This window comes from Leuciscus leuciscus (genome assembly GCF_965113295.1).
Source record: "Leuciscus leuciscus genome assembly, chromosome: 15".
Lineage (NCBI taxonomy): Eukaryota > Metazoa > Chordata > Actinopteri > Cypriniformes > Leuciscidae > Leuciscus > Leuciscus leuciscus.
In genome coordinates this window covers 37659464-37731552 of record NC_138739.1, presented here as the reverse complement: position 1 = coordinate 37731552, position 72089 = coordinate 37659464, and the positions used below count along the sequence as shown (strand labels likewise).

The window sequence follows — 72089 nt, the reverse complement described above, 5'->3', positions numbered from 1 at the left end:
ATTTTTTTTATTTATTTTTATTTTTGTGCGACTGCTCTCTCAGAGGGTTATGATTATGTCTAGAGCACTTTTGTGTGATTGAATCTGAGCAAGTGCTGAATAACATCAGTCTTGTTCATAATGAAAAATGAAATGAAATGAGGAGTCCCGGGAATCAAACAGAGATGCTTAGGTTAGTTGTTGTTGGTGTTTTGAAAAGGGTTCCTGTAGCAGTTTGCACGTTTAGCAGGCCTAATTGGGTTAAGGATGGGTCAAGCTATCATGTACTCTTGGTAGATGTTAATTATCATATTTCTAATGTATATAAACGCATGAACTAACATGGTCAGTGACGCGACTGACCGATTAAGTGTTACAGAGAATTGTGTAATACGGTAGAGCTTATTATAGACAGCTTCAAATATTGGAAATACTTCAAAGCCCAATATATAAAGCGAAACAGATTTATTTATTTGTATATTTATTTACTTATTTACAAAAAAATGTGAGTCAGTTGTTATGCACAATTAATTGCATTTTTAATTTCTTTTATTTATGTATTCATTGTTTTAAATTAGAATTAAAACCGATGAAATGTTTTGAAACATTAAATTAATTTATTTCATTTTTTCTTTTCTTTTAGTTTGATTTCAAAGCTATTTATTTATTTATTTATTTGAATTACAGTTGAGTCAATTGTTTTGAAAAAAAGATTGCATTTTTAATTTCATTTCATTTTAATTGTATTTATTTGAATTATTTAAAAATTTGAAACATTTAATTTATTTATTATGTATGTATTTGTTTATTAATTTATTTATTCAAATTGAGTCAGTTGTTTTAAAACATTTAATAAAAAAATATTGCATTTATTATTTTGAAAAAATATATCATTTTAAATTTAATTTATTTTAATTTATTGTTTATTTATCTAAAGTAAATTTTTAATTCTGAATTAAAATTGAGTAAATTGTTTTGAAAAAAGTAATAATTGCATTTTAAATTTAATTTTAATGTATTAGCATGTTGCTAAGCTAACACAACACTCAATAAATACTAATATGAAACTGCATGTGTACAATAGTACATTTTAAATAGATCTGATGTTAGCATCAGTTTAAAAAAAACTTTTATTTAATTTTTGATTCTATTTTTTCCCAATTTATTTTTTAATTTTAGAAATATTGAATTAATTATTTAAAAACATTTTTATTTATTTATTTGTTTGATTGATCATGACCACACCACTCTTAAGGGCCATTTACACACATTTTTAATAGTCTTTCTTTTTTATATATATAAATATTTGTATATTTTTTATGACACTTCTCCTTCTTATGTTCAACGTAAGCCTGCAATTTAAAAGTATTAAAGATAATTTCTTACCTTTGCTGTATTTTGAGGAACACCATGTAATCTATGGCGCGAATCCATGCCTGTTCTTGTCTTTATGACTTTTACACATAAACACATTCCCATCTGTGTCTCCCAAAGGCATGTCCTTCATTTTACATTTAGTTATTATCTTTGCTGAAACTACAGATTGTTTACTGAAGATAAATGAAATCGAAACCCATGCTGCATGATCAATGTGTGTGAAATCCACTATGATATATGCTTCATTCAGAGAGATGAATGTAATGGTGACTGGCTAATGAACACATCTATCCCCTGTATCTTATATGACAGTAGCATGTGTTCACTTAAGAGTGAATAATCAGCTCATTTCTATGCTATCAGACCTACTAAGACAGCCAATAGCCAATCAGCTCGCTCTATAAACAGCATCAGTGCCATATATAATCCCTTGTGTGCTGCCTTGTGAGATTTTATTGAGCGATATAGGTAATAAAACCTAATGACCGGCCCATGTAGATGGCATTATATGTGTGCTCCTCATGTGAAGGCTATTACAAAGGTTGCTCTCTAAGATACCACATTTGTGCAGCCTCACATGTAGGCCCTTTCCTTCAGAAGGCAATCCCAGAATGCATTGCCACAGTAAAAGAAAAATAACAATAATAATTGCAGATGGCAGACGAGTCATGAGAAACACAGAATATAAATATGCTTGTTTTTTAGTACCGTAACCTGATAGTTCAGATCTGGGCCGGGTTTCCCGATAACGATGTATCTTAGCTCTTAAGAGCGCTCTCTACGTGCAAGGTTACGAACGCTCGCAGCAATTCCACGAGCGTTTCCCAAAAATGCACTTAACATGAACGCGCGAGAACGCGTTTTACGTGCTACTTAAGAGTCGCTGTCCATGCGCGAAGTGCTGAAATATAACCGTATATGGAATCGTATTCTGAACGTTTAGCCTTAATTATTAGGTTTAACCTAATAATCATCATCTGTGGATTAGCAATCAAGACAAGTCTAAAGTCTGCATTCAGGCGGAGATAGCCTACTGACAAAATGTATGAACAAAAAAACAAACAAGAAAAGATACCTTTCAAAAAAGATTAAATTAATGTAGGCCTAATTTTAGAGGAGATAGAGCGAAACAAAGATGTTATTTTTAACAGATTTAAAGGATACCATACAAATAAGGAAAAACAAAACTGGGTAGACATGGCAAACTAACTGCAACTCGGGGTGTTCAAAGATCAGGGAAGGAGGCAGGGGCGGATGGTGTATAGGGGCGATTTGGGCGACGCACTACCAACTGGGAGAAAGAGGATTTTTTTTTTTTACAAATTCTATCACAGCAAACGTAGTTTTCTGTGTTCTAGACATATTATCTGTCATTGTCCAATCAGATTCGTCAGATTCAAGTCACGTTTCAAATGGTCGCGCCCGCGACTCCCGCCTCTCTGGGCGAATTCATTGACGTGGAAAATCGCCCAAGCATTCTCCCATTGACTCTCATGTTAAAACTTTTTTTTTTCGGAAAATGAGCCTTCAATGCATTTTCAATGAGGATTTGGGACTCGCACTTACGCGCTTGCGTCATACGTAACTGCGTCATACGTAACTGAGCAAAGAGAGCGAGGGGGATATCTTCGATCAAGTGAGTCAATTGCTACCAAGCGGGAAGGAAGTCGACCGGAAGTTGAAGCCGGCCGCGTGCCACCATCTTGTAGCAGAACTTCACCTGCTGTTAGCATCCCATTGAATCCCATTCATTTTGGCGTCACTTTGACAGCGAATAACTTTACATCTGAGGCGTTTAAAGACTCCATTTGTCCATTATTTATTTCTAAAGAAACACGACAATGTATAAAATGCCCCATTACCTTGTAGCTTATGTTATGGCCCCGTAAAAACAGTTTTTGTAAAAGTAGGCTAACGATTGCGTCATAACCACGCGACTCTCTGTCGCACAGTAGAGAGATTACCGTATTGACGGGAGGAGAAGCTCGCGGGCAATCGGGGGGACGTGGAGGCAAAGTGACAAAATAATTAATCAGAATACCTAGCAAAAGTTTCTCCTGCTCCTAGCTCATGGATACCTCCTACTCACGCTCTCCGTCTCTGCAAGATTCGGAAGGGAATGATTCAGATTTCTCTCGGCACAGCTACTAGAAGACAGACGGGTTGCTCACGTCACATATACGTCGTCAAGCTCAGTTTGAGTCTGCGCGTCAGGAACGGAAGTCCTAAAAAAATCGCTGAAAATGGGCTTCACTTGCCTTAATTGAGTTCCAATGAGATGACTCTGTCCATTTCTTATACTGTCTATGATTGCTACCTATGGTGGCATCATGCCTTCAGTGTGCATATTGTATGTAGTTCTTTGCAAACCTATGGTGGCATCATGCCTTCAGTGTGCATATTGTATGTAGTTCTCTGCAAACCTATGGTGGCATCATGCCTTCAGTGTGTCTTGAACAACCACACATAAAAGGTTGCCCATAGCCTATTATATTGGTATTTTATTGTATTTGACTGTATTTGCATACTTGACTGTAGATAGCTTTATGAGTGAAGTTACCAACACAATAGATTCTCTCTCTCTCTCTCTCTCTCTCTCTCTCTCTCACAAACACGCATACAGACACAGAGAGAGAATGTTAACTTGTGTATAAATTCCCAATTTCTATTGATGTATTTGCACTTTTAATCTTGCTGAATTCTACAAGGCAAATAAGTTAAGTTAAAACTTAGTTCCCCGGCCCCATTCGTCTTTGTAGGAAAATGTTCTATTTTGTCTTTATTATTTTATATTTTGTCAGAATGCACCAGAATGCTTCGTTTGTATGTGAAAATCAAAAAAAAAAATCTTCTGGGGAAGGATGCCCCCAGACCCCCCTACAGGGGTTTGGTTTAGCCCCCCCTAAAATATAATTCACCAGCCGCCACTGGAAGGTGGTCTGCAAAAAATGCCCAATACATGGCTGGTTTTTGTGCACGTCAGCAAGTCATTGACAGATTTTTTTTTTTATATATTCATCCATATTTTGCCCAGTCTTTGAAGCATTTTTCCCACATTACTTCGTTATTTTATGATTTTTTTTGTTTTTGTTCATTCATTTAATTTAGATGTGTATTTTTTCTTCCCTTTTTTATTATTTCATTTATACATTCATTTAAACAAAAAACAAGTACAATAAAGTGTACAATAAAAAAGTACAATCAAAACCTTACATTTGTACTCACTTTGCAGTGTAATCTGTTAAATCTAGATAAAAGTGTAATCTGCCGTTTGTCCTGCAGGTGACCTCATAAATCTGTCTTCTTACGATGCACTTGGGGATTTACGATTACTCCAGAGCACTCGTAGATCTACGATGATTTTTAAGTGCTACTTAAGTTACGATGCTTTTGGGAAACAGACTGTTTAAAAGCATAATTAGGATGGAAACGCCACTTTTACGTTTGACCGTATTTTCATTTTCAGTCTAATTGCCTTTTGAGTGGGAGTGCTAGGGGCACTTCTATGATAGCATCAAAAATCACTATTTTTAAAACACTAAGAAGGCTCGACACAACATGAAACTTTGCTCGAAGTATCACCAGGGGCTCTACACATGAACTCCAGCATTGAGAACATTTACTAAAAAGAAAGATTTTAAACGACTCACCTTAGCTGTTGTTGTTTCCGTCCACCGGCATTTTTGATCGACTATTTTTGACTGACAAAATGCTGGCGAATTTTGATGCTATCATAGAAGTGCCCCAAGCACTCCCATTCAAAAGGCAATTTGACCGAAAATGAAAATACGGTCAAACTTAAAAGTGGCGTTTTCATTCTAATTATGCTTTTAAACAAAAGTTTGCCTAGGGGAGATTAACAAAAAGACCCTAGGTTGCATTTTGGCGAGAGTTACCCTTTAATAGTATTTATTCAAGCCACATCCGTACTTTAAAGTACAATGGAAAAAGGTTAGCGTGTATTAAAATACAATAGCTTGTTTTCTTAAAGAAGTTCAACCACATTCATGATAATTTCACTCACCGCTTGTCTGGCTATACAATATGCTTGAATACAGGTGAAGGTGAAGGGACATCCAGGACCACATCAAGCACTCAGGGCACCAGTGAAACACTGACGACTGAGACCAGGGACACACAGCCTGAAGGAAGTTAGTCCTTTGAATAACTAATTCAAGCCTACAACCATCTGACAAAATGTACTGGAAGATAATGAAAACACATGGAAATTACAATAACATTCCATCCCTATGAAACTAATTTCAACCATAGTTTTAGTCATTTTCACTAATTTAATTGAACACCTCTGATCTGGCTGTTGCAGGTGAAGGGGTCAGATCTAGTATTCCAGGCACCAGTGAAACACAGACCACTGAGACCAGGGACACTCAGCCTGAAGCAAGTAAGACCCTTGAATACTGTTTATTCGACCACAATTTAAAACTTCAGTGACTTGTTTCCAAGTAAAACCAAGTTGACATTCTTCATTAATTTATCTCAAACACTGCTGGTCTATTATACTCTATATGTTGGTCTATAGCAGCTATAATGTAATTTTTTTATATATTTACCGTCTGTTGTATTATAACTTATAAGATCATTGACGAATCTCAGAAAACAGCACAAACAAAATAAGAACATTTGATGGATATGGATAAAATGAAGAGTACTAATTTGTCATTGCATTTTTGCATGACATTGTGTACCCCTATTAAAGCATTAACATAAATTTTGCATACATGTATGCATTTGCCTTTAGGTGAAGGAACAACAAACACAACATGCTCTGCTACTACACTGCCGCCTGCAGACACCTCACCCTCTGCAATTCCTGATAACCAGGGAGCACCTATAGATCCTGCTGACTGGCCAGCCCTGTGAGATGCGGTAAGGACAGAGTTAGTTAGCAGAGGACCATACCAGACTTTACATTTCCAAAAAGAGATGATGGGAGAAGCTGCCATCACAACCACTTCTACAGGAAATTAGTAAATGGGGAGAAAATGAAGAGAAGCTGGCTTGTATATTCAAGGGAAAAAAAAGAGCTTCTGCTGCAAGCTCTTTTCACAGAAAAAAATATTACCTCATTAGTAGTGGCCCTTAATGACTGGAAGAATTGTAGTGAGATCCTGAAAAGCCACGAGCACAGTCCAGAGCATTCGGGGCACATGACCGCGTGGAAGGAATTGAAGACTCGACTTGAAGGGCCAGACAATTGATCAAATGCAAATAGCACTCCTTCAAGCTGAAAGGAGGAGGTGGCGTGAAGTCCTGACCAGGTTGGTGGCCATAATACAGTCTTTGGCCAAGCGAAATATTCCCCTGTGGGGGAACTCAGACAGGCTATATCAGCCAAATAATGGAAAATTCCTTAAGGAAGTTGAGCTCATGGCCAAATTTGACCCTGTCCTCAAACAGCATGTTGCTGATGTGGAGAGAGGAGCCAGCCATACAACATACTTATCAAAGGGTACTCAAAATGATCTAATTGATTGCATTGGTGAAAAAATTGTACACTATATGTTAAAGGAAATAAAGCAAGCCAAATACTATTCAATTATTTTGGATTGCACCCCAGACCTCAGCCACATAGACCAGTTATATGTTATAGTTAGAATGGTTGCAGTAGATGACACAAACCCCTACAGTAAAAGTTTTTGGGACTTGTGTATATGCAACATTTCATGGGGTTTCTTGAGGTGGAATCATCCATGGGAGAAAGCCTCTCCAACCTTATTCTGAAGAGACTAGAAGAGTTTAACCTTCCCTTTGAAGACTGCCAGGGACAGTCTTACGACAACGGCGCCAACATGAAGGGAAAGTCAAAAGGTGTCCAAGCCAGACTTTTGAAACAAAATCCCAGGGCTTTATTTGTCCCATGCGGAGCACATACATTAAATCTTGTTGTTGCTGATGCAGCGAAAAGCTTCACAGATGCAATTAACTATTTTGGCTACCTACAGATAATTTTTACACTATTCTCTGCCTCCACACAAAGGTGGACCATCCTAAAGGACCACGTCAAAACAACTGTGAAATCCTGGTCGGATACAAGATGGGAAAGTCACATTAACAGTGAACAGGCTGTGAGATTCCAGACAGCAGAGGTGAGGGATGCCCTTCTTGAGGTCAGGGAGAAAGCCACTGATTATATGATTAAAACTGAGGCACAGTCTTTGGCTGAAGAGGTTGGGTCATACCGATTTGTAGTGTTGTGTGGTATGACATGCTGGCCAAAATTCATCATGTCAGCAAAGCATTGCAGTCAATGTCTATGCAACTGGATGTGGCTCTGAATCTCCTGATGACAACTGAAGCCTCTCTTGTCAGCTACAGAAGCACTGGGTTCGCTTCTGCTCAGGTATCTGCGCAAGAGATCTCTGTGAGGAGATGAATGTGGACACTGTCCTAAAGCAGAAGAGGCTGAGAAAAACCAAAAGACAGTTCTCTAATGAATCCCCTGATGAGCCAGAGGGAGATGCGCTAAAGAAATTGGAAATTTCCTTTTTCAATGTCATTGTTGATGTGTCAGTTATATCACTGCAAGAACGCTTCAAGCTCTTGGGTGATGTTGAGGACAAGTTTGGAGTGTTGGTGAACTTTCCTAATTGGCCAGAGGAAGAACTTGCAAAGGAGTGCGAAACCCTCAGCAACACTCTGAGCCACGGTGACCATAAAGATGTTGACGGGAGAGAACTGGCACTTGAGTTGAAAAATTTCCCAGTGTTGCCAAAAGCTGGCATAACAAAAATGGAAATTCTGAATTACTTGAAGGAGAAGAAACTTGAAGAAGTTTTTCCAAATATGTGGGTGGCCCTAAGAATTGCTGTCACACTACCTGTGACAGTAGCTTCTGCTGAAAGAACCTTCTCTAAATTAAAATTACTTAAGACCTACCTGAGGTCAACGATGAGTCAGGAACGCCTCAATGGGCTTTCACTGATGAGCATCAACCAAGAGGTCTCAAGTAAAATATAATTTGATGATACCATCAACGAATTTGCCATTAGGAAGTCCAGACGAGTCAAATTTTAATGCTGCGTCAATTTTGAAGGTGAATAGAAATGCCAGAAACAACTGTTCATCTTTTATTATTTGAGATAGGGATATAACTACAAGAACTTCAATCTTTTAATTTTGTAGTGGTACGTACAGTACCCATAATAGCACTTTTGTTTGTAGAGGGTATAGTTAATCCAGTTTATGGGTCATAATTTGCTTAAGTCTCAAGGGCGCAACTACAGGACACAAAACTCAATCTCGCCTAGGGAAACCAAAGGGCTAGAGCCGGCCTTGACGTAAGATCTAATTAAAATGTACTATTTTACACGTGTAGTTTCATATTTATTAGTATTTTTTGAGTGTTGTGTTGTTAGCTTAGCAACATTCACGTGAGGAGCTCTGTGTCCCGTATAAAGTGCCTATGAAGAACATTTTAAATCAGTCTTATAGGATGCCTATAGCCATCAAGGCCTCAACTAGGTTGAAAACAGCTGTAGTAGTATTGTCATATTCATAGATGGTAATTTTATCTGGCAAAATTGATGCCAGGACAGAAAGGCTTGAGTGTTGACATGATCAGTAGTCTTTACAATAGGCACATTAGTTGGCATATAATCGCTAATTCCACCAGAAAGATTAGTAAAACTGCATTGAAGTCTGTTGGCATACTTTTAAAGACAATACCATTTTGTATCAGCAGATAATTAGTGTAAAAGAGCAACTGTTGCCTACATCTAGTGGCCAAGAAGCCAGTCCGTTAATAATAGCATTTTATGTCATGATAACGTGCACCATCACATAATTTATAGTTAGACCCAGAACGTAGTATTAGGAAAGTAAATAGGGTCAATTTCGATTGACAAATAGCAACCCCATAATGGCCAACACTGGCAAACAAAACGATTCTAGTTTATTTGATTGACATCCACCCACTGTGTCCAATCATCCACATCTAGAGAGTTAGCATCCGCAGCTACGCTGGTTAGACACATTTCACTGCTCAATGCATGAACACAATTACCATATCAATTACTACATAATTCAGAGAAAATGGGGTGAAAAGGAGGAAAATACAAAAGAGATTGTGAGAAGGGGAAAAGACAAAGAGGATAAAGACGATGTAAAAGAGACAAAGAATGAATGCATATTTAGCACTATATGCATCACACAATTGGCAAATGTGTAAAAAAAAAATCAGTTTGGAAAAGATATGAAAAATATTAAAATAGAGGCAGAGCAGATATCATAACCTTCCTAACAGAGGCCAGATTTTTACTGAAGATTTCACCAGTAATATTCTCATATTGGCAGTTGTACTCCAGTGCATTTTAACATGAAAAGATCCTCTTAAACGAACAGACCTGGGAGTAAATCAGTATATACAGGGGTTAAATTGGGATTTATTATGTGGGGGGGGGGGCTCTCCCTAGGGGGGTCTGGGGGTATGCCCCCCCGGGATTTTTTTTTGAAAAATAAACTATTAAATGGCATTTTCTGGAGAGATTTGTGCAAAGAAATGGAGAAATTGAGTCTTACATGATATGTGAAAAACTGCAAGGTTAAGAGCATATTTGCATTGTTGTAGTATCAACAGGTATTAGGACATTTAGCATTTACATTACTGTTAATCAGCAGTGGTGGAATGAAACGAAGTACAAATAGCCTACTTTACTTAAGTAGAATCAATAGTGCATACTTTTGACTTTTACTTCGTTACATTTTGCAGCAATTATTATACTTTCTACTCCACTACATTTCTACAACGTTTCGTTTCATTTGGGGCGAAAACAGGGATTGAAAAAAATGTCCTGACTGTTTTCGGTGCTGATGCGGTGACGCGTTCATGTAACATAAGGGCGGTGCTGCCAATAAAGCACGTAAAAGCTGTCACAAAGAACGGGCAAAAGTAATGATTATGAATATGTAAAATATAGCAAGGAGACATTTTAATTGTTTATTAATAAACAAGTGTTTTCTGTGTCAGTGCCCTGCCTGCATAGATGAAGTTGACGATGCTATCCTCGCAATCTTCGCAGTAGTGAACGCGCCAGAGAGAAATGCACATTTCGGATTACACAAGCAGCGGCCTGTTTTCTTTCGTTTTGAATTGTTCTGTTTAAAAGAAGACCTTCCAAGCTTTCTATAGATATATTTATCAGGTCTGTCAGGCAAGTAGGCTCCCTTATACGCTGAGTTTCGGTTCATTTATGAGACGAGAGTCCAGTTCACTCGCCGGCGCGTCCGTGTCGTGATTATCTAAATTGTTTATATACTAGGGTGACCATATTTTAGTTTTCAGAAAACAGGACGGAGGCGTGGTTGATGGACAGGGGCGTGGTTTGGGAGGCGTGGTTAAGGGGTGGGGGCGTGGTTGGGGTGAATGCATCAAAAAATACTTGACAGATGCATTCACAACCTTGCAACTATGTTATTGTACTTAAATACATAAAGTAATACATCCTTTCCATTCAATGTTTGGCCCGCAACAATAGAATACTATTAAAAAAAAGTTTAGCTTTTAAAACCTTTTACATGACACTATTTCTTTTCATGGCCATAGCAGGTTAAAAATCTACTACTAAAATAAAAAATCTACTACACTATTTCAGTAAAAAAAACTAGTTCCATCCTCCTGATGTTCTCTTGTAGCCTATACTTTCTTTATGTGGGCTTCTACTTCGCTAGCACCATTTGACACTGACACGCACGTGCCAGCTTTGCAGTTCATGCATTCTGCTTTACACGGATCCCGACCGAAACGAAAAAACGGGAATTTTCTCTGTAAATCATCTGTGAATTTGTTTTTTGTTTTTTTTACGCTGTTAGCTACTTACTGTACATCTTATCTCGCACTTGACCGTAAACTGAAGCGTCGACCGTCGAGTCCTGGTCGAGTCACGCTGCTAAGATTCAGTGTCTGTGAACGTAAAGTCCGCCTACTTTGAATTGATTGGTCATTTCAAATATTCTGACATTGACGAGCAGTGTGACAGACCAATGAGGCTGAGATGAACACACACACATACACACACACAGGCCTCTGTATTCTGACGTGCTCTCTGCTTGCCGCTGCGGATTGAGGAACGCGCTGATTATAACAAGACGGGGCGAAGCCGGTTTCATATGTTTTGTGTGCAAAGGCAAACATGTATTTAAAGTACACGCTTAATGGCCCAATGAAAAATAATGAAAACCAGGACATTTTCATCACTTTATAAAAAACAGACAGGACGGCCAGGACAGGACGTGAAAACAGGACATGTCCTGGGAAAACAGGACGTTTGGTCACCCTATTATATACTATATTTACGTCTTATTTATTAAATCCAGGCAATTGGTTGATGAAAAATTTATTACAATTAAGATACAATTAATACAAAACGAAATTCATTTTAAAGAAAGACTTTGTGCTTTCTGTTTGAGGTCTCAGTGAAAGTTTTAAACCGTCTTTTAGTGCCGCTTTCAGAGCGGTCCGTCCGTAACATTGTTTTTTCCTCATATGCGAAGTGCGAACATGAAAAATAAAATAAAATGAATATGTTATGTTCTGTGGAAAGCCAACCCTTCTTCATCCGGAGGGTAGTATTACTTTGGTTTGCAGTGTAATTCACAGAATTACAAAAAATTATTTCGCCACCTAAAAGTTAAAGATTTTTTGTGTCACGTCCACGGCATGTGTAGCCTATTTCCCTCATATTAAATATAAAACGCTTGATTACACATTGTATTACCTTGTTATGATATAGTGACCCATACAATGTGCCAAATATTTTTTCCTTACCTTGTCATTCAAGGCAGGGCACTTTTTGTACAACCAACGTTGTGCTGAACTTGACAAAATTGATCTGCTGCTGCAGCGGCGGCCAGCAGCTCGTGTTTTTTTTTAGTTTGTTTAAGGCAGTAGAAGGTTCTGGAACTTTTGCGCGCTTCCACATCCCGCGCAACTACGGATCTCCCAGGAACATTCATTATTGCTGCGTACATTTATCCGTGTCGGAGTTCTGAGAAGTAGCCTATCTAGATGCGCATGGCATGCGCGAGCGGTGCGCAATCATGGTCGACTGACAACGAGATTAAGCAGCTGAACAAGACGTCCGTGTTCCGATTGTTCCCATCTCAGCTCCGCCGAGACAAAATAGACATGCCATTTCAAAATCTTTCATTTATAATCAGAAATATGTTTGCAAAAGCATCACTTTCATCAAATTTTATGTGACATAATTTCCAGTAGGCAACTGACTGCAAACGAGCAGGCTTATGTGCCGGGGCTGAGCCCCGGAGAGCCCCGGCCCAATTTAACCACTGAGTATATATAGGGGCCTTTTGTGTACATAGAAAATGTTTTAGATCTTTGAGTTCAGCTCATGAAAAATGGGGGCAAAAACAAAAGTGTTGCGTTTATAATTTTGTTCAATATATATATATATTAGGGGTGTCGCAATATACCGGTGTTGACGATAATCGTGATATTCAAAGCATGAAATATCGACATCGTGTTAATTTAGAGTGTGACAATATACCGGTATTGGCGATAACCATAATGTTTAAAATGAACAGGACTCTTATGATAACATGACACGTAAATACTCCAGCGCCAGTACCTGGCTGACCTCTCAGGTGACTGTATTGCACCCGCTGACACCTATCAAATAAGAACGAAGACGACGCAGCGCGCGCCCGCGCAGCTAATCTGAGAAGAATGTCGTCTGAGCGAGAGAGTGAAACACTCTCCACACCCGAAAAAATTAAGCTCACAACATCTCCTAAAGAAAACATTCTTCTTAAAGGGGGTCGCACACCGGACGAGAAGCGCACGTCTTTAAAATTCGAACGCATTATTCTCTATGAGTGTAGGCTACACCAGAACCCGTCTACGGAGAGCCTTGGCACTCCCTATTTAGCCCCATTGTATTGATTTTGGTTGCAGTACCATTAGAATTCCACTGGGGGTGATCGCGGGCGAGTGCAGATTGAATGGGAGTCAATGGGGCTAGACGGCTAAATGTGTCTCTTTCACCCGATTGCCGTTGAGAAATCTCAGATTTTATTGTAGGTTTTGCAAGTTCAACATAGGTTATAGGTCGAAAGTTGAATGAACCAGTACTTATGTCCTTTCGATTTCTTACAGGTTGGGCCGTTGTTGGCCGGAACAAGCTAGCATTCTGCTAATGAATGACGTCATCACATTTTTTAACGCTTTTTTAGAGCAGATAAGTGAACTTAAAATGCAATTTTCAGCTGAGTGTATTATCTTAGCCCCCCCTTTCGAATACAACATTTAAATTACTAGAAAAAAAATTATATCCTGAGAAAAGTGGGTTTTGAGGGGTATTTCGCCATAGACCTCCATTCATTCTGCACTCGCCCGCGAGCGCCCTCGCATGGATAGAGACGTGTTACTGCAACCAGTCCAGAACCCGGAAGTAAGCAGAGAGTGCCAATTCTCTTTATATTAGACATTCTCTGGCTACACACACCGGCGGTGTGCATCTGTCCGCGGCGCCCAGCGACGGCTCAAAAACCGTCCGCGATCATTTTCAGGTGAGATTCTCAATTCATTAAATTAACGGATGCTCTGAGGTAAAGTGTTCAGATCGCAGACTCAGCAACTATTGTATTTAATTGTACAGTACAGTCATAACATAGTAGGCTACAGACAGACATTATCTACATTTCATAATGTCCTTAAACGTAACAATATTGCTGGCCATAAACTGAGAAAGTGCGCGTCCGGTATGCGATACTTCGAGTTGTCCTAGACGCGTCGCGGCGCTTCTCGTCCGGTGTGCCATAATTAAAAAGGTTGGTATTCTGCATATTGAGTTTATGGGGATCGCACACGCGGTGCGATCCCCATAAACTCAATATGCAGAATACCAACCTTTTTACCCATCTCCATGTCCATCACTCTGCGGATTATGCCATTTTACAGAGAGTAAATTGCGATTATTTTACTAGTCATGGAATGGGAAACGTGACATTAACCTGTTAACTGTTTCTGTGATCATATATCCCATTTCTTTACTCATCTTATTTTTGCATTTGTATTTGCACTTGATTTATTTTTTGTTCAAATCTGCTATATGCATGACTTTGCGCCAGCGCAACAGGTTTAAGAGCTTTTCAGTTCTTCAGGAAACATTCAGACAGTGTTTCGCTTCAGTTTGAAACCAGAAAAACTTCACATGCTTGTCTTCCTTCACAAAAATTTGCCATAGATTGAGTATACAAGAAGTAATGCATGTGCCTTGTGTTTACCAGTATCCTTATGTTTGTTGTGTAAAAAAGAAAAACTATAATCAAAGTAAAAATAAAAGATTCTATAGATATCGCGATATATCGATATCGTGAAATCTTTTGGCCACAATAACCGTGGTGTGAAAAATCCAACATCGTGACAGCCCTAATATATATATATATATATACACTATATATATATATATATACTGTATATATATATATATATATATATATACTGTATATATATATATATATATATATATATATATATATATATATATATACATACACACAAAGTGCAGAACTGCTATCTGTGACGACTGGCAATCACTGTTATATTTCCACCATTCGCAATGACAATCAAAAGTTTATGACGGCAAAATGCAGATGAGGGATGCTTATGGGCCTGATTAATGCCGCTTTGGCTTGTTGATGTCTCTTGCTAAAGCATTCTTGATGGTGAAGTTTCTCACTGTAATTTGCTTTATGGTAATAAAGGGCCAGCGTGATGATGTGCCATCTAAATAGATGCATGAATTAAGCGAAGAGCACTTATATCTCATAAACTTTCCCCATTATCCTGTAGTGAAATGGGAATTGATGGAGGCATTAGGGCAGATGGCTTAAAGCACACAACCCCGACCCTACAATTCAGACTGAATACTATAGCCTATTTAACCAATGCAAATCCAATTTTTATTGAGTGTGTTTTCACAAGTACATATAGCTACTAATTGAAGGACTGACAATCTTTATTCCTTGCTCAGCTTCTATTGCAGATCTCTGACCACTAGAATATGTATTGGGAATTATGGACGTTGCAAATTCTGACAAGCCAAACTGCTATTTATGTTGTGGAAAAACTGGGATGCAGCAAAAAGGTTGCCAGTTGCCAATTTCTAATAGCTCCACAAAGACAGGGACTCCCGATCTGGACGTGGTTTGCTCTGAGAGAAACGCTTGTGAGTGGTGACTAATTCATTATTGTAATTGGCTACAGCATGACCAGTCCATCTATGTTCTGGTTGAAAAACAAAGCTCCTGAATGATAATGTGGGAGATTTGAGAACCGCACCAGCTCTAGAGGATCTCTCGGTCCCTAAAATAAAGCTGCGGTAAGACAGACACAATTCCATCCACAGAATTAAGTCAATACAGGAATCAATACTCAGTGTGCTGTTGGTTTTTATATGATACCTGGGCTAAATAATATGATGGAGCTTGGTTGGGCACTCTATTGTATCTCATAGAATCGGATCTATTGATCACCACATCATTTAACGTTCAGGATGTCACCTTTGACTTATTACAGGGACAATCTCTCGGAGTAACCTGAGGTTAAAGCTGCAATAAGTGATTTTTTGGGGGGTAAATATCACATAAAATGTCCCTTGGCTGACGGAGAACTACAGAACCCAAACCTGAGAAATAACACTTGTTTTTGCAACAGTCCTAGACTGTTTTGTAAACAAAAGAACTAATTTGCCCGTGAACTGGATGTGTTAGCCAATCAGATCACTTGGAAGTGGCTCTCTGCCAATGGAGTGATCGTTTGATGGACCAATGGCAAACAGGGGATTGTTACTGAAATCTGTCATTAGTTTTTCTACTTTTTATGCCAGTTGTGGTGCCAAAATTGCTTAGAGCAATCATTGTTTGTAAAAGGTTGACATTCTGTAGAAATGTCTCCTTTTGTGTTCAAAGGACAGAAGAAAATCATTCAGGTTTGGAATGATATGAGGGCAAGTCAAACAACTATGGGAGAAATTAAGCTTTTCGAGACTTTGATTTAATTGAACCGATTGTTTTGCATTATGATTCACTGTTTCGAAGTGCTCGAAACGGCACACGCTGGTGACGCCTGATAATCAAAATGGTGTTAAAGGAACCGTATGGATGAAATGTATTTCAATTAATCATAAAATGGCCCTGATATGTCACTGATATGACATTAAGAAATCATGTTCATTTCAAATACTTATATCACTGACAACAGTAGTCCGGCCAGGATATTGTCATTTAAAAGTGAAGTTGCAGCCCTCAACTGATGTTGATGTTGTCATGTTGTGTTTTGGCCTGATGCTCCACCCTCCACCTATCTACCAATCACGAAGTCAGTAGTGTTTCGGCATCCGGGTTGCCAGCTCTGCTCTAGTTACCACAGCTGCAGCTACAAACGTTTTGGATAAAACATGTCTAACGTTACGAAACCTAAAAGACCTCATTATGAATCCGAAATACGTCGTGACAAAGTCCGAAAAAAAACTTACTGTGTAGGACTCGTCACTTGCCATTGGAAGCTCCTTGTAGCAGCCTACGTTCCTGCTGGATCCTGCAGCCTAACTGGCAACCTCGAGTCAGGGGGGAAGGGGAGGGGATACACTGCTCTACAGTAATTTGAAAGTGATTGCAGTACCAGTTTTGGACACAATCTTACATACGGTTCCTTTAATGAAATGAAAACACCTTTTACAAGGCAACTGCAAATGTTTTATTGAAGGTGCAATCTAATAAATGCAATCAACAAATCATCTAATACCATTTAATATTAAGTGTTACTTTATTAAATTGTAGGGGTTGTTTTAGGGAGAGCTTGGTTAATCAGGCCAATAAGAGATTATAAACTGAGGCTGTTTACACCTGGTATTTCACGAGTTCACACTTACATATAATTTGAAGGGTAAAGTTTAATGCGTATTTGGCGTGCTGTCCGGAGGGAGGGCTCCGAGCTCGGAGTTCGGCCCGAACCCAGAGTACTCCCCCCGTATATAAGTGTTTAGGACTAGAAGGGTGGAGAAGGGGTGGTGGAGGGATGCTGCAAAACTGTCAATGGAATGAGGTGAGACTGCTGAGTATATATGCACCTCTTACCATTGATTGCTGAGTGCTCTCCACCTGTGTTAATTATCTGAACGTGCTCCTCCCGAACCTTGTTAATAAAACGTCATTTCACGAGTTCACACTTACATATAATTTGAAGGGTAAAGTTTAATGCGTATTTGGCGTGCTGTCCGGAGGGAGGGCTCCGAGCTCGGAGTTCGGCCCGAACCCAGAGTACTCCCCCCAAAGGCTAAAGAGCAGAGGACAGCCGCCGGACTAAAGACCCCCCAAATGAGTGCCGAGTTTGGCGGGCTGGCATCTCAAGAAGGGGCCTGGATGCTTGACCGGGGAGGCCCGTAATGGCACTGCCTGGACTGACGGCCCCTGTTAGTCTGCGAACGGGGAGCGGTTGTAGTTTACGGTGACCGATCGGGAGGATTTGCGCTTTTCCGCTAAGCCCAAATGCTCGCTGGACAGAGAGGAAACAGAAAGGAGGAAAAATGAGTGCTTGCCCGGGAGATTTTCTCACACTGCATCCGCTGTGAGACCAAATGCTCGCTGGATGAAAGAGAAAACGTAAGTGCTCTACCGGGAAAGTTCTCACTCCGTCCACTGAGAGCCCGATGCTCGTTGGACTGAGCGCTTGCCCGGGAGATTTTCTCACACTGCATCGCTGGATGAAAGAGAAAACGTAAGTGCTCTACCGGGAAGGTTCTCACTCCGTCCGCTGTGAGACCAATGCTCGCTCGACAGAAAGAGGAAACAGGAAAATGAGAGCTTGCCCAGGAGATTTTCTCACACTGCATCGCTGGATGAAAGAGAAAACGTAAGTGCTCTACTGGGAAAGAGCTCACTCCGCCCGCTGTGAGACCAATGCTCGCTGGACGGAAAGGAAATAGGAAAATGAGTGCTTGCCCAGGAGATTTTCTCACACTGCATCACTGGATGAAAGAGAAAACGTAAGTGCTCGACTGGGAAAGAGCTCACTCCGCCCGCTGTGAGACCAATGCTCGCTGGACGGAAAGGAAACAGGAAAATGAGTGCTTGCCCAGGAGATTTTCTCACACTGCATCGCTGGATGAAAGAGAAAACGTAAGTGCTCGACTGGGAAAGAGCTCACTCCGTCCGCTGTGAGACCAATGCTCGCTGGACGGAAAGAGGAGACAGGAAAGAGAAGGTTTTTTTTTTTTTTTTTTTTTTTTTTACTCGATGAGGGTTTGGTGAGCTTTTTTAATGTGGAACCGGTTCGTCCTGATATAGCTTTGGAAAGCATCGGAGGACCATCTCCCAAGGGCTTGAATCTGCTGTTGGGAGAGGCCTTTTTGGGCTGCTGAAGTTGCTGCCCCGATGCGAAATGAGTGACTTGAAAAATTCTTCGCTGGAATGCCTGACTGTTGAAGAACAGATTTGAGGTGTTTCTGGAACCAAAACCGTGTCACAGGTTTTTTGGATTCGTCTAAAAACAGGGGTTCCAGGGCAGATTTAGCCTGGGAACTTCTCCATTGCAGATAAGCTAGAATTGACTGGTATGGTTGGATTTGCGAAGCGAGGTTAAAAATGTAGATGAAATTACCTTTTTTGGTTTGGTCAGTTTTACTTTGTTTAATCAAATATGAAATGGTTTCGCCGTATAGTACTGATAAGTCTGAGAGGGTGGGGTGGATTTTTGGGTCGAATTTAGAAGTAATGGCGAGTTCCGAGCATCTAAGAAAACCAAAAAAGGCTAGGATAAACATAGCATCGAGTGTGCGAGCGGAACCGAGGGGCTGGTAGCCTGTGCGGAGGGTCTGAATACATTTGGTAAGAATGTCTAGCGTTATAGGTTGTCTGGTGTCGGGGCGGGTAGGCTGGGATCTTTGAATCCCTTTAATCAGGAGGGAGGTTTGTGAATTGTTTATCTCCGTGGAAGGAGCGCCGTACATCAATTTATGGAAAAACTGGATACCGCTTAAATAACCTTTAATGGACCCGACTTGTAGACCCTTAATGATGTTAAGGTAGGAGATAAAAGAGGTGATTGAAAGAAGAGAAAAATCAGGGAAAGGCAAGTTATAAGAGACATGGAATGTTTTAAAACACCTCCAAGCAGTAACGTAGGATTGAAGGGTCCTGGGAGATACTGCTTGGAGGATAGTGTCGAGTGATGCGTCAAGCAGGGGTTTTAACGGGTGGGTTACGGGAATATTAGTTCTGAATAACGAGGAACTGGAGTTGGGAATTGATATGCCTCTGGAGCCAGCGTCCTGAATTTCTGAAACAGAAAACGAGACAGAGAGTCAGCGATTTGGTTTTTTGACCCAGGGATGTGTTTAGCAATGATAATGAATTGGTCGCAAGCTGAAATCCAGATGAGACGCCTTAAGAGTGGCATCAGAGCGGGTGAATGGGAACGGCCTTTGTTAATGCAATGCACTGTTGCGTCATTGTCGCAATGCACTAAAACGCTACTAGCGGCCCATTCTTTCCCCCACAGGAAAGCTGCTACTACGAGAGGGTAAAGCTCGAATAGAGCTGAGGATTGAGATATGACCTGGAGCTGAGGTGGCCACGGAGCCGCGAACCAACGACCTTGGTAAAATCCCCCGAACCCAATTGAGGGGGCGGCGTCTGTAAACAACTGGATGTCAGTGGGGGATGAAACAAGGTTGTTGTAGAAAAAAGATAGGCCGTTCCACTGTTTTAGAAATGTTAACCATAGCCCAAGTTCGTCGCGACATACTTGAGTTATAGAAATGCGGTCTTCTAGTGAGTGGACGGAGGACGCGAGTGAGAGGAGATGCGAGATGAAGGGGCGGTCCTGTGGGATGATGCGCATTGCGAAATTTAGATGCCCGAGCAGGGACAAGAGTTCGCGTTTTGAAAAATTTGATTTTTCAAGGAAAGTAGAAGAGACGAGGATTATTCGGTCGATTTTTTCTTTGGGGAGGGATGCTTGGAATTTGTCTGAATCCAAATTGATTCCTAGGAACTCGATAGATGTTGCAGGGCCCATGGTTTTTTCCTGTGCGATAGGAATTCCTAGCTCAGAGAAAACGTTTTGTACCGTGAGGATGTGCGCGGCTGGGATAGCATCGGGAGGCGAAATTATTAGAGAATCATCTAGCAGGTGAATGAGGTAAGGAATGGCGTAGTTGTTCGACAAAATCCAGCAAACGGCTTTTGATAGCATGTCAAATATTTTCGGGCTGCTTTTGCATCCGAATGTTAAACGTACTGCAAAATAATATTTCCCGAGCCAGCGCACTCCGAATAGGTGCCATGAACCTGGATGGATAGGCATTACTTTGAAAGCAGATGTAACGTCGAGTTTTGCAAGCCAAGCACCCCGACCTGCGATTTTGATGATGTCGATAGCCTGATCTATATCGTGGTATTTGAGCGAAAATTCATCTAGAGGGATCAAGCTATTAATGCTTGGGAACGGGGAATTATGCGGGGCTGACAGGTCGATTATTAGACGTTTTTTACCCGAGAATTTCCTTGTAGCCACTCCAATGGGGCTGATACGAAACAGATTAAATGGAGGATTTTTGAACTGACCGATCATGAAGCCTGACTCAACTTCTTTTTTGATCAGTTCGTCTACGACTTCAGGTTCTATGAGGGCGGATTGGAGATTATTACATATGATGTTTTGGGAAAGCGGGCATTCTAAGCCAGGTTTAAAGCCGTTTTTTAAGCCTGAAAGCAGATAATCAGTAAATTCGGCATCCGGGTGATGAGCTAGTTCGAAGTGCATGCGCGAAATATTCACAGGAGTCTCCCAATAATTTTTTGATTTTTATTCACAGATTTGAAGACTGGACATACAATGCGAGCATGGGCGCCGCCACAAAAGCTGCAGATGTGCATGAACCTGCAGCGCGATCTTTGACATTTGCCCGCGTTGAAATGATTGCAAGGCTGCCTGCTTTCGTCAAAAGCAGAGTCCTGCATTGCACTGGTGGTTGCAGCACGCGGCACATAGCTGGTGGATTTAGCATTGCTTGTTCCCGGGTAGGGAAGAGAGGAAGGGTTAACCTGCGGGCACGACGCGGTCGTGTGCGCTACTGACCTGCAGACCGTGCAGGTGATGTTTTTGCAACCTAGAAACACCCTGCTGTAGAGATCCTGGTCGAGTGCACCCCAGTATGTGCACTGGTTCCACTGTGCGACTCGCACGGCACTTTTGGTAAGTGTAGAAATGCCCACCCCCATAGGACAGCGCGAGTTCGGCTATGATTGCTTGGTAGTCATTCAGTTCGCGCCGCCTGTGGGGGAAAGCTGAACAGATTATTTCAGTGTAACGGGAAAAAGCAATTGAAAATTCGGAAAATGAAAGAATGCGAGATGAGTGAGTGTTTGTGTTCTTCAGTGTAACCGAGAAATCCCCGCAATCTATTTGGCGGTCAGGTTCGGCTGAGGGGAGTAGAGAGAGAAGAGAAGAAAGGTCTACATCCGCACCTGAGAGGATCTGTGCGCGGATGTTTTGGGATACTGGTGGTGGTTCCAAGGCAACTGCGTTGGACGGCACGGGCATCGGTGTTGCTGTGAACAGAGAATAAGGTGATTTTTGTTGTAACATGGAGCTGGGAAGGGTATAAGCCGGGTCTGCGAATGTCGGCGGCGGCCTCACGCTTGGATGACCTGTTGTGGCTTGAAAAGAAAAGTTAGTTGCAGGATATAAAGGAATTGAAGGATTATGTGTGGCTTGAGCTGCAAGCGGAGGCGGGCCCGCGCTTGTTTGAGCTACTGGAGCTGCAGGCCACTGAAAGTGGTCGGGGTTGTAACCTGTTGGATGAGACTGTTGAAATGGTTGGGCCTGTGCTGCTATCGGTGGTAGCCTCGTGCTAGTGTCTGCGACAGGAGCTGGAGGCCACTGAAAAGAAAAAGGGTTATGAACAGCAGGAGTAAAAAACTGAGAGGTTGTAGGGAGGCCGCTGGGCCCGGCTATATGCTGCGCTGTGGCAGCAGAAGCCATGGTGGAGGGCTGGGCCTCATCGAGAGGCGGGAGTGTCATGGCGGAATCCAGTGCGCGGCCCAGGCTCGCTGAAGGCCTGTTGCTGCGTCTTGATGGACGAAGCGATCCGGATCCTGTGCGGGAAGACGACAGTGGTGACTGGGCAGGCGACTTTTGGGCCCTGCGGGCTTTGCTCTGCCTGTGGGTCGTCTTGGGCGATGACTTTTACAGATTATACAATTCCGCCTTTGTCATTTTTCGCGAAACCTGTATATCTGAATTCCCCAGTGCTTGTTTTAATCCCGCGACGGTCCATTTCCCGATAGGTGGGATTGTCGGAACGGCCGAGCGGTAGGAGGAAGCCGGGGAAGAAGAAGGGTGTCTTGCCGGGGGCGGCGAAGACTGGTCTTGGCGTCTTGTTGAGCGCCGGGTAGATCTGGCCGGTGTACGGCCGCGAGGAGAAGCCGGGGGCTCCAGTGCGGCGACCGGCGTAGGAGGGATGACCGTGGGACCGGTGAAGTGCGGAGGTGCATCCCTGGTGACGTCTACGTCTTCGTCGGAAGATGAGTTTGTTTGAGACATGCTGCAAAACTGTCAATGGAATGAGGTGAGACTGCTGAGTATATATGCACATCTTACCATTGATTGCTGAGTGCTCTCCACCTGTGTTAATTATCTGAACGTGCTCCTCCCGAACCTTGTTAAAGTCCCTGTAAAGGCAATTCTAAAAAAAAATTCTAAACACATTAGAAATGTTAGAAATGTTTTGCTAAAACATATTACAAAGGCTGTGAACTGTGAAGTACTGAATTGTGGAGTTAGACCGTTAAACAGTTTTTCACCATTGCTGTTTTCCGGATTTTTTGGGCGGGGCTAAAACGGGGGCTCGATGACGCACTGAAGCCCCTGAGCTCCTGGACACGCCCCTACTTCATGACGCACTGGAGCCCCTGACGCTGTCCCCTCCCCTAACAATATAAATAGAGCACATTCACACCAGTTTGCCGATCGCGCGAGTTACTGTCAGTAGGCTACTGTTAGTTACTACCATAGATATCATATAAAGGCTACAGCCTACAGTTTGCTAGCTAGCTATGCCTCATCACGGAAATGCATGTAACCTGGATACGATCACGTACAAAACAGATCAGTGTCCTTATTTAAATTTCCGAAAAACTAACGTATCACATCAACAAGAGGTGGATTCATTTTGTGAAGAGCCACCTTGATGGAGAGCTGAGGATCACCGCCAAAACCTGCCTCTGTAGTGATCATTTTACACGGGATAGTTTTATAAACTTTCGTCGGAGACAACTGGGATTCACTGATAATCCGCTGTTACTGGTGAATGGGTCCGAGCCGACTATCTCTCGCCTCTGCCTTCATCCTCCCGTCGCGCCGACAACTGGTGCCATCGTTGGCAGTGCGTGCCCACCAATGAGTGTAAGTTGCCTTGTGTGCTTATGTTATAATTATAGTAGGTAGTCCAGGCTCGTACATGTATGGCTTTGTAAAAACAATTAAGCTGCTAGGAGCATCCATTCCGGCTGTAGCGGTGACAGACAGTTGAGTGGGCGACGGTAGCTTTCCCGCGAGTGGGCGTGGTTTCAGCGCAGCCAGCGGACACGCCCCCAGCGTTTGAGAGCAGAGACTCCTGCTCATTTTTTCAAGATTTTGATAGCTTATTTTATGTACTTGGCGGCTTTTTTTTTCATTCAAATTTGACTGGGTGACTAATAACACATTTTTCTGTGGTGTGACAAACTCAGAACACATACTTAATTTTGACTTTACAGGGACTTTAATAAAACGTCATTAAGATTTGGTCGATCGGATCACAAGTAGACGAGGGAGACACATTCCTGTTTACACCTGGTGTTTTAATCCATCTCTTTTGTCCAGTCAACCACTTCTTTTATTCTTATTCTTTATTCTTTTATTGTACAAAATGTGTCAAAACCCTTTTTTTTTAACCATAGACACATGCTCATGGGTTCACAGAGATCATTGCCCTCTAGCGGCGAACAATTGAAATTTCAAAACGTTTTGAAATGGTTATGCCATAACAATAGCCTGGAAATCCAGACCTAAATCTAAAAGATTAATGGTCTGGCGTCGACTAATGAAAATCGGCCAGCTCGAGAGGCGGCACCAAGCATGCATTTGAAAATCTCACTGCACGCAATTGGATAACACTACGACCAATCACAACAATAAACCCCATACGCTTAGCTACCAGCGGAGCTAACTGGTAGATTAGACTCTTGCCGGATCCGGTCGGCAAAACAGCAAAAACGTCTTTCTTGCATAGGAACGATTCGAGCGCCATCTTCTGTTCCTGTTTTAGATAAAAAGCCAAGTCTGACTCGTTCATTGTAGCGGCCAAAGCCGTTTCAAACAACTGGTGTTCATCCATAGCCATCTTGCAATGTTTACTAATGACTTCGACGTCACAGCGCTGTCGTCATCTGTTTAGCTTGCCTCTGACCCGCCTCTATCAGATAACCCGATGTGATTGGTGCAGCTCAGATCGAGGGGCATATTTAATGAGCATCATTACTCTACACCAGAGTAACTCGCTGAGCAAATTCAACTTGTGCTCTCGCGAGAACTCTGGATTACCAGGGTAACATAACAAAGCCTCGATTACTGAAACCAGATGACTTAGGCAGTTTGATATGTGCTCCGAATCCCTGGTTTAAAAGCTTCACGAAGCGCTTGGAAATATAGTAGCATGTTTAATTAGTAACAATATAGTGCTAGTTGAAATTCATTTTGAAGATTTCAAAGAGATTAAAGATGAATTAATTGTAAAAAATGTGAAATAATTGAAACTCACATTAGCACAGGATCCTAAAAGATCCAAAGTTGAAAATTTGATGGAGACAGACATTACTAAGTGTTAAATAACATCTGAGGGTAAAAGATTTGTCTGAGCTGCTTGAATAGAATGAGTCAGGTCTTCTTAACAGGGTGCGAATGGATTGCTTTGTTCTCACAAAGTGTCCAACCCCTTGCCGTTTAGACGCTCCCTGTTGGGAAATAACTACTTGGTACAACCACAACAACTGTCATGATGCTTGAGGCGTGTGCTCAGGTCCATTACGCATAATGGACATCAACCGGCGGTGAACATTTTGCGTGCTACTGCTTTTCCAAGGCATTTCTCTTACCCTTTAAATTCAGACAACAACAATGGATTTTTGTTTGAGAGCAAACCAAGTGTGAACTAAATACTGGTCAAAGGCCTCACACTTTTCCACTTATTAACAGACCTGATGGGTTTGCCGAGGAAGATAATTGCTTCATTTTCAGCAGAAGTTTCTCTTTAATGCAGAAACTAATTGTTTCTTCACAGTTAATCTGTCGTCCTGAGAAGCGCGATTGCACAAGTCATGTCAATATTGAATTCAAATAACCAGTTGTCAGCAGAGTCCAGACAAATCTTCTGTCAGTAGAGTACAAGTCTCTCAATAATTCGGTTTCAATTAAAATCCCATTCAGGATAATGTTCTGCTTCTCAGTGATGGATAGTTATCCTCTGGCCAACCTCTGAAATGGATGAAATGCCAATTAAGACCTATTGTAAAGGACACCCTATCAATTCCTTTTCAAATGACTTGTACAGTGCCACGAACTATACGTGTTAATTCACACCTAAGGGTATTAGCAACAGGAAAGACATGATGACATTTTTCCATTTCTTTGTTCGGTTATATATAGTTCCACATGTATTTGACATCTTTCAATATACAAGTCACTTTTCGGTGTATTCCACACAGAAGGTTATCAAATATAAAACAGAAGAACAACTTTTATGGTACTTTTATGGAGTTATGTTGTCATTTTTGGAAATTAACTTGTGTAGCGTGTATAGAAACTATAAAGAGGAACTTAAGATTCTTAAGAAGTAATAACTTAAGAAGTTATTGTCCTGCAATTTTAGTATTTTGTATCAGCAATTTAACAGAATACAGTTGATTTGTGAAGTTTCTTCTCCCTTTGTGGGCTGAAATCTTTTTTTATTTCAGACATTCACTTGAGATTTAAAGACTTAAGTCCCCATTTGGTCACCAAAATGACATATTATAAAAATATATAAAAATAAAAAACCCTTGAAAAAAAAAGAAAACGTCATGCCTTAAAGTATAGCATGAATGTAACTCTAAACCCTTGCTTCATTTAGTATACGCTGTTCTACGAATATGCAAATGAGCCCCGCCTCCACTCACTCAGAGATCCAATCGTTGACGATCACACGTTGACCTGATTGGTTACAAGGTAGTTTGTGACATCAGAAACACCAACGATTTCAAACCGCGTTTTTGATTCACTGCAGTTTTAAGGAGAAAATACTCAGCAATGGTGTTGACTTATGAATTTGCACATGGTTTGTCTAAAACACATAAAAACACCACATAGACATAAACAACATTAAAAGCTTGATTTTCACCACAGGGGGAATTTAAATGAGAGCTAAATGCATTTGAAACTTGTGATTTGCTAATGCTAACTGAAAAATCTGATCTTCTGCCTGCAGTAAATGTCCATGTTTGCATGAAGTTATGTTGTATGTCAACTCTAATGTTGTACTAATAAAGATTTTAAGGGAATATAATGGTTCAGTAGGTTCCTGGTGCATTTAAGGCATGATGCCAATTCACAGCAGGGGAAAAAAATCCACCCCCCAGTTTGTAAAAGAACAAACACATTGACAGAATGCTTACAATCGAGCAATTGCTCCATAGACTTCCATTTTAAGTAGCAATGAGTCGAAATTATTTTCGGTGGTAATTGACATTCTGCCTACAATGCTGTCGATACTGCTTAACCTGTAAAGAGATTCACTTGTATTGAACCCAGTACATCCTTTAACCTAATGTGGTGAGTAATGGGTCTTGCCTGTGTTTTGTGTGAAATAAAATCCATTCATTACCACTAAACTACCAGGTGGTATTTAGTTGATTTTACCAGTCTATCAATGTAGGCCGTCTTGTTTCTGTCAGTATTTCTTTGCTCAGTGTGATTAGCTACTGCCATCTATTGGAGACACAATAAAATGACACGCACACACACACAAAAACAAAAAAACATACTTTGAACAATGTACTCATTTTTGTAATAAATATTGAGAACATTTTTAAGCTGTGAAATCAGTGAAATGTACCTTATGAATTGAGCAAATGTAAAACATCGAAGTGGATCTGAATAGTACTAGTACCATGACAAATAAAACTCAGATACAAGTCACAGTAACTCAAATATGTATGTTAGCCAATTTACATAAATAATGTGAAATTGTTTCATTTGAAGCCATCTTAAAAATAGCAGCTAACTGTTAGATAGCAATACCGGTGCTAACTGCTAACATTAACCACAAAAGTTTACACACACTGAAATGTTAATCTCGTTGTTTTACAATTTGTTTATCTAAAAGCTTATGCTTAAATACTTGAAATTACAATGAAAATATATATGTATATTTTACCCACTTGGATTGCTTGAGTTGAGTAGGTTTTGCCCAAACTGTTAACTGTCAACATTACAGCTGTAGTGTAAACAACATGGATCAAGTGTGGGTGTTAACCGGAACTGAGTAATGCGTATTGACTATTTTTTGCGAACTAATTAAAATCTCCATTATCTCTTAACTAGAAGGCGACATTTTGGTGTTAATAATGCATCAATGTAGGCGTTTTTACGTCAGTGGTATTTTACGTGTTTATCTACCGCCATCTATTGGAGACACAAGCAGATGAGCCATGCAAATCACGGTAAGGAAACCGGATAAACTTGATGTGTTTAGAAGAAGGTTATTAATAATTAAATGCAAATAGCCAAATATTCCAGAGTTAATTTAAACTATATGTATCCTAACATGTATAGATCACACTGCAGATAATAAAGCACACAACGGGGATAAAGGCACACCTTTAGAAATATGTGTTTTTCACTACTCACATAGTGTATGATTGCAGAAAAAATAAATAATAATATTAATGTTTTGTTTATAGATCTTATAAATGTAGTATGAGGTGGTGAGGCGGGCCTTTTAACACACAGGGTAAAACCAGCATGGGGCAATAGACATGCAGTATTGATACAAATACTTTAGCAAAAATAATGTTTTTAATAACTTCAGCAAAGTTTGAGCTATTTTCAGTTTATTTTGATAAATAAATGAAATCATTTTTGTTCAATAAATATACTGTCATTAAAATTTGTTTATTATAAAATAAGATTCTGAAAGCATTGAATAAGATGCCATTATAATTTTATATAGCTTTACAGTAGTAGCACACATGATATTTTTAATGTCATATTTTTAAATATGATAGTGATAATCTCTAAGGTGGACATCCAACATAATATATGATATTTACCATCTGAATCTAACCATGTCATGGCAACAAATGGATAAGTAAGCCAGCTGTTCATTATCATGTTAATTATTGTGCTTTTCGCCTCAAATACTATATTTTACATATTCTTCCGTTATTGAAAAACTGTTGCATTACCTTGAACAAAACTGAAAATCATTAACAAGACCTTTGCCTCAAAATATAGTCAATTTGATTGATTCCCATTTGCTACATAAATCTACATTTAAAAAAAACAACATTAAATAGTAGATCAAATTTGCGCAGAATCAACTTTGCGTTGTCCGCGATCACGTCAAGGATCAGAACAATTTCCACGTGCATCTTCAAAAGTGCTGAGCTGCATTTTTGTGCCATCTAGTGGTTTAAAAGAGAATAAAGACGAATGTGCCGTGTGCCCCATGACTCAAAGTGACACATAATGATGTGCGTTACATTAATACACTTTAACTTACGAATATCAGCCATCAGTGTCTGCACAAAGAAAAACTTTTAGACTTGACTTTGCGGGGACGGCGTCGCGGAGCTCCATTTGCAGGCTAATGTTGCGTAGACGATGTGCGCGAGATGCCAGCAGAGACAGATGGAGGCTCCTCTTGGACACCGACCATTGATTTCCAATGATTAGCATTAGGAAGCAGCGCTGCTCTTGATTACTGCCTGGCAACCATGAACATGTCCATTGAGTTTTAATTAACACAAAGTGAGATGCATTTAAAAAAAAAAAAAAAACAAAGACGTCAAAAGATAGTCCGGCAAGAGCGATTAACTTTAAAATCTCACCATGAAGATTATCTTTAGTTTGGCATTATGTGGTAGATAATTCCTTTAGGCAGAAGTAGCAGACTATTTTTCTAATTATGTTCAGAAAATATGACAATAAATGGTTACACTTTATTTTACAGTGTCCTTGTTGCATATGTTACATGTACTTACCATAGTAATAACAGTAAATTATGCATAATAACATGCAACTAACCCTCAACCAAACCCTAATCTGAACCCTAACCCTATAGTAAGTACATGTAGTTGCTTAATATTACTCAGTACTTAAATATATAATTACACAGTAACAATGACACCTTAAAATAAAGTGCAACCCAATAAATCTTCAGACTGAAGCCTAATGTAACAGTGCATCAATGTAATTACATACTTCGATAAATTAATATTATTTACAAACGACAGCGTCTAAGATGAATGAGAAACATTTGCAGTCTACGCATGGATGACTATTTTTATTGAATGTGAATCACAAATGTGTAAATAAATACATAATTAATCTTAATCATTTGCACGTCAACTTAATATACAGCCTCCCCACAACTTTTGACCAAATGATTTTTCCAGTCATGCATGTTACACATAATACTGTGCTGTTTATAGTCATTCATGCAGTTTATGAGATGCATATGTAATATACATCAAAGTTTCATGTAAGTTAAAATATTCTGAAACCTAAATAAATAAATAAATATGTATAATAAAATAACATGCATGAACAGTAATTCCAATATTGAATAAAACTATCCCAGTGCAAGTGGTTTCATCTCAGGAAATGAAACAGATGATAAGTGTGGTTCAGTTTTCCGCACTCCCGTTATGTGTACGACAGTAATTTGACGTCATAAGAGCCTTCCACCTGAAAATGGAATTAACATGTTAATTGAGTACAAAAGACAGATAATGGTAGAGGTAGACGACAGCGTGACTCACGTCGAAGCGTCCGATGGAAGCCGCAGTCTGGCTCGCCTGCATGATCTCAGTGAGCGCCCACATCTGCTGAATGCTGGAGGACACCGTCTCTGGATCAGGAAGTCCCTGAGCAACACACACACACACACACACACACACACACACACACACACACACACACACACGCATTATTAAAGGTATAATGCACCAGACACCTGACGTCGTTTCAAACGTTTCACATTTTTGCTTTATGTAGAACACAAACGAGGAAAACAAACCAAAATAATTTATTTATTTATTTTTAAAGAAAAAAAAAAGGGAAAAATCTTGGTATTTGTGGAGTGCAGTCGCAGATTCAGTTTTGACCAGCAAGTGGCAGTAAAGTATTGCCATAGAGAGGAGAATAATTATTATTGTAAGATGTATATATAAAGAGTGTGTATCACTCATTTTCACATAAAAGTATTCATCACAAAAAAAATCTCTTGCATTTAATGTTGTAGAGTCTTGGTCTAAATGGTGATTGTGTTACTGGTGGTAGACAAATATGGGTTTTTAAAGAGGACCTATTATGCCCTCTTACAAAGTCTTGATTTTGTTTTTGGGCTCTAGAACATGTTTTCATGCTTGAATGTTCATTAATTTTTCACATATTCTCCATTGTTGCAGCTCCTCTCTTCCCAGTCTGCCAGTAACGCTCTGGGCTGTGTTTCCCGAAAGCATCGTTAGCCAACTATGTTCGCAAGATCCGTCGTTATCAGCATAGTTCAACGAGTCGGTGTTTCCCGAAAACATCGTTCCAACGAACATTCGCTAACAGCATCGCAAAGTTGTGTGGTTGGAAGCAGAGTTTCTGGTTTTCATGACATGTGGACTTAATAAATCCTTATCTTGAGCAAAATAAGCAAGATGACATTCAGGACAATCTTTATCTTTTATTTAGAATACATACAAATGTAATTTACGTCTTTTAGTTTGTCAAGAAATTTAAAGCAGTGTTTTTGAAGAGTTTGCATGTACGACCGTGCTCTAGTACGTAACGACGAGCCTATGATTGAATCTGGAAATAAAGCAAAATTAGAAATAGTCCTCAGATGTCATGTCTGTAATTTATAGTAAAACATCTAGCATTAATTCGATCTCTGAAGCCCCTCCTTCTGAAAATCATAGTGTGCTCTAATTGGTCGGCTGGATCAGTGTGTTGTGATTGGTCAACCGCTTCAAAGGTGTTTGAAAACTCTCCCGCCCCCACACTACTAACTAACTCAACCAGGCCCGCCCCTTTATTTAGCATATGAATTGTTTAAATGAGAAATATTGTGACGTGTTCATTCCCAGAAGAAAAGTCAGGACTACAATGAAGGCATTTCAAGGACTTCAGAACCAGTGACACTGATATAGAGAATAACTCCCGCTGGAGGGACTTTGTAACTTTGCAGACATTGTCATGCTCAAACAGCAACATTACACACTAGAGAAAGTTGAACATGTAAAAAAAGCATAATGGAATACTAGAGGCAAATCCACAAATTATGAATTATGATTACTTCTTCTGCTTCTCAGGTGGTGAAACTGTTTAAATAAACATTAAGTTAAGCCTTCATTGATAAAGCTATAGAGACACTTTCAAACAAGCATTTTACATTTCTAATGCAAATGACAGATAAATGGGGACTGGGAGTTGTGATACGTCCACAATGCTCAGCGATTGAAAAACGACAACCTGAGAGTTTCATGCATTTCCGTAATTATCTTTTCGTTCTGTTCTTAAGCAAAATTGTTAATTAACACCTCAGAGCTGCATAAACGCTTGTGTGCTGCTAAATGAAATTACATTAGCAGTCTTTAAAGGGAGCATTGTATATGCCGTTAAACAACAAGATTTTCAATATTCATTAGATGACAACTGTTGTGCATTATACAACAAATTATAAGACACACAATACTCACATTCAAATCAAGAGGCTCCTCAACAGGTGTGAGAGTGGATAACCAGGCAGGAACATCTCGCTCCGAGTCCTGGACAGACGAAAACAACACAACCACTGAACAAGGTTTGGTACAATACTGCCAAACCAAGCAAAAAAAAAAATTAAAAGATGGATTTGGGTACTGGAAAGACATAAATAACACATGGACTGAGCAACTGTGTAAATAAAACAAAAAGCCAAGCAATAAAATAAATAATGAATATATAAATAAAACTCCAAACAAACACAAATACAAAATGAAACAAAACCAAGCAGAAACATATTGTCCACTGGTGACGTTTTGGTAAAATACAGCTTCTTTTAAAAAAAAAGCAAATAAAAAATAATAATACAAAAAAGAAAACAACAATGACAAAAACAAAGCTAAAACAAATCCAGCCAGGGACATCTAGCTCTTGAGTCCTGGACAGACACAAACATACACAAACAAACCAAAAACCAAGCAAACAAAACAAACTCCAAACAAAAACAGAAAAGCAAACAAAATTAAAACGAACTGTCCAGAAAAAAGAAAAAAAAAAGAAAAAAAACTGAACAACTCTGTAGGTTTTGTTTTAAAATAAAAGGTTTTGATTGAATCTAAATAATAAAAATAAAAATAAAAAATAGATCAAAAACAAACTTCAAACAAACCAAAACCAAAGCATATCAAAACAAACAAGCAAAACAAAAGCATATAAAACAAACTCCATACAAAAGCAACAACAAAAAAACCACACCAAACAAATGAAAAACAAAATTCACAGAAAAATATTTATTGTACTGTTCATGAAAAAGTAGTTCATGTTTTGTAATGTTACATCTACTACTCGTTTCGGCTCAAGGTTTTCAAAGGGTGGTAAAGATCACTGTATATATATATATATACACAGTACTGTGCAAAAGTCTTAGGCATGTTAATATCCCATAAAAAAAATTAAAATTAAAATAAAAAAAAAGGTTTTAAATCAGTTATTTATATATTTTGCTGTAGTGTGTCAGTAGGAAATATCAGTTTACATTTCCAAACATTCTTTTTGCCATTAATTGTAATAATCCAGTGAGATTTCTGAAAAAAACTGAGACAAACTAAATCCAGTTGATATTAACATGCCTAAGACTTTTGCACAGTATTGTATATATATTAAGTGATTAATTATATGTCACAAATGACCATTTATTCCACATAGTTACCTCTTTTACACAGGGGTAAATGTTAATTTCCTCAATGCTGAAACTGTGCCACACTGAGGAGGGCTGTCGCGAGATGAGTCTAACTGTCGTCACGTTATCAGGCTCCGTCAGCATCTGCGAAGACCCATATAGAGAAGAAAAGATCTCAGCCAGAAGTGACACAAAGTTGGGAGAGCTCTGGGTCTCTTTCATGCAGCCATCAAAGAAACAAAGGTTAAATTAAGAATGAACGTCGGAATTTAGACACTAAGGATGTGCGTTTTCCAAGCCTTAATTAACTAGACAGAATGAAAACCTGATAAAAGAGACGGTTTCATGTAGTAATCTGCAAAACTGTGTCGCTTTTTTATAAGTTACTTATGCAGAGGAGTAAACCAAGGCTGCAAAGACTGGCAAGTTATCTGCTTGTTTTCTCAGAGATTTAAAGAGATTTTGAAGGCCGTCTCCAGAGAAACCATGCAAATGCCACACACCGCCACTCTTTACCTCTTTAAACCACTTGTGCTAGTTCACAACAAAGTGAAAAATTTGCCATTATAAATCATGTAATTGTAATTATTACAAATAATGTCATTCCAAACCCATTAACAGCAAACACACACACACACACACACATTATATATATATATATAGTTGAAGTTTCAGCTAACATATAAACACATTATAAAATAGTCTATATTAGACTTATGTCTTCTCTATGGTCATTTTAGATCTTGACAGCCCAATTGATTTTAAATATATGAAAAAAAGCAGCAAGGGTTTTCTTAAAAAATATATATATATATATCTTTTGTCTTCCACAGTAGAGAGAAAGTCAGGTTTTGGAGTAAAATGATGACAGCATTTTCATTTTTGAGTGGACTAATTCTTTTACATTCACAGTAAGAAACCATAAGTGAAGACATGTCCTTGTAATTATAAAGACCCACAAGGACATTGTTTTAAATATTTCTACCTTTCTTAATAAAGACTTATTTATCATTCCACTGCCAGTTGACATAAAAAAAGCAAATGGCTTATACAGATTATGGCAGATGGGGTGAGAGCTATGTGGCGTCCCAGGTGGGATTTTCAATGCAAATTTCATTTGATGACACTAAAGGTGTCCATACAGCGCAGAGCTTCGCGTCCAATCATCTGAGAGTTCACTTGAGGACTCGCATCTAATATCTTCATGTCTTTGAAACGGAGCTGAAAAGCGTCGAGGGAGCCTGATCTCAATACATTAAAGCAGTCATTACAGGCAACTCACAGATCAAAGACCGGGACATCAGATCCCCGGAGAGCCACAAATGGGCCAAATCACCGTGATGACAAACAAAATGTTCTCCGAGCTGCTGCGATTATGCTGGGATGGCTGACAAAACGGTTAGGGTTTTTTAATTGAAAAACTGAAGATATCCTGCGGACACAATTGCTGGTGTTGTCACAGAGGACATTATTTAAAAAGATTACAAATATCACATCTTTTGCTTGCTTGCAAAAGCAGTAATTATGGCATATACAGCTATTTGAAATGAGTAAATTGTCATACATGCACAATTTGAAGAATTCGTAATCTATAAAGGTGCAAAATTGCGAGATATACTTGCTATTGCGAGAAATAAACTCGCCATTGCAAGAAATATAGTAGAATATATAGAATTGTGAGAAATGGTCACAATTGCGAAAAATAAAGTCCGATTTCGAGAGATTAAGTCAGAATTGCGAGAAATAAAGTCAGATTTGGAGAAATGAAGTCAGAATTGCGAGAAATAAAGTCCGATTTCGAGAAATTAAGTCAGCATTGCGAGACAAACTCATAATTGCGAGAAATAGTCAGAATTGTGAGAAATAAACTCATAATTGCAAGAAATAAACAAAATATTGTGAGAAATAAAGTCAGAATTGCGAGACAAACTAGTAATTGCGAGAAAGAGTCAGATTGCAAGTTATAAACTCACAATTGCGAAAAATAAAGTCACAATTATGAAAAATAGCGAGTTAAGCGAATTAAGTCAGAATTGCGAGAAATAAAGTCAGATTTCGAGACATTAAGTCAGAATTGCGAGAAATAAAGTCAGATTGCGAGACAAACTCATAGCGAGAAATAAAGTAAAATTGCGAGATACAGATTTGCAATTACGAGAAATAAAGTCAGCATTGCGAGACAAACTCATAATTGCGAGAAATATAGTCAGAATTGCGAGACAAACTCAGAATTGCAAGAAATAAACAAAATATTGTGAGAAATAAAGTCAGAATTGCGAGACAAACTAGTAATTGCGAGAAAGAGTCAGATTGCAAGTTATAGTCACAATTGCGAAAAATTAAAGTCAGAATTACGAGAAATGAAGTCAGAATTGCAAGAAATAAAGTCAGATTGCAAGTAATTAAGTCAGATTGCGAGATACAGATTTGCAATTACGAGAAATAAAGTCAACATTGCGAGAAATAAAGGCTTGTGAGACAAACTAGTAATTGTGAGAAATAGAATCGGGAGTTTATATCTTGCTTTACTTTATTTCTCGTAATTTTGAGTTTATATCTCACAACCTGACTTTATTTCTCACAATTGTGAGTTTATATCTCTCGTAATTCTGAGTTTATTTCTCGTAATTCTGAGTTTATTTCTCGCAATTGAGAGTTTATATCTCGCAATTATGACGATTTCTCGCAGTTCAGAGTTTCTTTCTTAATTGTGAGATAATAAACTCTGAATTGCGAGAAATAAAGTCAGATAAAAAGTCGCAATGACCTTATTTATCGTTTATTTCGTGGTGGAAAGAAGCTTCCATAATTTCATGCACACAATAAGATAACCGGTAAACATGTCATGTGTGGACGCAAGGAAGTTGACAACATCGATTTCTAAATTTTAATTGATCTTTATTCTGATAACCCGAGATCTTTTAGCCTGTTCTGTTTTCTGTTGATGCGTGAACAAAACTTCACCAAACATTATTAGTGCCATCCAATAATCGTAACAATCTTTGTTACTTTAGATATGAAACAAAGTCTCAGCTTTCAAATTCTGTCAATTTTATTACGAAACTCAAACAATAAAAGTCGTTTTGACAGTCTTTATTGAGGCATGACAAATTGCTTCATGTATTTAAATGTTTATAAGCTATACAATTATACTTTATTATTTTTGAGTGTTGATTATTAAATAAATATGAATAAATACTGGATTATTGTTTCGGAAAAACGAAATCTTTTCGGCGCATTGGTGGTGTAGTGCTTAAAGATCCAAAAGGTTGAAGGTTCAAACCCCCACAAAGGGACTTTTATTCTACAAAAGCAGAAGTTTAGCAGAATGTTCACGCTGCTCTTTTCCAAATGATGTTTTGATTTCTCGTTCCCTCTCAGTGGCCTGGTCCTACCTGTTGTCTGTAGACGGAGAAATAGTCATGTGACCCGGCCTCAGCGTGTGGATTAGCCATGAGGCAGTAGTTTCTCAAACAAGTGACCCACTTAGCAGAACCCTCCTCTCTGCGCAGCAAACGGACCGTCAGATATGCGGTGTAGTAGTTCTTGAAAGAGATCTCCTGAATCTAGACACAAGCACAAAAAAGGGATATACCTTGATGTCATAATAGATAGATATCGGGCATTGATAAACCCATGCTGGTCAATCAATACCTGTAACCTTTCTGAAGTGATGTACTGTGAGGGACACTCACGTTCGCAGGCTCGGCGAGGGTGATGTCTGTTATGTAGACGCCAGGGCGAGATGAATCAGATACAGCGTCTCCAATCTGCAGCGCGACGGGTGACTTTATAGTGCAGCTCAAGGCTTCAGCGCTCATGACTGTGATGAGAACATACAGCTCAACTTCACAAAGAGGCGGATCCGTGTTGTTGATCAAGAGCATTGTTATAAGTACTGTATAGCCTATTATGAACAGCTGTATTTTTATTAACTAATATTAACAAAGATTAATAAATACTGTAACAAATGTATTGCTCATTGTTAGTTCATGTTAGTTAATACATTAACTAATGAACCTCATTGTAAAGTGTAACCAATATATTTTAGAAAATATAAAATGAAAATCTGATTTTTTTATTGTATTCATTATATAGTTTTTCAAATGCTAATTTTATTGTCTTTAATATTTAAAATCATTTTATATTTAGTTATATTTTGCTGTGTTGTTATGACAAAAACAACAACAATAATTAATAATGACAACATTAAATAGCATTAAACATACATTTAAAATAGCATTAAAAATATATATTTTGTAATAAATAAATAAAAACGACATTAAAAAATGAAATCTAGCAGTTCAAACTAGTTTCTGCAACATATCTATATTTAAAAATATTGTAGGTTATTTAATAGCTTTTCAGCAATAATTTAAACTAAAACTATTAACACAGCAATTCATAAAACTACACAGCAACATGAATGCTAATGTAAGGCGTCTCCAATTTAAGCTTTTGGTTATATATATATATATATATATATATATATATATATATATATATATATATATATATATATATGATGTGTGTGTGTGTGTGTGTGTGTGTGTGTGTCATGTAGTGTAAATCTAATTCATATAACATACAAAAAGCAATTACCATAAATTACACTTTATGAACAATACTTAATTCCTAATTATTCCTAATTCTATAAGCATTTTCAAAAAAAAAAATCATATTCTTCATTTTTCTCTTTTTATTGTATTTATTGTTATTATTACTTTTAATTTAATGTCTAAGTTTTACCCTGGAGGACACAATAAACACAAGCAAATCCTATAACGGCCTGTGTGGCAGAGAGAAAGGCGCCTGTGGTGTTGTCTATGTAGGCGGCGCACTGGGGTTTGAAACACGGCCAGTATGCATCACTGCGGTAACGTACTTACTGTAATATATTTAGCTGTCTGACTCGCTCTTTGGACTAAAATTATCTTGTGTTGAATAGCCGAGACGTGCCCTTAAACGGTGCTGAAGCGCTTTAAAGCAGCAGCGTCATTTCAGACTCATCTGTGCAGGAATCAGAAGCAGTTTAATGATGGTTTAAGGCTTCATGTGTTGATGGTTGCAGCTCCACATGTCTCTTCCGGTCCTTTGTGTGACGTGTGTCTCTTAAAGGGCCAGTGTCTTTAAAGTAAACAAAGGGACCAGCCCAGCACAGTCGGTAATTATAAATCACTTTACATTACAGTGGTTTTGTTACATAGTGCCTGGCAACGATTAATCGCATCCAAAATAAAAGTCTGTGTTAACATAATATATGTGTGTGTACTGTGTAGGCTATATATATATATATATATATATATATATATATATATATATATATATATATATATATATATATATATATATTATATATATATATATATATATATATATATATATTTATATTATATATATATATATATATATATATATATATATATATATATATATATATATATATATATACACCGTACATATACATGCATGTGTGTGTATTTATATCAAATAATTATATAAAGTACATATTATGTAAACACAAACTTTTATTTTGGATGCGATTAATCACGATTAATTGTTGCCCAGTACTAATAATAATCATAATAATTTATAGTTATAACAATGGGAATCTGCTGTTTATTTCATTGATGGTACGAATGCTTAAAATAAAAACTAGTAGTTCAAACAAGCTTCTGCAACATATCTATATTTTAAAATAGTGTTTTATTTAATAGCCTTTCAGCAATTATTCAAACTATAAAACGATTAACTCAACAATGTATAAACTATGAGTAGGCTACCATAAATGCTATAATAAGGTGCCACCAAATGTGCTTATTATTATTGTTATTCATATTTGTATACTTGTTAATCTGATGAGAATACAATCAATTTAAGTATAAATATTATTAGCAATGTTAATCACTTAATTTTCTTCCCCTCAAGCACGCTACATTTCTCTTAGCATATTACTGTTGCAGTTATGCATTATTGTTGAATCCAGTGATTTGAAGTAGTTCATCAAAAAGCCAGAGGCAATATGAATGGTAAAGAATGCAATAAATGTTGTGTCAAATCCCCTGTTTATGCCCCTGTCTTCACTTGTTTGTGCTCGGCTCGATCGCTGTCACCGGCAGAGGGCGCTGACGCTCTTCGGCTGAGAATAACGCTGAGGTACAGTATGTACTTCTGAAGCTCTATACTCAAGACTCTCTGATTGGCTTTATCTCTTACATAAAACAAATTTCTGCTCCACTATCGTGTATATTGTTCGGCATGCATGACATAACATGCTCTTTCTGTCAAAGTCATGATAATTAATGGTGCATAATTATTCATGAGATTCACACTAAAGCCATTGTTGATTTAATACCGGGCCCTGGAGAAAAGGAGAAAAAAAGAAAAGAAAAGAAAAAAAAGGATTTTCTTGTATTGCAGAGTTACTATAGAAGGCTATTTTGTCATCAGATCTGTGACAGGCCTACACATTTTTATTAGTTACAATAAACTGTTTCTAATTATATTTTTGTTTTTTATTATTATTAGGCTATGCCTGTAGTAGATATGCTGCACTGTGGACTCACATCGGCAGAAAAAAAATCACCGTTTTTAAAAAATTAATAATCACAAACAAATAAATGTAAACAATTGACAGTCCTATTTATTTTTCTTCTTCTTTTTTATTATAATTATAATGATAATTATTATTCTTTTTAACTAAATGCCAACACCCTCTAAAACGCGCGCGCGCTCGATGTTACACTGGCACGCGCATCCTCATTGTGCAGAAATGAGAAAAAAAAAAGAAAGAAAAAAAAAACCGCTCTTCCCAGGTTCGCTTTGGGAATGGGAATTGGGAATAACGTATTTCCCTCAGCTGTGCCAGGACTGGCCGAGAGGATCAGCTAGTATTTTTGTCCGAGAGTTTATTTATTTTATGGCAGTGGTGCGCAGTCGCGTTCACTCTTCTACAGTGTCACGCGCACGGTCCCGAGTATTATATACACCCCCTCAGAGACGACTTACACGGTTCGCTCTGGCTGAAAAGCAAAGAAAAACACCTTCAAGGACAGCCCAGAGGAAAGGAAGACAACTCAGAGGGAAATGATTTATCATCAAACATGTTTCCAAATGAGCCACTGAAACTCACTCATCTCGAGCTGTGCTGACTAGGTCAAGCATTGACATGTTCGGTAGGATCTGCTTTGTTTTGTTAAGTATCCTTTCAACCTGACCCTTTCCACAATCTAAAATGTATCTTAAGCATTCACATCTGTCAGAGCCTTTGTCTAATTTAAAACCACGATACAATTCTAACGAAATCGAAGAACGAATGCTGTGACGTCATATTAAACACAATAAGGCCAAAACGAACAAACGAAGTTTGTTTGTAGTTCATACGAGCAGCATTTAGGTTTCATTTGTTAAAGGGTTAGTTCACCCAAAATTGAATTATCCCATAATATTCTCCCCTTCAAGCCGTCCTATGACTTTCTTCTTTCAGATGAACATTATCGGAGTTATATTAAATAATGTCCTGGCTCTTCCAATTTATAATGGGAGTGAATGGTACATTAGATTTTGAAGCCCAAAAAAGCGCATCATAAAAGTAATCCATACGTTACTGGAAGCCAGTGATTATAGTTTATAAACTTATAAATATGGATATTTTTTCTTACAAAAACGCATTGCTTCGCTTCAGAAGGCCTTTATTAACCCCCTGGATGTGTTTGGATCACTTTTATGACGCGTTTTTCTGGGCTTCAAAATCTATGGTACCATTCAGGTCCCCTCAAGTCGGAGTTGCGACTGTTACTGTTATTAGCACTTATGTTTGTCTGTGTCTCATTTAACTCAACTTTAAATTTCTAATTTAACTAGTATCCAGGCTCGTATCCAACCGCTATTTGTGGACATGATGCTTCACATTATCTGTGCAAAATATCACTTTTTTTGTTATGTGTTTGTGTTCCGGAAGAGCAAGGACAACAAAGGTTTGCCATCTTATTTTTCTGACCTGTGTGAACGCTGCATTTATCATCGCACTGAGAAGAAATCTGCTGAAATGGAAATGGTGAAATGGTGCCTGAGCTTTCAGAAAATTACGAGTTTAGTAGTTGTAATTATGAGTTCTCATACTCATAATTATGGTAATTACGACATGGCGTGAATGCACCGATACAACCATGAGTATTTTTCTAGGCGACTGGAGAAGAAGAATCCAGAACTTTCTTTCTCTGTTGTTGTATTTGATGTTATTTGATAAACACCATTATGAATAGGGCTGTGTGAAAAGAAAACAGTAATTGTTTGACTTCCTTTCTTCTGACAACTGTAAAGTTACATAGCACTTTCTGTCAGGGTACTCTCTGTGATACAACTAATTATCTTTACATACATTTTTTTAATGCGATTTTAGTTTTAATTAGCTTACATTCTAGCATAGCATACACCTACCCGATTAGCCTAATAGCTTAGCTTATACACTAAGCATTTGAACTTACCCAACATGTATTCACAGCAATCTGTATATCAGTGCTGAATGTCCAAATATTTCAGCTAATAAAAGAACAATGCATTTGATAGAGCCGCACAATTAATCGTTGAATGCGATCTCGATTCAAACACACACACGATCGGCTTCGTCTGTTAAATCTTTGACAAGTACGATCACAGAAAAAATTCAAATGATCACAGAAGTAGTTCAGGTATAAACACTGATGTCTAAGATCAAAATAGTGAAAATGAATATTGTATCAATTACATCATTACACCAGTAGGTGGCGACAAGTGACTGTCAAAAAAAGTGCATTTGTCATTGAATCATTCAAGAGATTCGTTCAAAATGCAGATTCATTCAGCAACAAGTGAAGTCTTTATGAGTGAGTCATTAATATTTTTATTTTGTTTAAATCACATGTTATTTAGTTTAAGTTGTCTTTTGAGAATCATGATCTTTATTTTTATTTTTTATAATTTTTTATAATTTGTACCAATTTATCCAGAATCGTGCAGCTCTAGTATTCAATGTTTAATTATTCGTTTCTTCTTATTTGTTACTCTTATTATTATTTATTAACAATTTATCCAGTGAAAGAAATTAGATTAACTCATTAGTTTTTGTATGCAAAATATTATGCAAAATAAGTAATCAATTAGTACATATTCTAAATTAAAACCGTTAGGCTACTTCGTATCGATGGAGACTCAATTTCGACATTATACATTTTGAAATGCAACGTCGCTTAGTTGATCTGCCGTCACTAATAACCGAATGCAAGTACACCCGCTGGCCATACGATCATAAAGCACATTTCTGGCGTAAAGGTTAGGCTAAGTGTATTATTTCTGCAAACTGGATGATGATTGGCTGTATGGTGAAAGGTGCTTTAAGCAATGTTGGATGAAGTCCCTTCTTGTTGACGTTCAAAGTATTGTCAAACAAAACGGAGGCTAGCTCGACCCTCCCTCCACCTCACCTCATCCCGTCCCCTCCCTTCCGTGCTTCCTGAAACAGTCATGAACCATTTACAAAAACCAAACTGGACTTCACACGTTCCTTCTCCTTTTCCCTCTTCTTGTTATTTGTTCATCGGAACGTCGTCTCTTTGGTCGTGTCGGCCATATCAAAATTCTCAAGAATATAAATTTTTAACGTTAGTCGTTGTCTAGGACATCTCTCCTCTAGCTAACTTCCCTCTTCATGCTTCTCTCTCCTCCCCACACCCCCCTTCATGTGCACGCGCACTAACCCCCCAACCCCCACGCCCAAATCATTCTTGTCGGTTATTGGCTGGAACACTGTTTGTTATGTTTCGTGGTCCAGGCTGGGCCAGTTTGTTTTTCTTGCCATTTGTGGAGCCTGGGCTATCTACAGAGACCGCGTTTTTTTACAGTATGTTCAGGGAACAGGCAGCTAGCGGATAGTGAGGAGATGTTTGCTGTATGTGACAAAAAATGTTTTGGCCTAAAAAACGCGTGACATTGCTTAGAGCACCTTTAATTGGTTGAGCCAGTGTTATTGTTGTCGGGCAGGTCGGGATTCTCAAACGAACAGAAATGTCTTGATGGCAGCAGTGTTTACACTTCTCAAGGCAACATGGAAAGCGTAGGAATAGTCGTTAAAAGTATTTTAACGTTCAAAAAGAAAACGGTAAATGTACAAATATGCTTCATCTTGTCTGTATCTGTACAAATGTTTCCATTAGGAATTTAAAAACATGTGGAGGATTTTTTCATACGGGTGTTTTTTTGGTTGTGCTGCACTCAGTTTATACCCCAATTCCCATTTTAAGGGAGTCTCTGCTTTATGAATAATAGATGATTTCATTTCTTTATTTCTTTATTTTTTGTGTAGCATACTTCCAGTATGTAGGTCATTTAGGACTTTGTATCTGAAAGTGCTGCTAAAACGTTACAGGCCCATTGCCTCAAGCTCAAATGTCTCTTCCGTCTCAGCATTGGTGTTTTTGCTTTATCGAGGAAACAATTTTTATCAGGGAGATATTGAAAACGGAGACAGCTAATGCCTGCTGCAGATGCTATTATCAAGAGATCCATTAACTGTATCGCTGTGTGAGGAATGAAGTGTGCAAGTGTTCATTGTGCATGCATTGTGAATCAGGGGGGAAAAAACGCTACTAAGTGCTTTCAGCCAACGCCAGAGCTAAGCTGATTGAAGTATTGTGAAACATTTTGAAAGAAAAGAAACATATTTTCTTCTTTCATTATTTTTTCTATCTGGTTTGAACATTCTGATGATTTTATGAATTGTTCTCCCTTGAAAATTAGTCTTGAGATTGCTTGCGAATCAAACACACACCCACACATGCTAAAGATGCAAATGCGCAAGCTAAGAGAACTGATCCACTGACGTCAAATTCGGTGTCTTTTAGTGAAAATGGCTGTAAGATTTAGTCAATATTTTGTCGTTTCATATGTATGAGGTTAATTTGTTGCATTTCTGACAGTGTATTTGTTGTTAAGGCAACAAGCACATTCTTTTAAGTTCACTTCTGCATTTTCTTCATTGTCTGTACAGAAAAACGTTGTAATATAGGCTATCACATTTATGTTTCGGCTATTAATCTTAAATTAATATGCACTTGAGTGCTAATTAATTAAAAAAAAAATTGATTTCTCAAATTTAATCGATTCTCATTTTGATGAACTGATTCTTAAATCCCAAGAATCGATGTTTTCAGTCTATGCTGCTAAACTTGGTGAACTGATGGAACATTGGCTGATACAAAATCAAGAATCACACGTATCTCCCTGTCACTCACGCATCTTGTTTTGAGAAGTCTGGCAAAGGTGTGTTATTTCCTGAGAAACGGCAAGAACCCAGCAGCCACCTGCAGTTAACCTTCATCTGCGGTGCAGTTAACCTCCTGTCAGACCACTGGCGGTACCTTCTCCTCAAAGTACACACATGATTCACCCATTTTGGCAAACTTTTCGGGAAATTTGTTCCTGTTGTAAGAACTGTTTCCATAAATATGGATCAGTCTTTTTGTAAAGAAATTTAAGCATCTGAATATATATATATATATATATATATATATATATATATATATATATATATATATATATATATATATATATATATACATATATATATATATATACACACATACATACACAGTACCAGTCAAAAGTTTGGAAACGTTACTATTTTTAATGTTTTTGAAAGAAGTCTCTTATGCTCATCAAGCCTGCAGTTAAAAACAAAACAAAAAAAACAACAACAAAAAAACAGTAATATTATGAAATATTATTACAATTTAAAATAATGGTTCTCTTTTTTAATATACTTTAAAATGTAATTTATTTTTGTGATGCAAAGCTGAATTTTCATCAGCAAGTACTCCAGTCTTTGGTGTCTTATGATCCTTCAGAAATCATTCTAATATGCTGATTTATGATCAATGTTGGAAACATTTGTGCTGCTTAATATTTTTTTTTATAACCTGAGATACTTTTTTCAGGATTATTTGATGAATAAAAAGTTAAAAATAACTATTTATTTAGAATAATAGAATTATTGATAAAAGGTGATGGTAACGATTTATATTGTTAGAAATGTTTTTTTTATTTTGAATACATGCTGTTTTAATGAATAAATGCTGTGAACGTTTTACTCATCAATGAATCCTGAAAAAAGTATTCCAAAAAAATATATTAAACAACACAACTGTTTCCATCATTGATAATAACTGAGTATCAAATCATCATATTAGAATGATTTCTGAAGGATCATAAGACACCAAAGACTGGAGTACTTGCTGATGAAAATTCAGCTTTGCATCACAAAAATAAATGACATTTTAAAATATATTCAAAAAGAGAACCATTATTTTAAATTGTAATAATATTTCATAATATTACTGTTTTTTGTTTTGTTTTGTTTTTTAACTGCAGGCTTGATGAGCATAAGAGACTTCTTTCAAAAACATTAAAAATAGTAATGTTTCCAAACTTTTGACTGGTACTGTAAATACACACATACATATATATATACACACATACATACATGCATATATAATTGTGTGCTTGGGACATGGTTTTTAACGATCAGATTTTTTGTAATCGGGCTCTTTAAAAAATTATATATAAATGTGGATTTAGATTTATCATCCTCCAATATATTGGTTATCGGATTTCAAATTCTTCCGAAAAGAATTATCGGTATCGGCCAAGATTTTTAGATATCGGTGCATTCCTAATATGTATATATTTTAGTTATATATTAGTTATTAGCCTCTCAGCATTTTACCATGGTGTACCATATTTTCTAATTTTAATTTGCCAGCAGGTACTATATATTAGGCTGCTGTCACTTTAAGACCTGATGCACGGATTGCACGTGTTTTCTTTCTCAGCGGTTTACCTTCACTTTTAAACATAACTGACTGTGTTATATGGGAAAACTAACCAAGCATTTTGACATTATTTTGTGTGAATTTGACTGTTTAAGAACAATTAACAGCGAAAAAGTTCCAGCTCAATTTAGTACTGAGAGGCGGCTTTATATGCGCTAGGGCTTTGAAACGATTAATTGCGATTATACCATGGTCTGGGTGAATACTCGATTCTGATTGGCTGCAGGGTGTCCATTAAAAAGTGATAGAGGACACCTAGTAAAGGAGTTCTGGTGAAACTGACTGTTTACCGTTCGAAATTAATAAATAAATGCGCTGGCTACATCAGCTGTGAGTAACCATAGCAACAGGCAGTAAACTGAAGGTTTCTACGAGCTGAGCGGACTATAAATATCTCCGGGTGCTAAATAAAATGTCAGGCGTAACCAGGGAAACCAAGTTATTGTTTGTAAAAACTTTAGATTTCGATTGTAAAACTAATTAAAATATAAACTAATGTTTTCAAAATGTGTTATTTGGCAAGTGACCATGGTATAAGCGGGTTAATGCCCTTCGAGGTGTCCATTGTCAGGTATTAATGGACTTCGGCGGAGGCAACGAAGTCCTCCGTTGCGTGTCGGACGGTTCACGCCTCGCCGTCGTCCATTAATACCTGACAATGGACACCTCGAAGGGCATTAACCCTTACTTAATCACATCCACAATACAAGTTTGTGCTTACATAATATATGTGTGTGTGTTTTAAAAAAAAAAAAAAAAAAAAAAAAGTGTTACTTTTAGTTAACTGTAACAACCATACAGTATATAGATTTTTTTTGAGGGAATGGGCTTCCATATTTGTTCTATGAAGTTGTCATGGAGACAGAAGGTTGTGATGATGCGTATAGCCGGCCTGAGGGAGATGTCCTCCAGTTTAGGAGGGAAGGTCAATCGTGTGGCGACGGGGCAAGGAAAGGATACGAAAAGGGTCACTGGCTGGTTTCTAAGTCGCGAGAAGGGGCAACTTTTGTGGTTCCTGAGCTTGTAGTTGATGACCCAAAGTGCCCTTGCGTTATTGATATAAAATGTCCCTCTCCAGTTGCCCCATGTAATCCCTCTTGGCTGACATTCTGGCCTGGTTTAGCTTAGCTTTGACCGCTTTAATCGCTCCTTGTTTCTCTCAAGCTCCCTCAGGTCTCTGGAGAACCTGATGGTTTTCGAATGCGATGACTGCTTTCTCGGGGAGAGTGAAATATAGGAGTTGACAGTATCGGTAAATCAATCCATGTCGGAGCACAGATCTCTAGAGACGTCCAAGCCAGTAATGTGAAAACAGTCCTGCGCTGCACCTGTTGCTGCTGGTTTTGGAAAGCTTGGCCCAGTTTGGCCTCTTCTGGTATGTTGGGATCAGTATGATTATAGCATGATCCGCTAGTAAGCCGTAGAAAAAGTACAGAAGGCTACAAACTTTCCCTTAAAGGTGTAGTGTGTTGCTTAATTTATTGAAAAATGCATAAAATAAAAAAGAATTAAGGGACATAAAGTATAAAATGTGAGGGTGATATAACTGTCCTGTGGTGTTATTTTAGCATCATTTATATACTATTATAGTGGTTATTGATATTTTGGATTAGCTTTTATTTTTATATTTTCAGTTTACATTTTTGATATGTACTTTTGTCATTATCTGTTTAAAAAAATATATATATTTCTATTTCATTTATTTTTATTTTAGTTTTTAGTACTTCAACTTCAACTTATTTTAGTTAGTTGCCAATGCAACATTAAGTTTTTTTTTTGTTTTTTTTAGTTTACGTGTTTTTAAGTTTACATGACAATATTTTATTTTATTTCAATTAACGAAAATGATTTTTAAAAGTTTGGTTAACAGACAACCCTGATGGAACATCATTGAATCATTGAAATAATTCAATTCTTGAAAATAACCTAATTAATTAGTTTGTCCAAAAAAAGCAGCTTAATTTATTCATATTTGAAAAACTTTTGATCACCAAATCAGTCACGTAATGCAACCAATAAGTCAATAAAACTAAAATATCCGATATTTTGAAAACAAAAGGTTATTTCAGGTAATAAAATGTCATGTGGTGACAAATGTCCAATCTATGATATTTATGAATTACTAATTCAGGATATTTAACCCTAGAAAATAAGAAAATAAATATCAAAATAAACCAAAAAAACCTACACAAATACATAAAGGGGGTCAAATTGACCCTTATTGGAATTATATATGTATGTGCTGTCAAATCTAGTAATAGTAATTAATTGCATCTAACATAAAGTTTGTGTTCACTTAATGTGTGTGTGGGTTTGTGTGTCATGCACAAACGCATATGTATAATAATATTTATACACACATATATTATTTTGACAGCGCTGAGGGCTGAGCACCAAGAGCCTGAGCACACAGCGCTCCCCTTATTAGGTAGAGCTGTTAAACAAAGAAAGTAAACGGTATATGAAAAATTATTATAGTGTCTGTCATGTGGTTGATGTCGCTAGCTGAGCAGAAATACATAATCATGTTTCGCTTGGTCCCTTCAAGCGTGAGAAGTTCCTGCACTTCAACGTCGTCCAATCTATCATTGTTTTCCATGTTCGTGGAGTAAATATATAGGCTATAAACTGTGTGTTTACATGGCTTTTTAAAAATAGCATGTGTTTCGCATGCGTTCGGCCAGTCAGCGTACACTTTCTTACGTCACTGGTAGTTCCTATATAGACCCTACTCTGAAGTAGGAGCTCATTTAGTTCCCCTTAAAGACTAGCCTAGAAATCCAGACCCAAATATGAAAGATTAATGGTCTGGCATTGAGTAATGAAAATCGGCCAGCTCGAGGGGCGGCACAGCATGCATTTGAAAATCTCACTGCACGCAATTGGATAACAGTACGACCAATCACAACATCGCTTAGCTACCAGCGGAGCTAACTGGTAGATTAGACTCTTGCCGTATCCGGTCGGCAAAAGAGTAAAAACGCCCTTCTTGCAAAGGAACGATTCGAGCGGCGTCTTCTGTTCCTCTTTTAGATAAAAAGCCAAGTCTAACTCGTTCATTGTAGCGGCCATATCAGATAACCCGATGTGATTGGTGCAGCTCAGATCGAGGGGCATATTTAATGAGCATCATTACTGGACACCAGAGTAACTCGCTGAGCAAATTCAACTTGTGCTCTCGCGAGAACTCTGGATTTCCAGGATACTAAAAGACATTCCTAGAACTAAAATCATTCCCAGTTCCTGAGGTGCAAACAAGCCAAAAAGCAGGTACTTCCACCAATAGTTATATAGGAAATATGAAAACATTGCTCCGGTGTGAAAGCCCCTACTGTCTTTATGGGGAACTTCTATTGCTGGATCTACTGTTGTGTGGAAATCACTCCCGGGTGTCGGTCAGAACACAGGAACCAGAACAATAACTGAATTCAGGGCATTTAATAAACTGTTGCAGTCGGCATGGGCATACAATCTTCCAATGGGTGTGTGGTTTATTCAGCAGTGACAGTATAAGTATAACCACTCTCCGATTAGTAATACACTCAACAGCGCAGTCCCATATCACACACTTGCTTCTCCGTGAATCTGCACATACTTGATTATTCGGTCGTCTGCGCTGCCTTATTTTTTATCCAATGACCAAGTGTCAAAGGTTCCTCCACAAAGATGAAGATGAGAGAAACGGTACTTTAATAAAACAACAGGAGAGTCAAAGTGATAGTGTGTCCATACACACAGAAGAGACCAAAGGCTTAAATATACAACATAATGAACTGAATACCTACAGGTGATTACTAATTAAAGGTATAGCGGAGGATGTTTTACTTCCTGGTGGGTAGTCTAAACTATTGGTCCTCCTAATTGTCAATCATTCTGGTGAATCAATCAAACTTTTCAAAAAGTGGAGAGGGCGGGTCTTATCTAAAATTTGGAAAGATCCTCCGCTATACCTTTAATGATTAATCAAGATCACAAACTAGTGGCAGGAAACTGAGAACAAAGGAAAACCAACTTGATAACTCAGGCATGCAAAACAGACAATTACAATGATGAGGGTAAGAAACAAGTTTTTTCAAAAATAATTAATGGAATATCAAATACATAAATGTTTTCATTGACAAAATATTTCATAAATCACAGCATGCCGGGTCAATTTGACCCTCTTTATGCATTCTAGGGTTAAAATACCAATAACTAAAAAAAAAAAAATTATTAAAAAAAGATGATTATTCAGTTTTATTTCAGTTCAGCTGTGCCTGATGAGGTTACTGTTTTTTGAGGAGTTGAGGACGCTCTTTGTAATTCAGGAGAGCTCCTCCATCTGAAGGGCCTCATGGGAGTGGTGACGGGAAAGGACAGCTTTGATGCTGTCAGTCACCGCCAAAAACATCTCCCACGGGACACGGCGTATGGAATTACAACAACGTAGACCTCCTCCGGTGCTAATTCCTGAAGTGTTAAACATCATTTTCACACCCCTCGCTGTAGCTGCACGTTGAGGCGATGCCAATGAGTTCAGTGGAAATAACTTAACAGAATATATAAATGTTGGAAACATGTTGGATGGGCGCCATGTTCAACATATATTGGTTACACTTTATTTTAAGGCTAGTACTGAGTAATAGTAACTGACTACATGTACTTACTATAGGGTTAGGGTTTGATTAAGGGTTAGTTGCATGTAATTATGCATAATGGTAGGGTTAGGGTTTGATTAAGGGTTAGTTGCATGTAATTATGCATAATGGTAAGTATATGTAACAAGGACACTGTAAAATAAAGTGTTATTGAATATTTTAATTGTCTGAATGTGAGTGAACAACAGTAATTATTTTACACACGTTTGCATAGTATGAGCAATTTTATTGCATTTTAGCTAAATTGTTTTGACTATACAGTGTATTTATAACAGGGCTGTCAATTGATTAGAAATTTAAATTAAATTAAGTTAACACTTTATTTAACAGTGTCATTGTTACATATATTACTCGTAGTTATTGTAGTGATAACAGTAAATTATGCATAAATGCATGCAACTAACCCTAAACCAAACCCTAACCCTATAGTAAATACATGTAGTTCAACTCAGTACTTAAATGTATAATTACAATGACACCTTAAAATAAAGTGTAACCGAATTTAACTACAATATGTTGTTAGATGGTAATACATCATTAATTACATTATAATTAATCAACAATCATATATATATATATACACAGTATATCAGTATTTGCTAAGAAAATTAGGATAATTTAGAGATGATACATCATATTAATGACACCATTTAAATAGACATTTGTTTTATTTCCAAGTCATGGCATTTAGTTTAATCCAGGTTTTGTAATGGGGCCAGTTTATACACAAGTAATTTGATGCACTTTAACTTCAATGTTTTGACCTGTTCAGTGCATAGTTAGCTTTATTTTCACATCATAGCATTCATGTGTAAAAAATATATATAAAGCAGTCCTGCCGGCTGATAGCAGCACTACTGAGTGACAAATTAGCATTGCATGCAATATACCGCCATATACCGCTCAGCCATATGAATATGAATACATACTCCCTGCTGATGAATTTGAGTAGAGGCCAAATATTAATCAAGTCTAACCAGGTGTAAAATTTACTGTTCACATGTCCGCTCATGCGCACGCTCTAACTCATGACATATGACACTCGATAGTCAAATTTTATCAAGCGTAAATTTTAGCCTTGGGGGCCCCAATTTTTCTTCCTCTGAGCGCGCTGAAGGTTTACGGTCGCGCCGCGCGCCCCGGTGGCGAACTGCATCGATCTCCCTAATTATGACCATTATGAGGCTGTTATTTCCTCCGTCCCAAGCAGAGGAAGAGAGGGACAGATTAGCGAGCCTGGCCGGGGAGATAATGCAGTGCGGATCAGCTGGGCATCTCCTCATAGCCGTCAGGATGAGCCCGTATACTGAGAAACCGGCGAAGCTCAATGCGGGTTTGATGACTGTCACCTGCCCACGCCATCACAATAAATCTCTATAAAATATATATCAAGTCTTGAGAAATTGCAATGCAGTGCACTATCATGATTGATATTTTTGGTCCTGGATGTTTTCAGCCAGATCTTGGAGGCTGTGGGGATTTGGGATGGAGGATTTTCACACACAAAAAACCTGCAGGGTTTTCCCGATAGATTTATATTAGGGCTGTCAGTCGATTACATGATGTGGCGATACATCATTAATTACATTATTAATCAAGTGAATCACATAAATCAGTATTTGCTGAGAAAGGCCCCCGAAATGAAGATAATTCAGAGATATTATATTATGGTGACAGCTGAAACCATTAAAGTGACATTGCAAAACCTTAATATATATATCTTTTTGCTACATTTCCAAATCACAGAAAGTCATTTGATCCAGGTTTTAATGCAGTTTTTCATTATTAAGCGAATATTCAGGGTAATATAACGTTAAAAGGACGCTGTGAAATTAAGTGTTGCCAAAATAATTTTGACTTGTTCATCATTTTCTTTAATAAAAGCTAAAATTATGGTTATAGAGAGGTTATTATAAGATATATGAATGGGGCCAGTTTTTGGAGGCTGTAAAAGTAGACACCATGAAGCTTATAATTATTATTTTATTTTTTTTTATATAAAAAATAATTTTTTATTAATGCATCTGTTAAACCCCCTGTATAATTTGAGTTCAAATTTGTTTAAATTGTAATTTTTACTGTGATTTTAGAGTTTACGGCATTATATAAAAATTTTTTTTTACAAATTTATATTGTATAGTTCAATTTTAAAGAAAATTATGGACAAGTGGAATTTATTATTATTATTATCATTCATTCATTCATTCATTCATTCATTCATTCATTCATTCATTCATTCATTCATTATAATGAAACCAGAATATTTGTAGGCAATGCACACATGTTTTTTCTATTGTTATTTATTTTATAGTTGTATAAATAAAACCAACAGTGCTAATTAATATAATAAGTAATAAAGCTAGTATTTAAAATCAGTGACGGCTTGTAACAAGTAAATGAAAATGAACAAGTATTTATTAAATTTTTTTTGCAGGAAAAATTGTTAAATTACAGCTGTCCTGACAACAAGGACTACCTTTAGTGAAGTGTCACTCCAGTCATTTTCATCCAATTAAACCCTGATTAAGTCATAATGAACATTTGTAATATCATCTCCAAATTCAATAGCTACTTATCACCTGAGTGCTTGTCAACCCTGGGAGCCTGTGAAAACACATGTACGCTAATGTTTGGTTCTAATCATCCGTGATACATTTGTGAAATTGCGCTGAATAATGATTAATATAGGAAAAGCTGTCCTGCAGGGGTGTCATTGTCTACTTCAGAAAGAAGCGGGTAGCTGACATTGGGAAAACTATCAGGCGAGCGAGCCTTATTTGAATGCGTGGGGCAATTGTAAGTGAGACCCGTATCAGAGAGGGAATTTGCTTAAATTTCCCTTCCAGTCCCGAATCTTTCAATCAATCGCCGACTCGCTTTACCAACTTCAGAGCGTTCCAGCACAAAGTAACTAATCTCCTTGTCGGCTCTCTCGGCCCCCCAAACTTCAATGGAATCGTGCTGATGGTGGCTAATTTAATCTATGGGAAGCGGAAATTGCTGTCTGTCTCTGCCTCCTGTCAGCGAAAACGGAATTTAATCAGTACTTAATTGTTTCCCAGCCCTTGTTGTAATTCAATAACACAACCTACTCTTCAGATGTTATTTAAGACTGTTTTTCTCCTCTTTTATGCGGCGTAATGTTTCAGCTGCTGTCAAGCATTCTGAAGCGGCCAATCTCGATGCAACGAGTGGCAGATAACCACTTGACGGATGGTGTTCGCTGATTGCTTGGAAATGTAGAATATTGAGCACTTGTAATAATGTAGAAATTACTTCTTTTTGACAATGACTTTAGTGGTCAATTGAGGTTCAAGCGCAACACTTGATTTGAGCTCATTTGTTATCTCAGAAACGCCTCGTTGGTGCTTATATGCGAAGAAAATGGGAATGGAAAAAATGTACTTGTCCTCAACTCATCAAAACATTAAAATACATTTTAAGTCGAATGAGGAGCGCCTCTCCATTGAAAGAAACTTTCTATTCAGTTCCAGAATAGTTAAAGAGCAACATTTTGTGCCAACAATACAATAATTCAGCATAACGAACAACATGCATGGCTCCAGTATCTAAAAAAATAAATAATTGCTACTTCTTTGAGGCTAGTTAAATTATATAATGCTAATTAACCTTAAAGGAGACATATCATGCTTTTAAATTGTTCCTTTTTACATATAAATCATACATTTGTAGTCTATATAAAGCGGAACTGCAATGCTTGGGTCTGAATTCCTCATTATTATAGCTCCACAGGCCCCTTTTTTACCCCTTTTCTAATGTGCTTCTGAAAGCAACTCGTTTTGGTGCGGTCTCTTTAAATAATATTGAGACACTTCATACCCCGCCCCCTCTCCAGGTTGTAGCGGTGACACTCGGTTCAACTCCACCCCGTTCGGCCATTTTTGTAGTCTGGTAGCAGAGATAGGATTATCTAGCGCACAGAAACTTTTATTCACACGTTATTAACAAAATGTCAACAACGGAAGACTTGTCCAGCCAGCCTTACATGTTCGAGCCAGAGCCGGAGCGAGATGAAAATGAAGACGACGAACCTGCAGAACAACGTCTTCATATGGATGAATCGCAATGGTGTGTACTGTATTTACACATGAAACTTTGGTCTTCCGACCTTTTACCACCGTGTCGATTTATTTTGATTAATATGTCCGAGGGAGAGAGAGCAAGACAGCGTCTAGTTTGGAGACGGTGATGTCTTGTTTACACTTTCGCCTGGCTCTGAAGAGAGAGAGTGAGCGCGCGCGCGACCGGGTCTCTCTCTCTGCTCGTTCTTTCAGTTAAACATGCTCCTGTCACAAGCGCGGCAGTTCATCTAAATTAGACGGTGTAATGAAGCGTGTGGGTTACTACATCCAACAACCGAACATTTTAACTTACCCTCTCGTAACTTCTGCATCCTTTAGCTTGGACTACAAAATTGCAGCGAGAAATAATAATGGCGGATTGCTCGAAGTGTTGGGCCGGAAGTCAATGTCCTTATTTGGCAGTTCCGCTGCAAATACTGTGACGTGATAGTTCAAAAAACGTCATAGATAACAGAAAAATCTGAACCGGTTGAAAAATATGACCAAAACAGAATATAAAGATATCAACGAAGCACCTGAAGAGAATAATTTCATCTTTTCTGTACTTCTAAACACTCCAAATATACAACAAAATGCATTTAAGGGCTAAAAAAGTGCATTTAGCATGATATGTCCCCTTTAAAGCCTATTGTATCATATTTGATATCGACATGATCAAAACTCTGATTGACAGTTTATACTTTTTTGGCAAGTAAAATTTAGTATAATTTTCTTATGAAGCAAACGTAGTATAATTTTTATATTGTAAGTTAAATTTCAAGATGAACACTTACTGGACTGAAGCAACTTGGGTTTACTTAATTATCCATACATATTTTATTTTAGAAAACTCATGTTTAAATAAGTGTATCAAATATGATCCAACAAGCTTTTGAGGAACATTTATGTTTCTCTCAATTACTGTATTGCATTGCATTATATGTGTAAAAACTAATGAGCTTTGATCATAAAACTAAGCATTTAAATATCATCGTACTAAGACACATTATTAGCAGATATAGAGTGACAGCTGATATTTATTTGCATTTTATATTAGTGGTCTGTTATAAATATCTAATTGATTTACATTACAAACATCTGAATTTGCTGATATAAATATCAGCATCTGATATTTGATTTAATAATATGTGTCTTAGTAAAGTCTGTGTAGAGAGAATGGTGTCGTCTTAGCGGCCCCTAATTTAATAACAAATGATCATTGCGACGGAACCAAATCAATTAAAACTAACTTTAGATGGAAATAACTTAACTCTGCTGTAAAGCCGAAACAATCTCTGTTACCTTAAATTATACGCTTATCTCTGTAAAGCTGCTTTGAGACAATCTACATTGTTAAAAGCGCTATATAAATGAAGATGACTTGACTTGACTTGACATCTGCACCAAATTGCACATATTTGCAGAGTTTGGGCCTGCGAATAAAATTGAGGTGTGACCCTCACTATATCATACTGTATGAGCCATAAAAGCCTGATGTATCAAATATGATACTCGATAAAAAAAACTTTTTCATCTAAAGTTTCAATAAACAAAAAATATATAATCATATGTCAGGCTTTACAGGGTTAATAAAATTTGCTGTGAAAATAAATAAATATTATTAAATCAATTTAATTAAATTGGATCTATTATGTCCTTTTTTTTGTGTAGGTCCCTTTAAATGCAAATGAGCTGCTGCTCCCTGCCCCCTTTCCAGAAGAGGCCGGAGCCTTTACAGCTCATGCTTTGGATAGTCCTGCAAAACTGGAGAATCTCACACACTCAGGATGTCAGAAGCTATCAGGTGTTCAGCCGTATGTGTTCGAACCCGTTTCGGGACACTGATGGAGGGACTCTTTTACAATGCAACAGGACGTTTCTGAATGGTTAGTGGATAAATGTATGTAGTTGTTGTGGAGTTAAGTTGATTCAATTCAAATTAGCTATGAATAAAAAGCTAGTGTGTAGTGACAGCCTTATGTACTGGAACAATATCCACCTTACAATTTAATAAAAGTGATAAAGTTAATGTATTCTTTTAGAAAATACTTAAATTATTCTGTTTTTAAATCAAGTCCTCACAATAAGTGTGGCCCAATCTCGTTGTAAACCCTGTTAAAACACTCAGTGTTCCACTTACAATGCCTGTTCATGGACTTTTTTTCTTCTTTTGGTGCTGCTAAAATGAATGCAAAGTGAATCCATTGTTTGAACTCCAGCTAAACACAAGGTTCAATTAAGTGGCGAGTTGCTCATTTTGAACCTCATTAACGGAGGGGAAAAACTGCTGAGGCGCCTTGAGCAGATCATGCCAGCGTTTTACACTGTACCTGGAGCTGCGGCGATAACTTACTGGCATCATTAAATAGGCACTGTGAAAGCGCTTTCAGATCCCAAGGAAAATTCATCATGACATTTATTCCCTTTGAAATAATCTATTGACAAAATATGACATGAATTCCTTCATGCATCGCAGGAAAGCGGGTGCAGTGAAATTTGCAGCCCATTCACGCTGCGTGTTGACTTGAAATGTTTACTCTTCGACACCAAAAATATAGAAATATACACGTATGCATGTATATATTTAAGAAACATTTATATGCATGTATGTACTGTATATATATTTCTACATAATTTATATTATGTAGAAATATTTTAGATATAAATAACACATTTTTCTTACATGTATACATGCATGTGTGGTATATTTATATATTCAAAATAATTATACACAGTACACACACATATATTACTTAAACACATATATTACTTATTTTGGATGCGATTAATCATTGCCCACCACTAGTGTATATATACAGTGGGGAGAACAAGTATTTGATACACTGCCAATTTTGCAGGTTTTCCTACTTACAAAGCATGTAGAAGTCTGTAATTTTTATCATAGGTACTCTTCAACTGTGAGAGACGGAATCTAAAACAAAAATCCAGAAAATCACATTGTATTTAATTTGCATTTTATTGCATGACATAAGTATTTGATACATCAGAAAAGCAGAACTTAATATTTGGTACAGAAACCTTTGTTTGCAATTACAGAGATCATACGTTTCCTGTAGTTCTTGACCAGGTTTGCACACACTGCAGCAGGGATTTTGGCCCACTCCTCCATACAGACCTTCTCCAGATCCTTCAGGTTTCGGGGCTGTCGCTGGGCAATATGGACTTTCAGCTCCCTCCAAAGATTTTCTATTGGGTTCAGGTCTGGAGACTGGCTAGGCCACTCCAGGACCTTGAGATGCTTCTTACGGAGCCACTCCTTAGTTGCCCTGGCTGTGTGTTTCGGGTCGTTGTCATGCTGGATGACCCAGCCTCGACCCATCTTCAATGCTCTTACTGAGGGAAGGAGGTTGTTGGCCAAGATCTTGCGATACATGGCCCCATCCATCCGCCCCTCAATACGGTGCAGTCGTCCTGTCCCCTTTGCAGAAAAGCATCCCCAAAGAATGATGTTTCCACCTCCATGCTTCACGATTGGGATGGTGTTCTTGGGGTTGTACTCATCCTTCTTCTTCCTCCAAACACGGCGAGTGGAGTTTAGACCAAAAAGCTCTATTTTTGTCTCATCAGACCTCATGACCTTCTCCCATTCCTCCTCTGGATCATCCAGATGGTCATTGGCAAACTTCAGACGGGCCTGGACATGCGCTGGCTTGAGCAGGGGGACCTTGCGTGCGCTGCAGGATTTTAATCCATGACGGCGTAGTGTGTTACTAATGGTTTTCTTTGAGACTGTGGTCCCAGCTCTCTTCAGTTCATTGACCAGGTCCTGCCGTGTAGTTCTGGGCTGATCCCTCACCTTCCTCATGATCATTGATGCCCCACGAGGTGAGATCTTGCATGGTGCCCCAGACCGAGGGAGATTGAACGTCTTCTTGAACTTCTTCCATTTTCTAATAATTGCGCCAACAGTTGTTGCCTTCTCACCAAGCTGCTTGCCTATTGTCCTGTAGCCCATCCCAGGCTTGTGCAGGTCTACAGTTTTATCCCTGATGTCCTTACACAGCTCTCTGGTCTTGGCCATTGTGGAGAGGTTGGAGTCTGTTTGATTGAGTCTGAACAGGTGTCTTTTATACAGGTAACAATTTCAAACAGGTGCAGTTAATACAGGTAATGAGTGGAGAACAGGAGGGCTTCTTAAAGAAAATCTAACAGGTCTGTGAGAGCCGGATGATCAGAAACTTATGTCATGTAATAAAATGCAAATGAATTACTTAAAAATCATACAATGTGATTTTCTGGATTTTTGTTTTAGATTCCGTCACTCACAGTTGAAGTGTAGCCTACCTATGATAAAAATTACAGACCTCTACATGTTTTGTAAGTAGGAAAATCTGCAAAATCGGCAGTGTATCAAATACTTGGGGTTAGCTTTAAAATAAAGTAAGTTACCTGCTTAAATAAATTTTGAGTTCATTGAAATAAAATAAACAATAATACAATAAAGGAGATTGGTTTAATAACTAGAATCTCTAAATAATGGGTTATCTGAACCACATTAATTATCTAATTTGATTTGACAAAAAAAAAAAGTTGATAACAAATCATGAAAATCATTTTTTTACAGTGCAAGAGGCTCACAGATATTGTTTCAGATGTAATTTTTTTTTTTACTGTGCAATTTCTGCAAATACTCCAAATACACTAGATGAAAAGCCCCCGAGTATCTGTGAAACATTTCTTCAGACACTTGTTTTCAAACGTACCATCAAAGAAAGAAATGTGGGAAGCTGGTGAATGATTACTATTGCAAGAACAAAGCCAAGAGCTCTAATCAAAAGCACCATGATAATTTGCGCTTCACAGTATGACATACTTTTCCAAAGAGGGAACTGCTGTTGTTTTTCAGTGGATATTAAGAGATGTGGTTTTCACTGCAGTGGTGCTGCATTAATACGACTAAATGGAATTTCAGATCAATGAAGTGGAGCCTGTAACATTTACATAAAATCTCTCTGATATTATTGTGCGCAGACATTTCGCTTTAGCTAGATTATATATAAAATAGCATGATTAAGAAAAACAACTGTGAGTGCTACAAAGGTGTTTGTTCTCTATGGCATTGCTAGTGTGTTGCTAGGCAGCTTCTTCATGGGAAAATCTCCAAAATAGTTTCAAAGTCATTCAGTTTGAATGATTTTCAGTGCTGAAATTATGCTAGATGAAAGCGTTCGAAAAATAGTTCATACCAATGTAAATCTGTTAAGTGCGGAGAGTACAACGCTATCTCACGACCAATTCTGTCTAAACCCATGTGATGGGTAGGTTTAGGGGCGGGGTCAAGTGTAGGATGACCCATGCTGGATGTCATGCTGGATGACCCAGCCTCGACCCATCTTCAATGCTCTTACTGAGGGAAGGAGGTTGTTGGCCAAGATCTTGCGATACATGGCCCCATCCATCCGCCCCTCAATACGGTGCAGTCGTCCTGTCCCCTTTGCAGAAAAGCATCCCCAAAGAATGATGTTTCCACCTCCATGCTTCACGATTGGGATGGTGTTCTTGGGGTTGTACTCATCCTTCTTCTTCCTCCAAACACGGCGAGTGGAGTTTAGACCAAAAAGCTCTATTTTTGTCTCATCAGACCTCATGACCTTCTCCCATTCCTCCTCTGGATCATCCAGATGGTCATTGGCAAACTTCAGACGGGCCTGGACATGCGCTGGCTTGAGCAGGGGGACCTTGCGTGCGCTGCAGGATTTTAATCCATGACGGCGTAGTGTGTTACTAATGGTTTTCTTTGAGACTGTGGTCCCAGCTCTCTTCAGTTCATTGACCAGGTCCTGCCGTGTAGTTCTGGGCTGATCCCTCACCTTCCTCATGATCATTGATGCCCCACGAGGTGAGATCTTGCATGGTGCCCCAGACCGAGGGAGATTGAACGTCTTCTTGAACTTCTTCCATTTTCTAATAATTGCGCCAACAGTTGTTGCCTTCTCACCAAGCTGCTTGCCTATTGTCCTGTAGCCCATCCCAGGCTTGTGCAGGTCTACAGTTTTATCCCTGATGTCCTTACACAGCTCTCTGGTCTTGGCCATTGTGGAGAGGTTGGAGTCTGTTTGATTGAGTCTGAACAGGTGTCTTTTATACAGGTAACAATTTCAAACAGGTGCAGTTAATACAGGTAATGAGTGGAGAACAGGAGGGCTTCTTAAAGAAAATCTAACAGGTCTGTGAGAGCCGGATGATCAGAAACTTATGTCATGTAATAAAATGCAAATTAATTACTTAAAAATCATACAATGTGATTTTCTGGATTTTTGTTTTAGATTCCGTCACTCACAGTTGAAGTGTAGCCTACCTATGATAAAAATTACAGACCTCTACATGTTTTGTAAGTAGGAAAATCTGCAAAATCGGCAGTGTATCAAATACTTGGGGTTAGCTTTAAAATAAAGTAAGTTACCTGCTTAAATAAATTGTATAAAGATTGTATAAAAGACAGGTGCTCTATTTCTATGGCAGAATTAGTGTGCAGATTTTGCCGCCTTAAAATATTAAAATAGTTTTCTGGGTATTTTAAATTCTGATGTTTACTGACAGAAAGAAAGGTGATTATAAGGCAGCTTGAGGGTGTTGTTTTGTTATTCAATTATTTTATAAAAAATTTTCCCAGTTATTTTTATTTTTATTTTGTGTCGGCTTACTTTGAAGGAGCCTTAAAATCTTAAATGTTGTTTGGAGGTCTTAAATTATCATGTTTATTGACAAAGATTAAAGATTTTGTTATTTCTTTTCTTTTTTTTTTTTTTGCTTTGAAAGAGCCTTAAGATCTATTTGTGATGCGATCTGGGAAAACCCACCACATGGTGAAATTTGATCTATTACAGGTTTTGATATCATATGGAAGCTGGTATCAAGTCCTTTCCAAATCTGTTTTTATTTGTATCATAGCTTGTTGGTAGCAAAAGTTATGTTTATCTGAAGTCGGCCGATCGCTATGATTTTCTGGAACGGAATTTTGAGAAAAACAGGTTTAATTAACTGTCACCGTCGGGACGCTTCTTGTCCATCTCGCGATTGTTATAAAACTGCGTGACGTTATAGTTTAAACAGGATTGGCGCGAAATGCGCACTATACACATTCACTGTTCATGTTATGTGGTTTATTTTAAAGGTAAACTATCTTTGTAGTTTTAAGAGACGGGTGTATCGTGTATGGGATATACGGCGATTGTTTTTTGTTTTTTTTTCACGTCTGCCGGGCGTTAGAGAAAATGTTCGCATAGAATGCATTAGAGAAAGAGAGTATTTTCAGCTTGACACTATAAATCGCTGTTTTTCTGCATTAAACAAGGGAATTTTGCCAAGCTATTTTCAGAGATAAGAGAAAAGATGTTATAGAATAATTTAATGAAAAAAAAAAAATTGACAAAAAAACTGACATTCAAACTATTTTGGAATTTACTGAAAACGGCCCAGTGCGACATCCGACGGGTTTTCCTAGATCGCATCACATTTATTGACAATACAAAGACAAGAGACTATTAAGGCAACTTTTTTAAGTAAACTTTTTTTTTTTTTTTTTTTTTTTTTGGTTTGTGTTTTGGTTTGCTTTGAAGGAGCCTCGGAGGTAAAGATGGGCGCTTAAACAAAAATGCACCAGAGTCACTCTAAACATAAATCAAAGAATTTACCGCTCATTTTGTTCTTTTTTTTCAGCTCTGCATGAAAATCAATAATAAACGTTCAAGTATGCAGCTCACTGTACTGCATTAAAAAGACTGTCAATGCATTTCATAATATATATGGGGATACAGTTTCTATACTGCCTAGAGTAGCAGATCTGGACTATGTTAAACAGGGAGGGTCTTTGGTTAAACCCCACAGGCATTTATTGTATTGGATTTATTTCTGATCACCCAGTCCTAATCACCATTCATAAAGTTCTACTGAAAGTATTGATGTGGCCTTAAAACTTGAATTTCTTAAATATATATGTAAATTTTTTTCATTAAAAGCTTTAAACCACCAGAGAACCAGCACATAATATATTCTGCTTCCCTGCAAAAAATAAAATATCTATATATTATAGGATCCACTCTTAAGACTATCAAAATATCCTTCATAATAACCATTGGAGTTGAAGAGGTTCTCTGTATCTAATGCCGTGTTTTAAATGCAACACCACATGTTATTTCACACTTTATTTTGGAGCTCTTCCATATTATGAGCAATTCCACAGGGTCGGACATCTCCGCAGAGGAAAACACAAAGGAATGAAGTGTATTTTAAAAGATGACATTGAAGAGTAGGCATAAGTTCTGCTTACGCTGAAGCAAGCACTTCAGAACAGCCCTTGTGGAGCGACACTTGCATCCTAGTGCCATCTTAGGATTCATTCACTGCACACCAACAAAATAGATTTCAATTACATAAAACCGCAGCTGAACTTGTTTTATATGAGAATGGATTCAACAAACCGGGAAGTCATATTCCTAGATGAATCCCCCCTACCTTATTTTTAATTTAACATGAGCACTGTATATTTCTGGAGTCTGGTCATATACTGAAGTACTACACCTCTCATATATTTACAGCCCTGGAGAATTATTGGCACCCCTGGTAAATATGAACAAAGAAGGCTGTGGAAATAAATCTGCATTAATACTTTCATTAAAGATATTCACAAAATCCTTTCAATAAATGTGTTTCTCCAAAACACATATAGGCCACAATTGATGGCACCCTTTTATTAAATACTTTTTGCAACCTCATTTTGCCAAGATAACAGCTCTGACTCCTATGGTCATATAGTTTTCTTCTATAATGCCTGATGAGCCTGGAGATCAGAAACCATTCCTCCATACAGAATCTCTCCAGATCCATGTTGGTGCTTCTTCTCTTCAGTTTTCTATAGGGTTCAGGTGTGGGACTGGGACGGCCATGGCAGAAGCTTCATTCTGTGCTCAGTGACACATTTTTGTGTTGATTTTGATGTTTGTTTTGGATCATTGTCTTGATGGAAAATCCAACCACGGCCCATTATAAGATTTACATTATAGAAGAGGCCGTCAGGTTTAGATTTTGTTTTTATCTGTTGGTATTTGATAGAATCCATGATGCCATGTATCTGAACAATATATCTAGGACATCAGGCAGAAAAATAGGCCGTGAACATGGGGTACTTTTTATCCCTGTTTGCACCAAACCGATCTGGAGGGTTTGCTGGCAATAATTTTTTTTTTCTTTTTTTTTTTCATAAATTTGAATCTGACCACAGAAATCAGTCCCATTTGAAGTTCCAGTTGTGTCTGACAACTGAATATTCTGGAGATTGTTTTTGGATTAGAGCAGAGGATTTTTCTTAAAACTTTCCCAAACAACATGCGGTGGTGTAGTAGCTGTTTGATTTTTATTTAGGCTTTCTGACCCCTATTTTCTGCAATTCTCCAGATCAACAAACAAACTCTGAGTTTCAGAGTAGGTTTAGAGTTGACAAACCCAACCTGGTTTAGATCGGTATAAACGTTCTCTGTCAACTCAGGTTTGATCCAGCGTTTGCGATTTAACTCTGAAGCGCCTGCAACTGAAAGTCTGACACGTGTGGCAAACAGCCAATCACACGGAACACGAAGAGCGTCAGTTCGATCCACTTCACGCCTACTCCAGAGTAGGTTAGATGCGTAGCATAAGTTATCATGGCGATGAACCTCGCTAAAAACCAATCCACCTTCTCGAATCCCGAAAATCCAGAGTTTGCTCAAACTAATCTCAAACTTACCTGGGGTGCGTTTCCCAAACAACGACGTAACTCGCTGCTTAACTACAATAGTACGATGCATCGTTGAAGAAATCAACTAGCTAGTCACGACTGTTTCCCGAAACCGTACTGTCGCAAAGTGGTCGTTCAACCACGTTGGTTTATGACGTCACGCACGTGTGGGAGTAATAACTTATTTTAATGAAACCATTTGAGATCGAATTAACACTAACACTAAATTACGGACATGACATCTGAGGACTATTTCTCATTTTTCTCAGTTATTTTGCTTTATTTCCAGATTCGATCATAGGCTCGTTCTTAGATAGTCGAGCACGTTCGCACATGCGCAGTCTTCAAAAACGGTGCTTTAAATCTCTTGACAAACTAAAAGACGTAAATGACATTTGTATGTATTCTAAATAAAAGATAGAGATTTGTACTGAATGTCAGCTTGCTTATTTTGCTCACGATAAGGATTTATTAAGTCCACATGTCATGCAAACTAGAAACTCTGCTTCTAACCACAGCTCGAGAGCTGTCGTTCCAACCACACAACTTTGCGATGCTGTTTGCGAATGTTCGTTAGAACGATGGTTTAGGGAAACACTGACTCGTTGAACTATGCTGATAACGACGGATCTTGCAACCATAGTTGGCTAACGATGCTTTTGGGAAACGCACCCCTGGGTAGCAACTGAAACTGGCTTCATGGAACAGGCCACAGCTGTGATCATTGGAGAGACTAAGGCTACGTTCACACTGTCAATCCAAATCCGATTGGAATCTGATCTACAATTATTGACTGTCCACATTGTGTCTCGCAACTGTTCAGATTAGAATTTTCGTTTACATTTTCCGTAATATCTGCGTCGGTTTCTATGCCAGTCATGTTGCATTGGTAGGAATGCGCCAAAAACAACAACCGCGACCGCAGCTTGGGTGGGTTTGCAGTACAGATGTTGTCTTCTTTATAACATGTCAGTGTGTAGCCGTCGCGCTAGACTACTGCGTCAGAAACATAGGAGGCTGGTATGAGCGGCTTTGTTCTGCGCTGTCGTCTCCGCCGGTCTCAAAACATGCCTCCATTATATTGTCATTTTCTCCTTGTTCGACACTTTTCAACTACACAACCTTTCAAACTTCACAAACTTTCAGCATGCTTCCCATAACAACGTCTGACGTTTACATTTTACATTGCGTGAGAAAGTCACACAAACCATGCAAAATCTGATCAGTGCGGTAAGACTGAAACGGATTTCCAGAAATGCGGATTTCAAACCACATATGAATTTAGCTTGAAACGGATTTGTAAAAATCCTATTTCATCCTTTTATTTATTTATTTATTTATTTATTTATTTACTCAAATAAATCTAAATTGGATATCTGATTGGATTTCAATCCGATATTTACAAAAATCAGATTTGGACTAACATCTTTAGTTGATTAAAACTTCTTAATTGCCCTGATGGTGGAAATGGGCATTTTCAATGCTTTCAACGCTTTTCTATTTTCTTACAGCCACTTTCTATTTTGTGAAGCTCAACAATCTTTTGCTACACATCAGAACTATATCCATAACAATGAGTAAAACCAAAGAATAGATTAAAGGAATTTGGCCTTGGGTTTCCTCATATTTATACTTCTGTGAAACAAGAAGTCTTGAATAGAATGAATTGCAATTCTATAAAGTATTATTCATGGATAACCTAGAAACAATAGGGAATTTTAAAATGGTTATTTCCAGACCAAGAAAATTTATGGAAATAAACAACATCTGTGCAATATTTAATAATTTCCTAGGTGTGCAGCTCAAAAATATGTAATATTTATCAGCACATTGTGCTCTTTGTTATATTCCAAGTAGCCTGTATGTACATGTATGCAATAAACAATCTTAAGTAGTTTGTCTTTTACCGTTTACCTAAGACATATTAGGATAACAATTTACACAATCCTATGAATGCCCTTAAAACGCATAATCAAATCAATAATGAAAATTGAATTAAATTATATCAAAGGAGGGGGATCACAGGGATGTCCATGGCGCCAGGCCTGTTTATATACCTTAGCAATCATCTAGCAACACCCTGGCAACCACTCACCATACACCATAGCAACTAACTGCAAAAACATTCAAAACACCTTAGAAACCAGATAGCAACACCCTAATAACCACTCATAACACCATAGGAACAAACTGAAAAAACATTCAGAAAACCTTAGTCTCCACCTAGCAACACCCTAATAATCACTCACAACACCACAGCAATGCACAGAGAACACCTTAGCAACCATCTAGAGATCCCCCAGTAACCCACTCACAACACTGTAACAATGCACTGCAAAAATACTCAGAACACCACCCTAGCAACCACTCACAACACCTCAGTAACTGCCCAGCAACACCCTAGCAACCACCTAGCAATGCAATGTAAAGTGCACATTAAAATTATTAACCACATTAAGTCTCACTGAATAAAAACTTTTACATTTTTTTAAAGAGGTTTCACCACATAGCAAAATCAGAACTATTTTTGTTATGGTTAAGTTAACTTTTTGGCCTTTTTCATTAGACAATGTTGTCTTTCCTAACCTCCCTCCATTCTCTCACTCTTTCACTTCCCCCACGTCTGGGACTCCCCGGCTAAATTAAGGAAGCAAATTGTCCATTACGAAAAGTCATTAGACACAGAGAATACATTAGGACATTGTTATGGTTGAGAATATTGTTTTCTGTTTTAATCAAACCATTAACACGTTAGCGCAAATCAAGGACGGTGCTATCATCATCCATTGGACCCTTGAGGAATGGCTTTTAACTCTCTCAGAGTGAGTTTCATTGATTAAAGTGATCCACAAGGGCGAGAACTCTCACTTGACTTACCCCAAAAACCCCCAGCTGGATCCAAACCTTCAGTATCACCTGAGCTAATCAAGGGTGAATCAATGGAACAGCTGACATTTGAAGTAAATCCGAACTGTGAAATGAAAAACACACATATAGAGGAACTAAATGACATATTTTCTACTGTGCATACAAAATCAATATTCAGCAAGTGCTGTTTACCGAAGAAACAGTTCAGTACCCTGGATGACAGATCTCAAATTCTTTTCCACACTATAGTTTCCTGGAAGACGTCTATTTCCATAAATGTGTCGCACACCGTGGCGTATATGGTCAATGGTGTGCGAAATGAGTCATCAATGACAAACCAAGCCTCAGTCTTGCAAGGTCACACAGGCGTCAATACAGTAGATGTCAAGATGTCAGTAGATCTTATAAAACACCTCCCATTTAACTTTAATTTGATTGACATCTAGATCGGTTCATTCATAGAATGTTTCTGTAGAACTTGAAAGAACATTTCAAGTCGCTTTTTTCCATTCAAGAAAGCTATAGTTTGGCTTCAGAATCATATGTACTGGTTTTATGGAGGTTTTGTGGTCCCTTGACAATAATGCTTTAGTTTTGTGAAAATATGCATGCATGTATAGCTCTTGTGAGAAAGAAGAGCGCTTTAGCGTAATTATTACAGAAATAATGTACTTTAAAAGAGAAAACAGTCACACTTTATTTTAAGGTGATCTTGTTACAGTGTAATTATACAATTAAGTAGTGAGTAATATTAATTAGCTACATGTACTTACTATAGGGTTAGATTTAGGGTTAGTTGCATGTAATTATGCACGATGTATAGTTATTACTACAGTAACTACATGTAACGTGTAACAAAGACACTAAAATAAAGTGTTACCGAATATACTTACAGCAAGTGTGAACTGAACATAATGTTTTTGGACAATTAATTGCATGTTATTTGCACACACAAAAAGGAAATGTATTATAGTTTGAATTTATATGATTTTTATGCTTTTTCTTTTTTTTTACTCAATTCATAATTACTTCTAGTGTCTTTGAAATATGGTTAAAGTGTACTGCAGAATGTACTGACATTTATGGTTAAACTAGAATAATTTGAACAATTTATTTAAACTTGTGTCATGTATTTAAATATATTTGCCATTACACATTTGTAATGGTGATGTTGCAATTTAGTACATTTAAAATATATTGAATATTATAATAAAGTACTCTGCATGAATAAATTGTGAAAAACAGTGAAATGCAAACTTATATTATTATGCAAACCTGCAATAATTAAATGTTAAATAACACAAATATACTTTATGAATTTAATCTCACTTTATTAACCAATGTCTTTGCCGGTGACCTTTGACGATACAATACAACCATACTAATAAGCAAAAATGATAAACATCACATTTGTGTTTTTATTTATTTATTTTTATTTCTGAAGTAAGAGTGTTTAACTTTCTTCTCCTGTGTCCTGTTCTTCTTCTTCTGTGATCCAGAACAGCAGCACAACTGAAAGGTTTTTGGATTTTTTTTGTTATTAAAATACAAACAAGCAAGCCCGGGTGAGAAAACAATACAAAAGTAACATAACACATTACTTTCCATAGTAGTAACTAATTAAACTGAACTAAATTACACTTCGAATTCACTTTGAGCTGAACTCAAAGATCTAAGACTTTTTCTATGTACACAAAAGGCCTATTTCTCTCAAATATTGTTCACAAATCTGTCTAAATCTGTGTTAGTGAGCACTTCTCCTTTGCCGAGATAATCCATCCACCTCACAGGTGTGGCATATCAAGATGCTGATTAGACAGCATGATTATTGCACAGGTGTGCCTTAGGCTGCCCACAATAAAAGGTCACTCTAAAATGTGCAGTTTTATCACACAGCACAATGCCACAGATGTCGCAAGTTTTGAGGGAGCGTGCAATTGGCATGCTGACTGCAGGAATGTCCACCAGAGCTGTTGCCCGTGAATTGAATGTTCATTTCTCTACCATAAGCCGTCTCCAAAGCCGTTTCATAGAATTTGGCAGTACATCCAACCGGCCTCACAACCGCAGACCACGTGTAACCACACCAGCCCAGGACCTTGTTACTTTTTAATGAGTTGCGCAATATTGTTGTCAGCATCCTTTCTCCTGTTGTTTGTCTCCGGGCCTCTAGCGGTCACCTGTGTTCCCCTCTGCCTTGTTGCCTTAGAGTATTTTAGCTGTGTTTTTTCCCCTAGTTCACTTGGTTTTTGAGTCTTGGCTTTGTGTCTCCTGCTGTGTCCCACCGCTGTGTCCTTCCAAGTTATCCAAGCTATCCCAATTAAGGTGTTCTTAGTTATTTGATTTTGTTTTTCTCCTCTTGTGGAGTTATTTTATTTCTCTCCTGTGATTGTAATACCTCTTTCTGAGAATAACTTTTGTTGGATTTTTTTTTTTACTTGCAAAGTAACCTTTTTTTTATTAATTTTTTTTATAAATCTACTTTGCCTGGAGTATTGCTTTGAGTGTTTTGTTTGGGTCCAACATTATCTCCTCTGTGGCTAAGTGGTTGATCTCTCAACTCACCACACTTGAGACCTGAGTTTGAGCCCGGCTTGTGATAATTGTAACATATTTTAAAAGTAAATTTCCCAAACATTGCTAATAACCATAAAGTACATAAATATTTTGTTCTAAAATAGACTTGCCACACAAGCTGGTGAAATAATATTTTTTTAATCCCTTCACTGAGTGTGTTCCCAAGATGGCCGCCAAGTGAACTGACTTGCTATCAGGTTACTAAAAATTAATGTGGATTTAGCAGTATAGCTTTTAATCAGTTATTTCCCAACACTGATAAGCGCACAGAAACTTCTTCAATGCATGAAAAGTGTCTTTAGCGTCGAGGTTAACCTTGAATTCCTCTTGAATTTTACACAGAAAAATGCACACGCACTGACACACTCCCTCCCATTGATGCACACATCTTCAGAACTCGCCCTTGGCATTTCTTGTTGTAATTAACCAGTATCAAGCATTCAGCATGTCCAAAACTATTAAGCATGAATCTTTTATGGTACCCAGGCTCCTCTGAAATATAAGACATGCATGTTTATAAACCGCTATACGCCCTTCCATTTGCATGTAAAAACCGTTTGACATTGCCCCTCATTAACTGTGGATTATTGCATCATAATTAGTCATTAGCATATTTACCGCGTGGAAAAGATTGCAGACAATGATGACATGAGAGTAATTTGGTCACCGTACAGCCAGGGGAATTGTGCAGATTCTTCTGATCAGTTTACCCAGCCCTTGCTATTAAAAACAAACGCATTAAAATACATAACTGAAGATTACAAAATTTTCATGCTACTGTCACGCTGCGTAACATAATCTGGGATTAGAGGGAAGATAGTGTGAACTAATTGGATCCAAATATACCATGATATCCCTGTGAGAACATGACAAAATAAACATAAACACATTCAAAATGAGAAGAGCTTGACTTGCCTGTGAGAATGTACTCAAGGGCGAAAAGAGATTTTTATTAATATCCAATAACATCAGTGTATTCCGTATGTTTACAGCAGCTAAACTACTAATTCTGTTTTTGAAATGCACATCCCAAAATTTCCAACCCTGTGGCTTTTATGTACCATTCATGCTTGGGCTAACTATTACAGATCTGTCATAATTTACTCGCCCTCTTGCTTATTTAATATGAAATGTGAAAATGGGGTTCTTTGCAGCAAAAAAAGGATCATTTTTATCGAAAAATGACCTAAATTTCAACTGAATAGACCACTTTTATGATACTTTTGTGGCTTTTTAGATATCAGCAGTCCAATAGCCACTCACTTTCATTATATGGAAAAAAAGAAGCCTGATCATTTTCCAAAATAATCATCTTGCACTAATCTGTGTAATTTCATGTCACTACTGACGAATAATTTTCAAACAATCCTCCCTCCGTCTGTCATTGGTTGGACAAACAGATAGTCCTGCCGCAAACTCACGGCATTGGCTGAGCCAGTGTTGTTGTGTTGGAGGAATCATCCTACAAATGGCTTCAGTAAAGTTTGTCTGCATATTCTAGGGTGATAGGTATAGATTCCCTAATCTAAATGTATGAGATGGGAGGGGAAATTATATTTCAAAATATTTGCGTTCCCTCGAGAAACTTTGCGTTCACTTACAAAATGTTTGCGTTCACTCGAGGAACTTTGGAGTCACTCTCAAAATGTTTGCGTTCCCTCGTATATACATATATACATAACTTTATAAACTATAATCACTGAATGTCGGTAACGTCCATTTGCACAGTTAAGAGAGAGTCTAGTTCCGGCGGAAGAGTGACC

The 72089-nt window shown here is 37.9% G+C and overlaps 1 protein-coding gene across 3 annotated transcripts; it reads right to left on the bottom strand.

Moving 5' to 3' along the window:
• Positions 1-28599: 28599 nt before the first annotated feature.
• nicn1 (nicolin 1) lies at positions 28600-67851 on the bottom strand. Of its 3 annotated transcripts, none has more exons than XM_082137938.1 (7): positions 67759-67851; positions 37262-37389; positions 36962-37132; positions 33597-33710; positions 32383-32451; positions 30454-30558; positions 28600-30379 (listed from the first exon to the last, which is right to left on the bottom strand). In XM_082137938.1, the coding sequence occupies exons 2-7, from the start codon at positions 37385-37387 to the stop codon at positions 30338-30340; spliced, it is 627 nt and encodes a 208-aa protein (XP_081994064.1). In that variant the 5' UTR covers positions 37388-37389; positions 67759-67851; the 3' UTR covers positions 28600-30337. The 3 variants fall into 3 exon arrangements, with proteins under 3 accessions (XP_081994064.1, XP_081994065.1, XP_081994063.1); XM_082137939.1 differs by lacking the exon at positions 67759-67851 and adding an exon at positions 38439-38683 and having other exon boundaries at positions 37262-37413; XM_082137937.1 differs by lacking the exon at positions 67759-67851 and adding an exon at positions 38456-38683 and having other exon boundaries at positions 28601-30379.
• Positions 67852-72089: the final 4238 nt, after the last annotated feature.

Coding starts and splice junctions, on each gene's coding strand:
- nicn1 (XM_082137938.1), bottom strand. CDS start 37,387: ATGAGCGCTGAAGCCTTGAGCTGCACTATAAAGTCACCCGTCGCGCTG. Junction 30,559..32,382: donor AGGAGCCTCTTGATTTGAAT/GTGAGTATTGTG, acceptor TGTGTTGCTCAG/GGACTTCCTGATCCAGAGAC. Junction 30,380..30,453: donor CTTCCATCGGACGCTTCGAC/GTGAGTCACGCT, acceptor TTCCATTTTCAG/GTGGAAGGCTCTTATGACGT.